At 37.6% G+C, this 72,089-nt stretch overlaps 1 protein-coding gene and 2 pseudogenes across 1 annotated transcript; 2 read left to right on the forward strand and 1 right to left on the reverse strand.

Moving 5' to 3' along the window:
- The first annotated feature begins 207 nt into the window (after nt 1-207).
- Nucleotides 208-3,821, forward strand: LOC149832130 (uncharacterized). Its single transcript, XM_090014337.1, has 5 exons — nt 208-438; nt 546-590; nt 1,222-1,524; nt 1,695-1,900; nt 3,281-3,821. The coding sequence occupies exons 1-5, from the start codon at nt 243-245 to the stop codon at nt 3,497-3,499; spliced, it is 969 nt and encodes a 322-aa protein (XP_089870463.1). The 5' UTR covers nt 208-242; the 3' UTR covers nt 3,500-3,821.
- A 475-nt stretch (nt 3,822-4,296) lies between these two features.
- LOC149832131 (allene oxide cyclase, chloroplastic-like) lies at nt 4,297-9,347 on the forward strand (annotated as a pseudogene).
- Nucleotides 9,348-27,211: 17,864 nt separating this feature from the next.
- LOC149832132 (zinc finger protein WIP6 pseudogene) lies at nt 27,212-37,552 on the reverse strand (annotated as a pseudogene).
- Between the last annotated feature and the right edge of the window lie 34,537 nt (nt 37,553-72,089).

Below are 72,089 nucleotides of genomic sequence, written 5' to 3' on the forward strand. Positions count from 1 at the left end.
TTTCTATATCATAAAATTTCACTCCTGCCCTCCAAGTAGGCAGAAAGAAAACAACCCAACACAGACAAAACTGAAACAGCGTCCAAGCCCAAGCCCGGAGCAAATTCTGCACAGTAATCATATCGACAATCAAATTGAATTTAAAAACCAAAAGTAGGATAACTTTCTGCCCATCTGTTTCTCTTTCTTCCCCGACCACCAATTCTCTCCCCTCTCTCTCTCTCTCTCTCCATTATTGAGGAATGGATCATAGTGTAAAACCTTCAAGATTTGAAGATGGACTGTTGCTGCAGGCATGTATTACAGGGGATGGAAGTGAGTCAGGCAAAAACATCAGCCATTTCTCTGCAGCAACCATCAAAAGCTTTAGGGATTCAAGATCTTTCCGCCATTACACCATCTCCAGTGCAGCATCTTCACCTGGTTACATCCCCAAAGGTAAGAATCTATAAGCACAACCCATAGCCCAATTCACCAAAAACCTCTCCCTATGGTTCTCTCGCTTTTTTTTCCTCTGATCATTAATTTCCTTATTTCTTTTTCAGGTCAAATCGACCCATCAACTTATTCATTCACTGAGGCTTTAAAAGGTAACTTTTTACTTTTTATAAACTCAATATGCATGTATATATATGTTTACATCCATGGATATATGTACATGGCCATATATATATATACAACAACAACTACGCCTTCATCCCAAAACAATTGGGGTCGGCGATATGAACCCATATATATATATATATATATATATATATATATATATATATATATGTGTGTGTGTGTGTGTGTGCATGGGCGAACGTGAATATTTTTGCCTTTTCGGAGACTGGAGAGAAGCGATTGGTATTGTTTGGACATCCTGTTACGGGCCAGGAGGTGCCATGATGACTGTTGCCCTATTTGGGCGTCCGTGGTGCAAGATACTCTCCCCCTGCTTACCAGAAATAGGTTCCCGTTGGCTTCGGCGTTGCGGCAAGGGATGTGCACTTCAGGTATGGAACTTACAACATCCTTCAACTTGAATGCCTTGATCCGACCCACCTAACCAGGTTTGTGGAACCCTTTTAGGCCTGTATGTGACATATTTGCTATAAAAAAACTGTACACTCATGTATGACATATAGATGTCACATACATGAAACTTGAATATTGCATGCATATCTATGGGTTTTCACTGTTTTTTCGTTTGTGGCATGTGGGTGGTGGTAAAAAGTATAGCCCTACAACAGGCAAGGTGTGGATCAGGAAGGGAAAGCATGAGATCTATGAGATTTTTTGAAGGGAAGATTTTGAACTCAAAGTGGGATGAGGCAGAGAAGTATATATGCAATCCATTGTCTGGTGAAGTGCCAATCCAATGCCTCTCTTCTTGTGCGGCTAGCAAGACCTGGGCTGAACTTACCCCTGCAGTGCCTGTCCTAACTAGAACTTACAAATCTGTCCCTCTCTCATTCCCTTCACATGGACATGTGGAGTCCCACACTATCACCATTCCTCCAATTGAAGAAGTTAACACTTCAGGTTCAACTTCTCACTTGATTATCTCCTGCATTTGTTCTTGTCATGTGTATATGCATTTATGGATTGCCTATGAACATGCATGCTTTCATGCATCCATGCATGTATGCTTATGTTGGTGTTTATGTCTAAACATGTAATGCATAAACATGTATGGATATATGACTATATAGGCAATGAAGAGGTAGGAGAATTGAAGGGAAGAAATGGGTCATGGATGAGAGATGTGGGGACCCAAATTACTCCACTTGATTGTAGTTCTAGTAGCCCAAGTATCACATCAGCTCCAGTGCAGGAGGATAGATCAGAGAGCTTTAGATTAACTGGGAGAAGGTGTTTTATTTTCCTTCGCAGACCAAAATCCAAAGAAGTGTTAGAGGTAAGGTTTCGATTGTTTTCTTTAATTTCTGTTATTTTTTTTCTTAAAAGCTGCTGCATGCCATTGCCTATATTTATTATTTATTCCCATGAGTAGTTGAAGATTGGTACCATAACATCTTGAGGATTTTCTGAAGCAAAATAAGTACCATATGGAACATACTTAATTTGAAGAATTTCAACTCTTCATGCAACTTAATTTTCCATTCATTTTCATACCATCAATTTCCTTTAACATCACATCAATATTAATATATATGAGAAATTCTTGATGCTATATATGAAGTTTTGCTAGGAGTAGCTGGTGCTACTTTTTTTATAAGTCAATTATTTCAGTTGACTATTAGTTCTGAAGAAAAATTAGTTAACCAAAAATAGAAAATTCTCACACATGCTTTCAATATAATCAAGTCATTTATACAGTCCAACGGACAACTATTTCCAACGTGTGTGATATTTTTTGCAGCATTGCATGTGATCATTTGGGCCTAATAACTAGGGCACTTAATATTCAAACTCATTTTCATAAATTGCAAAATACTACTCATTCATGTCTCCTGTATATCCTGAAAATCATATGACAATTGCTGGTCACTAGGAGTTGCCTTTTTTATCAATTAACTCGTCACATGTTTATCATAACTGCAGTTTGACGTTTTTCTTTTAATATTTTTGGAGTTCCCCGATTTGGTCATTCTGTTTTTTCAGAAACAAAAATAACCTTAGGTGAAACCATGAAAGTGACATGATCCATCGGTGGTAGGAGAACATGGATGCCAATACGGACTGAGCATTTCTACACCACAAAGAATTGATGAATCTGCCTTTAAAAAAAAATAATAATAATAATTGATGAAATCTGCAAGGTGGAAGAGAGAGTAACAAGCAAGTGCTCCAGTCAAATCACTGTACAAGTTTCCAAGAAGTCTCTCTCTCTCTCCACTCGTGTCAAAGTACAAATTTCTGTTTCTAGGAGCAGCAACCAAGTGCTCCAATCAAACCATTATCCAAGTTCCCAAACCTCTCTCTCTCTCTCTCTCTAAGTATGTAATTGGAAGCGTTTCTTTTGCTTAATTCCAAACTGTTATGAAATTGTCATTGCTTGTTTACTAAGAAGCAGATTAAATTATTTTAGTGATTTTTTTTTTGATAAAATTTTGGTGCAATATTGGCTATCCATTTGCGGGTCTCCTTAAAAATGTCAGAAAAAATAACAATCAAATGCACGCTTTCTGCTGAACAAACTTTAGTGATGATGTATGCAATATTGGCTATTCATTTGTAAGGCAATGTTGGCATCACAAGCTTTGCTGAACATGAGAATGTCTTGGTGCTCTCTCTCTCTCACTGAGATATTTCTTTTCTTTGTGTTACAATGAAGGAATCGAAGGAAAACGTAGAGAAATGCAAGGAGAGTGAGGAGCCTCCTAGGGAGAGAAAGAATTTGAGGTCATGGCTAGGATGGAAGGTGTGGTGGGCCAGCAAACAAAAGGCTTGGATCATAAAGGGGGAAAAAGCAAGAGACAAGCGTCCACACTATGAAAAATCTGGCAAAGATTCTACAATCATGACGCTACAAGCAACCCTGGAGGAGCAATGAAGGGAATATTTTGGATAGCCTGTCTCAAGACATGATACCCTCTGCCTCAAGACATGATAGCCTGTCCGTGTCTTTTACCTTTGGCTACTGCAAAAAGATATGCTGCCGTTCACGTGCACCTCTTGATGCTTCAAATTGGGAATTTTCAAAAGGACAGTCATGCTCATTTTTTCCATTTTACCTATTTCTTAAATGAAGCAGGGATTCGATCGATCTATGTGGGTTCTCAGGATCCATTTCTGTGGATGGTCCATGTCATACAGTACTATGTAGTAATTTGGTCCAATTCCCCTTGCTTTCAATTGAAACAAGTTACAGGCCAGCCTATGTCCCCAAACAAGACTATGTTGTGGATCAGAACGAAACAATCTGACAATCTACCTAGTTTGGAAGTCATGAGAAAACCAATCTCATTAGAAAAGAAAAATTTACGTATGGGAAGTTCTCATATGAATTTTTTTAGAAAAAATTAAAAATACGTGCCTAAATTTTGACATAGAATAACAAGCACATGCCTTGGTTTTCATATATTAATAAGAATACATGCCTGAGTTAACAAAATAATCCTCAAACACCCGCTCCTCTTAACTCACGTGAGTTTACCATAATAAAGAATGGGTGGGATTAATGAGATTACTGAATTACACTTGTATTTATTCATTTACTATTAGAAGTGCCCTTCGTTAAAAAAGAAGGGTTTATATTATAACCTGTAAATTTTTTATATCATAAATAAATAAAGAGAAATTGCTCTATTATCGAGTTAAAAATGTGTTTTTATCTTTTAAATGTCAATTATGGGTATTTATTCTTTTCTGAACAATAAGGGTAAAATAGTTATTTCAAGAACTATTTTAGATAAAATAATGTTAAAATATTTAAATTATTCTGAAAATTATTTATTTTATTAAGTCATAACTCATCAAGGTGTTTTCAAAGTGTTTTGAACTTAACAAAATGCATTTTGGTGGTTTTCAAAAGAAATTAAGATGCATTTTGGTAGTTTTCAAAAGAAATTCTAATGAAGGGTATTTTGGCCATAAAATAATTTATGGGAAATATTTTAATCAATAAATTATGATTTTACCAAAACAAAAAATAGTATAGCTATTTTGGTGTTAAAAAGATAAGAAAAATGAATTTAAAAAAAGAATTATGGATTTTAGAATAGACCTGAACTCTATACGAGTTAGATCCAAATGAATTGATCCAAACATAGAGTTTTAAGGGTTTTAAATAGTAAATAAAATTTTATTTAATTATAAAATTTAGCTTTAAATAATATTTTGGATAAATAGACGTAAATTTTTTTTGATAAGATATATTTTAGTATAGTTTTTGGGGTTTTGGGTCATTGGATCCAAATCGGATCCAAATAAGACCCATTCAGTTTCACTGTTGCTCATATCATGGAGGCATAATTTATTTTTCGATACGAGACTTTGTCATAGGCCATTTAAATAAGAAACTTTATTATAGGTCTTGGTATTGTCGACTCTATTGAGAGAGCACTAAAGATCTTTTGTGATAATAAAGTAGCCGTGTCCTTTTCAAATAACAATAAGAGCTCAACATCGTGTCGACACATGGAGTTAAAATATTTTATTGTTAAAGAAAGGACTGAGAATCATCTGTTATGTATTGATACAATTAAAGTGAAGAAAATGACAACGGATCCCCTTATTAAATGGCTAGCACTGGGATTATATTCTCAACTTGTAAAGAGGATGTGTCTTTTTTATTCTTTCTGATGTATGACAATACATTATGTGATCACATTTGTCTACATGAATTTGATTATCTATGACTTTGTGTATTATTGATTTTGCATAAAGGATCTGGTACAGGGTCCTGCTCATCATCGACCTTAGGTCTGGGCTCATCGTGGGCATCGATCGGTTGAAGAGAACGCCAAACAGACCGAATACTCTGCATGCGCACTCTATGACGACTACATGTATATTTTTTGTGTTTGTATTGGATTTTGCAGGAAATGCCAACAATCTATGTTCCTATGCTTGTATTGGATTTTGCAGGAAACACCAACAATCTATGCTTTTAAGTACTCCTCACCATCATGTTGTTAAAATCTGTTTTTTTAGACAAAGTTGTTAAAATATGTTAAAATCTATTTTTTTCTTTCATTGCTGCCATCGTCAACATCCTCTTAATTATGCATGATGTATTGCAGATTAGCTTTCAATATTATATTCCCATGCTTCTCATCTAAGACACATATGTGCATTATAATCATGTCACCAAATGAAATCCCATCATTAGCATCATCATCATCATTTTGTTGGTCTTTCAGCAGTTGGTGTCCAAGAGCTGTATGTGTACGAGATAAACAGAGAGACAGGGGAAGCCTTGCCTACCTCCGCCTTAGTTAGAAAAATGTTAACTCACTCGGTGATTTGGTGCCTTTCTCCAACAAGTCTCTCTCTCTCTCTCTCTCTCTCTCTCTCTCTCTCTCTCTCTCTCTCTCTCTCTATATATATATATATATATATATATATATATATATATATATATATATATATATATATATATATATATATATATGCACCCTAATAGGGTGGTGCACACTTGATTTACATAGATCTAGTCTTCAAAAGCAAATTGGATTGTGTTTAACATATTCTGTTTATTAACTTTATGTATTAAAGTTGACTCAAATATGATGTTTTATACCATTTTTATACTACAACTATTTTATTGAATTCTGAGCTATTGAAATTTACTTATGGCATATTAAACATGATAAAACCTTCTAATGTAATAAATAAATCTTGCTAAACACATCTGTAAGGTTAGGTTTACCATTTGATGTCTATATCTACACAAACAAAAGTGTGTACCACTACATGGTATTATGGCACAGAGCCATCATATATTTTTTTCCTCTCTCTCTCTCTCTCTCTATATATATATATATATATATATATATATATATATATATATATAAAGAGAAAATATCTTACATTTTTTATTTTTTATTAATTTAACAATCTAAAGCAAGGTTGTTAAATGTGATGAGGCGAAGCGAGGCGTTGAGCATGTTATGAAGCGAGGCGTAAGCCTCGAGGCGTTGAAGCGTAAGCTTCATGATCAGAATAATAAAATATATAATATTAATAAAATAATAGAAATTTTAAATAAGAACTACTAATTTGCTTTTAGTTATTTTAGTACAAAATCATAAGAAAATAAAATAAAGATTCATCACCGATCTTTGTGTCCGCCATTAACTGAACACACCAAATCCATATCCAAATCTGACTTTTGTGTACAAGATCCCAACCCAAATCCATGTCCAAAATTTGATAAAGGTAGAGTTTAATATGGATCCAGCTAGAGGATTTTGCATTGATAGCCAAACTAAGTGCACACCATAGTCACAAATACCGACCATTTTTTTAAATATCGTGATTTTATTATGAGATTTTAAAAAACTGACACAATCTCGAGAAAAATGTGATATTTCAAAATATCGCCAATTTTGAAAATATCATATCTTTTATCACAATATTTTCTTGTTATAATGTGATCTTGGCATTTTTATATATTTTTGCCTATATTTTTCTACATAGTTTATCTGATATATATTAAAATTTTAAATATACCAATATTTTTTAAGATTTTTCTGAGGAAAATAAATTTTACAGATTATCATGACATTTTCCTTTGTCAAGAAAATCGCTAATTAGATTTATGACTATGGAATATACACGCATCCAGACAGGTGCATGCTAGCATATCGGTAATCAAGTACACTTTGTTCTTTTTATTATATCTCAGGTGATGTCACATGGATACGTATACAAACATGGATGTGATATATGTATTCGAGACATGAGTACATTATATGATTTTTATGCAAGGTCAAACACACTGATGATATATAATTATATATTTCTTAAATTTAATATATAACTTTTGATCTTTTTTATTATGAAAATCTACTAAAATATTATACATAGTGTCTCTGTAGGTCTTGTCGTGTCTTCGTCCTTGTGACATAGAATTCTCAAAGTATTAGGAGGTCACAAAAGTCATCTTATGAACAAATGAAATATAAAAAGGCTAAAAGAAATATCAATGCTTCAGGTACTGAGTGTGCGCCTCGCCTGTGACGCGTACGCTTCAAGTACTGAGGCGTACGCCTCTCACAACATTGATCTAAAGAACAACAACCATAATTGCTTCAAATTTTTTCATTAATAAACATGAAAAATGATCAATTCTTTACAAATTAACTATGGTGAACACATTTAGGATGTCAAATTGAGCCAAACTTGCATCATGAGATGAGTTCTCAACTAGGTCTTATATACAAACGATTATAGGGAATGTACTCGTTATATAATATAGTAAATTAAAAGGTCCTGGTTGCCATTTGTCCCTCTTCTTTTGAATTAACTGAAGTTTGATAAATTACTGCTTACAACTTCACCATGGCAACCCAGCGAAGCGACTCGGAATCACAGCGGGTATCACCATTCTGATACAACACATACCGAAAAAGAACGATGACCGATACGAGGCTATCTTTAGCTTCTACTTGGGAGACTATGGCCACAACTCTGTTCAAGTAAGTTGCATCACATACATACATTTGATACAACTCATGACTTTTGCTGGAATTCAACTCGGATCAGACTTCTGAGTCAGTTGATATTTCGAGTTTTTTCTGTATGCATCCGAGTCAGATTGAGCGCACGGGCTCGGCTTATTCATCACATCTAACTGTGCTGACACCAACACTATCACCAAACACATAGTGGACTCATCACGTCATGCCACCTTTCGGGTCCATTGTTATAACAAAATAATTGGTGCTTGATTCTGGTGGTGGAGTGGGTCAGTGCAACTTGCATGAGTCTACTTCATGGGCTCATGTGCTGGTATCAAGTGAAAATTAACCAAGTTTATGAAGGTCATTGATCATAAAACTGGTAGAAATTTAGAAATTTGGAGTTCATGAAGTTGGGTCAAGTTTAAGGTCATTGTAGGAGATTTTAAGTTCATGAATTTAACCAAACTTCACTTGAAATATATACTACATTATTCTATATAACTTTCAAGCTTGGAACTTGAACCTGTATCAACATTATAACATGTGAATTCACATGTCTAGGCAAAACTTCAAGTACATTTCTTGGGTCATCAAACAATGAACTATATAAGGTTAATCTAACTTTAAACTCTTAATATTAATGTTAGTAACTTTCAATTTTAAAAACACTCAAAAAGCATTATCAATTTTAATATATATATATACCTTTTATAGAGTGGAAAAAATCTTTCATTTTGAAGAGATAAGAAGACAAACACAAATTTTAAAAAATGATTAGTTCAGTGTTTGTAGTTTGAAAATGAAAATGACTTCTTGACTTTAAAAAGTAATTTGGTTTTGTTTTGAATAAATTGAACACTACTTATATTAAAGTTAACTATATTTGTATGTGTTCCTTTAGAAAAACATATTTTTTAATAAATTTTTAGTATATGTTAATTATATAATGGGTATGACATGTATGCATATGATTTGATGCAGGGAGCCTATCTGACATACCAAGATACATACCTAGCAGTGACTGGAGGCTCAGGGATATTTAAAAGAGATCGAGGGTAAGTAAAACTGCAACAGTTAGTTTTTCCATTTAAGCTTTTTTACACATTCTATCTTGAAGGGATTCCACCACTGCCGGCCGAGCTCTTGGGGAAGCCAGTGCCTCCTTCACCCTCAATGGAACCTCACCCTGCAGCCAAGGCCGAAGAGCCCCATGCCACCATCCCCAACTACACCAAATCATTAGTTGCATCATCTGCCATGTTTTGCAGATAATGTCTTGATCGTGATGTGCATGAAATGGTTTTGTTTATTTAGAAGAACATTTTATCAGGTTGATGCTTGACTTTGCATTATGTAAGGAGATATTACCAAGTCGGTTATTAAACTCTCTATACGTGTGTGATATTATTAGGAATAAAGTTTCTCGATGCTAAATTAATGTATCATGCATTCTTAAAAAAAGGTATTATGTAAGGAGATATTGGTAATTCCTCCGATCAAATTTCGAGTCCTTTTTTGCTTGTGACAAACTTTTCTGCATTTGTCCTCTCTCCCAAAAAAAGACACTTTTCGGCATTTGTATTCCCACTCAAGAAAAATTTCGCCTCGACGATGACAAAGGCTGCCTGCTTCCACGAGCAAGTTGGTATGTTAGATTAGGGGTGTAACCGAGTTCGATTGGGTTAGGTTCAGGTTGGGTTTTATCAGACCCAATTTTGAATTGGGTCTATAAGTAATACCCAAACCCGACCCAATCTATTTTGGGCGGCGTAAGCTAAAAACTGTAAACCCATATGGCTTAACAGGTTCATATATACACCAGGTCGGGTCTATTATAGACGCAATTTGATTCAGTTAAGTTTGGGTCTGGGATTGGCTAAAAAAAAGTGGACCGATGAGGGCATGGGCTAATGATTTATACCTAAGGGTATGGATGACTAAGTCATGTATAAGGGCATGACGTGATTATCATGGAAATTACGACACTAAAGGTGGCATAATGCTGTAATAATGAATAAAATGTTTATTGGGTTGCAGAGTTTACATCGATCGGATAAAACATTTGTGAGTTGTAGAGTTCACACTCACTTGATAAAATATTGTGAGTTGTAGAATTCACACTCACCTGATAAAATGCGTTTGGAGACTGTGTAAGCTTATGGTGGTTGACTTGTTCCTTTGTTATGCAATATGTATGAATATTTTGGTCACCAGACCTAACTTGTTTTGGTTTGTTATGCAAAAAAAGCTATGCAAATAATATAAAATTGCTATGGGCTTGTAGATCTTGATTGTTTGATTTGCTTGTGCATATAATTCACGTTGTCATAAGATTGATTAGATGATTCAAGTCACAAACTTGAAAATGCATGTGAGGTGTATGTGTGCTCATGACACACTAGAAATGCCATGATGATGAACTTATTCCTTCCATTATGAAATTGCATGATTGCATATTTTAGTCATGTGAATGGACATTTTCTTTCTGCATTTACTAAATATGGATTGCACCTATAGCATATGAACGAAATATGAATGTCATATGTTGACTTGTCATATGCATGATTTGTTTATTATTTTATGAAATAATGAATGTGACGGCTTTCAATTTTTGATAGACTTGTATGACTTGATTGCTTGGAAAGCATGCATGTATAAAATATGTTGGAATGGTCAAATAAAATTTTGACTTGTTTGTCATGTGTAATTTTATAAATGCATATATTATGTTTGAGACTCTTATATCTTGATGTGTTTGAAAAGTATGTGTGTGTTTCATATTGGACACGGTCAATGGGATTTGACCTATTTTATTTTATGCAATTATATATGAAGTTGCTTGATTGCTTATTCGTTTATGACAATGAATGTCATAGATGTGAACGAATAAATGAATGAATGTCATGGATGCAAATGAATGAATGAATGCAATATGATTTAATATTGATATGGATTTTCTTGAGCCTCATTTTATAAATGATGAGAATCATATTTTGATTATATCATTACAAACTTGATTTTTATTCTTCAAGTTTGTTTTTAGGTTTCTTACCAGTACATTGTTAATGCCCTATAACATTGCAAATACTATTATGGAGGACTAAAGTGAGGACGGGTTGCTGCGCACTCGAAGGAACCACTCTTACCTATTACAATCCTTGGGGAATCCAGACTTGTTACTTTTTAATAAAGAGTTGTAAACTTTTAACCTTATTGTTTTGGATCACTGTTCATTCAATAACGTATAAATATTTTAGAATGAGAGAAACTCGTGGATGTTGTCATTTTTTTATACAATAATTAAAATATGATTGCAAATCTTAACTTTTACGTAACTCCTCAACTGTCTTAACCCTTAAATAAATTTCATCATTCACACTTTTATATGTGATTTCTCTTAGAGTAATAACCTCAATCGGTTTGTGTTTAAGGTTGGTTCTGTATTGTATTTGATACTGAAAATTAAGCTAATATATGCTTGTGCTTGCGCCCAGGCAGGTTAGTGTTTGAAATGGTTGGAATGTGGACACAGATAAACTCGTTGATCTATTACTCTTGAGAGTCGTGTAAAACATTATACAACAACAACAACAACAAACAACTACGCCTTCATCCCAAAACAATTGGGGTCAGCGATATGAACCAAAAAAGAAATTCATTTTGGGTCTTCCACATGAATCCTTTTCCTCCAATCATTTCTATCCAACGCCATGTCCTCGGTGAGGTTCAAAGCATTCATATCCTTTCCTATCATCTCCATCCAAGTCTTCCTAGGCCTACCCCGACCTCTTTTAACTAATATATTTTCCCATTTCTCCAACCTTCTAACTGGAGCATCATTAGGCCTTCGTCGAATATGTCCAAACCACCGTAAACGATTCTCTCGCATCTTATTTTCAATGGGTGCAACACCTACCTTCTTACGTATCTCTTCGTTCCGAATCTTATCTTTTATTGTATTTCCACACATCCATCTAAGCATCCGCATCTCAGCTACACTCATTTTTTGAATATGATGTCTCTTGGCAGCCCAACATTCCGTACCATATAGTAAAGCGGGTCTAATAGTCGTCCTATAAAACTTTCCCTTCAACCGCAATGGCATTCTACGATCGCACAGCACTTCAGTAGCACTTTTCCATTTCATCCACCCAACCTTTATCCTATGATTTACATCTCCATCAATTTCTCCATACTTTTGAATGATGGATCCCAAATATTTGAAATAATCATTCACCGGTATATCTTGCTCACCAAGCTTCACTACACTCCCATCACTACTTCGTTGCTTACTAAACCGACATTCCATATATTCAGTCTTACTCTTACTCAACTTAAAACCTCTAGCTTCCAATGTCTGTCTCCATAATTCTAACTTAGCATTAACCCCAGCTCTAGACTCATCAATCAAAACAATATCATCAGCAAACACCATACACCACGGTACATTTTCTTGAATTGATCTCGTAAGCTCATCCATCACTATCGCAAATAGGAAAGGGCTTAAAGCAGATCTTTGATGTAACCCAACCGTTATCGGAAAATTGGTTGACACCCCTCCACAAGTGCGGACATTGGTTACTACTCCTTCATACATATCTTTAATTATACTAATGTACTTGAGAGAAACACCTTTCTTCATCATTGTCCACCAGAGAACGTCCCTAGGTACTCTATCGTATGCCTTCTCTAAATCAATAAAAACCATATGCAAATCTTTGTTCCTCTCTCTATATCTTTCAATAAGTTGTCTAAGAAGATGTATAGCTTCCATAGTTGATCTTCCAGGCATAAAACCAAATTGATTCTCCGATATCATGACAACCTTCCTCAACCTAGACTCAATCACCCTCTCCCAAAGTTTCATAGTATGACTCATGAGTTTTATACCACGATAGTTTGTGCAATCTTGTATATCACCCTTATTCTTATATAAAGGCACCAAAGTACTCTTCCTCCACTCATTAGGCATCTTATTTGTTCGCCAAATCAAGTTAAAAAGATTTGTCAACCATTCTAAACCTTTCTCTCCCAAGCATTTCCAAGCCTCGATAGGTATACCATCTGGGCCAACTGCCCTTCTTGATTTCATTTTCTTCAAAGCCTCTGCAATTTCTTTCTTTTGAATCTTGCGCATGAAGTCACGATTTATCTCATGAAAAGGAATGGAGAAGTCTCCAAGATCTTGAGCATGACTATCATTAAATAGCTTATCAAAATAATCTTTCCATCTCTCCTTAATCTCCTCATCTTTGACTAAAACCCTTTGCGTTTTATCTTTGATACATCTAACCATACCCAAATCCTTCGATTTCCTATCTCTCATCTTTGCAAGCCTATAAATATCCTTCTCGCCTTCTTTGGTATCCAACTTGTCATAAACCTCCTTATATACCTTAGCCCTCGCGTTTCGAACAACTTTTTTAGCTTCCTTCTTTGCTATCATATACTTCTCCAAATTCTCATTATCACGACTCTTACTTAGATTTCTATAACACTCTCTTTTAACCTTAATAGCTAATTTGACATCCTCATTCCACCATGATGTATCCTTACCTAGTGGTGCACCGCCTTTAGACTCACCCAATACCTCCTTAGCTACTTTTCTCATACCACCCGCTATCTTATTCCACATTGATTCTGAATCCTTCTCGAGACACCAATCAACTTCCTTAACTACCTGCTCTACAAACATTCCTTGTTTAGCTCCTTTCAGTGCCCACCACTTAATTCTAGGATCTATCCTATGTCTATCCCTTTTGCGGCATTGTCTAATTCTAAGATCTAAAATTAAGACTCTATGTTGTGTAGCTACACTTTCTCCTGGTATAACCTTACAATCGATGCAACAACCCCTATCTCTCTTTCTAAGTAGGAAAAAATCTATCTGACTCGTATTAACCCCACTTTTAAATGTTACTAGGTGAGACTCCCTCTTCCTAAACCAGGTGTTTGCTAAGATCATATCATAGGACAAACAAAAATCTAAAATCCTTTCTCCACTTTCATTTCTTTCTCCTATACCATAGCCTCCATGGATATTCTCAAATCCATCCCTACTAATGCCTACATGTCCATTAAGGTCACCACCGATGAAAAGCTTTTCTCCATAAGATGTCTCTTGTACTACTCCATCTAAATCTTTCCAAAATTGATGCTTAATGGAATCATCTAAACCTACTTGAGGTGCATAAACACTAATAATATTAATAATATCCGTACCTAATACTAATTTAATAAGTAAAATTCTATCACCCTTCCTACGGACCTCAACTACATTATCTATAAACTGACGACTCATAACAATCCCTACTCCATTCCTATTCCTATTTATTCCTGTATACCAAATCTTATATCCCCAAGGTTCTATCACTTTAGCTTTCTCACCTACCCATTTGGTCTCTTGAAGACATAAAATATCAATCTTTCTCCTACACATAACATCTACTAACTCTACCAACTTACCAGTTAAAGACCCTATGTTCCAAGTGGCTAACCTAATTTTATGGTCTTGGACTAACTTCTTTACCCCCACCCGTCCAACAAAGTGAGGGAACCCTTGCCTATTTGACACCACACCCGGGCGCCGGTGTGACGCGTCGCTTCTGGGCGACGACCTAGCAACCCTTGCACATTTATCACTGCCTCCGGGCCTAGAGAGTACAGCACGTCGCTCAGTAGGGAACGCCCCAACGAAATTCTCATATTGGTTCATTTTCATAGGATATGACAAAGTTTTTATGCTGGCTGTCACAGGCCTACCGCAACCCTCCTCCTTTATCCGGGCTTGGGACCGGCAGTGTATAACTACACAGGCGGAGTTTCGTGTAAAACATTATAACAAATAAAAATTTTAAACTTTCTCAAAATTTTGGATTTTTAAAAAAAATGTTAAATAATTGAATTTTTTAGGAAAGTTACAATTCCTTTGTCCCAAGTGTCAACTTGAGAAAGAGCAGTTCCGTACTATTCAATGATGCTGTACCTAAAAGTCTTCATGTATGTTTGCATTAATGATTAGTAGGGGCCTTTCTTCAAACCTAAAAAGGGACTAAGGCAAGGGAATCCTTTCTTCCCTTTACTTTTCATCATAGGAAGTCCTTAGTTACTTTCTTAGACAAACAAGTAGTAGTGGGATGTTCAGAGGGGTCGGCTATGGAGTATTTTTCACACATTATCTTTGTGGATGATGTTTTAATTTTTGGCAAAGCCACCGAAGGTAATAAGCATTGCTCGGCTCTCTTCATTAATTTTTTTTTGAAAATTTCAGATTTGAATGTCAACTTAGAGAAGAGCAGTTTCGTACTATTCAATAATGAAAACAAAAGCATAGAGGCCACAACTAGAAGAGTATTTCAAGCTTCCTATGAAATACTTGGGAATTCCTTTACATAATTAGGGGATTACAAAACCTTGCTTTTGAGCACCTGTGGAAGATATAATCCATTATAATATAAAATCATGGAAGGTGAAGGTATTATCAAAAGCTCAGAGATATATTTTAGTGAAGCATGTCCTTTGTATGGTTGCTCAACACATAATGACCCTCTTCTCCATGCCCAAATCGGTACTTTGGAAGATTAACAAGGTGCTTCATGAGTTTCTTTGGGGAGAGTGGGGAAAAAAGGTGATGCTGCCTTTGAGTTGAGAGGTAGTTACCTTACCTATTTGACATGCTGATTGAGAATCATGGACCTAAGATGCTTTGACATTGCACTGCTGGTTAAGTGGTGGTGAATAATTGCCAACGAGGAGCATGAGTTAGATGGTCTAATGAGGTGTAAGTATGGGCTGCAGGATTGGCCTTGAAATTGGGTTGAGGAAGTCAAGGTCAGGTTTTTGGAAGGGGCTAATGAAAGTTTTTAATCACTTTTTAACCAGCATAAGAGTGAAAGTTGGAGATGGGAGGAAGACATCTTTTTGGAGGGATGTATGATTCGCAGAGATCCCATTACAACTTAAGTTACCGAACCTATTTTGGATATGCAGAGGCAGGGGGGGGAAGAGTAGCATATTGATGGTCGTCGGTGCACCTTTGGAAGCTAAATGTGGGTGGCCGTCATTCCAGCGATTCTTTCCAACAGATGCTTATTTTCCTAGGTGATTTCGAGGGAGTCAGACCATCGGATGGGGAGGATCACCTATGGTGGAAACATGAGAAGGACGATGACTTTATGATGACATACTGTTATCGTTTGCAGGGACCCCCCTCCTTTACTTTGGCTCCCTAACCGAACTCTTTGGATTAGTGACTTACCCTCAAAAGCAGCACTTCTGGATTAGCATGGAAGGGTGACAACTGAGACTAACCTCCAAAACCAAGGAGTTTGCTTTGGCCAGCAGATGTCGGCTTTGCCGAAGCAGATCAGGTCATGCTGAACATGAGCGTTTTTGCTCATGCCGGCATCGTGGCCATTCGATTTGCATTTTAAAAAGCTCAAAAGTCGACAAAACCACTTGGCATTCATCCAAAATGCAAACAGACGGCCACGATGTGGGCATGAGCAAAAACGCTCATGTTCAGCATGACCTGATCTGCTTCCCGGCTTTGCCACCATGATGTTGATACAACTTCTCACCACTTTGTTAATTGTGAATGGGTCAAGGTGTTGCACATGAATGGAAGTGTTGGTTCGTTATCATGTGGAAGCATGTATGAGCGCACAAAAATGAAGTTAATTTTGAAGAGTAGACAATAATCAAAAGTTGGTCCAAATTCATATTAGCAAGGAGTGCAGATAATGGATGAAACTCAAACTGGGCACCGAGATAGCTCGGGCCATGCAGCTATAGCAGGTTTCTAATGGCTGCCCTTTAGGATGGTTTGACTGTACATCAAAGTATATAAACAATTTTTTTGCCTTTTCTATCTAAAAAAGTCCTATCTAATCCTACAGTTATTGAGTAGAAAAAATAGACCGCCTAATGCTAATTATGGAGCTTAGAAATTGAAACTTACATCAAAATAAAACTCCAAAAATATCCAGAATGGGCCCTATCGATTATTTGGACCCAGTTCCCTCTCCCTATCTGCATCAGTTAGGAACCTGGTGGCTCATAAGGTCACAATTTTCTGGTCAGTATTATCTTGCCATTAGCATCACATTTCATGATTGATTTTTACTAGATTTTCTTGGATTTTCTCAACTCTGCAACAAATATGAGTAACCTAGGCCTGGTAAATGAAGTAAACAGCTCGTGACCCAGCTCCGCTAAGCTTGTAACCAACTTGGGCTTGTATGACTGGTGAGTTGAGCCATGAGCAACTGGCTTAGCTTAAACGAGTCAAGCTTAAGCACAGGGTGATTGGCGAGTTGGGCTCGTGTGTGTAAAACTTGTGATATATATTTTAAGTGTAATGAAAAGGATGCAACAAGTATATCGTTAAAAAGAAGGATGCATGAAAAATATGCATAAAAAATATGAACTATTAAGTCTAATACGTAAAAAAAATATGTATTTTAAGCATAATATATAGAAAATGTATATTTCATATATAAAAACGATGAAATTTTTTATGTGAGCCAGTTCATGTTCAACCCGTCTCATTCAGTGACGAGCTACGGTTGAGTTCGGCTCGGCTAAACACGAGCACAAGCCGAGACACGAGCTTGGTATACCAATATATGAGCTGAGCCCGAATATGCCCAGCTGCTCGAATGTCTTGTGTTTACCATCCCTAGAGTAACTTGGTGGAAAAAGCATTAGTTACAGTTTGAAACTAAGTGGTGAAACAATAGGTGGGAAAATGCTGATCTCAAAAGTTTTACATGGAAACCTCATTGTTTGTCGTACTATAAACTAGCAAATGAGATTTTCATCGTAGGGATGAAAATTTATTAAACAGGGAGTCTATATTATAGGAGAAGGCGCCCAATGGGAGATTAGTTTGGGGGAGATCGTTGAGTTTTGGCTTGACCTGTGTAAGCAGTGTGAGGAAGGAGAGAAAAGTAGAGTAATTAAAGACATAAGAGGTTTTGATTGGTGAACCAGCAGCTGCTTTAAGGGGAATACCTCAATATACATATCGATCTGGGTATATATATATCTAACCTCCCCTTGGTAGGGAGTTCCCAATCTAGTTTTTATAAGAGTTCTCCCAAACATTAATTGGGAATCCCATGAATTATGGGCTCACCACTATTTTAGTAGCTCAAATATCCCAACCCTATTGAGAATCCAATGAGTTATGGGCCCACCCACTAAAAGAAAATTGTTAATTAGCGACGGAAATTTGCGACGGATTTATTCCGTCGCAACTTTGCGACAAATTAGCTAGAGAAAACTTTCTTCATGAATCCGTCGCTAATTAGCGACGGATTAGCGATGAAAGTTGTTTCATCGCTAAGCCGTCGCTAATTAGCGACGGATTAACGACAATGATTTTTTCATCGCTAATTCTCAATACAAGAAAAACATTTTAGCGAGAGATTTAGCGAGGGATTTTTTCCGTCGCTAATCTGTCGCTAATTAGCGACGGATTAGCGAGGGAAAAATTCCCTCGCTAATTTTCGATTTAACAGAGCACAAAATTTTTCCTCTCTCCCCGTTCGAAATTTAAATCGATCGCGCTCGATTTAAACCGACTTCTTCGGAGGACGCTGACGTCGGAGAGCATGACGACGACGAGGCAGTTTCACGGAGGACGGCGACGCCGGAGGACGCTGAAGGACGGCGATGCCGGAGGACGGCGACGCCGGAGGACACCGTCTCACGGAGGATGCCATTTCACGGAGGATGGCGACGAGGCAGACGCAAAAGCGGTGGCCGGAACCTCAGCTTTTGGCAGCTCGTTGGAGCCGAAGATGGCGGTGCCAGCAGCTGCAGTGGATGAGAAGAAGTGGTCGGCCTCTGGACTGTCAAGGAACAACAATATTGAAGACGGAATGTTGTCTTTCTCCTCTGCGATCGTCCTTCCGTCCGGGGTGAAGTCGGAGGGAGACTCGAACCACTTTAACCTCGAGGCATCGGTGCGGGAGGCAAAGAACTGCAGAGTGGATCCCGAGAAGCGACCGAAGAAGCAGGGTAGGAAGCCAGTCAACGGGCAGGAGGAGCTGATGAATCATGTGGAGGCGGGAGGACGGCGACGCCGAAGAGCACCGGTTCACGGAGGATGGCGACGCCAGTTCACGGAGGATGGCGACCCCGGAGAGCATCGGTTCACGGAGGACGATGACGCCAGTTCACGGAGGACGGTGACGCTGAAGAGCACCGGTTCTGTGCAATGCCTGTCGGGTGCGGTATAAGTCCGACTTATTGCTGCCGGAATACCGCCCGACAGGGATCAATTTTTTTTTTAAAATTTAGCGACAGATTAGCGACGGATAATGTCCGTCGCTAAGCTGTCGCAAATTAGCGATGGAATTAACGGCAGATAAGTTTTTTCGCTAATTAGCGAGCAAAAATTCGCGATGGGCTCTATTCATCGCTAATCCATCGCTAAACTGTTTAGCGACGGATTAACGATGGATATAGTCCGTCGCTAATCCACGATTTTCTTGTAGTGACCATTCTTTGGGTGACTCATATTTCAAAGGCCATTACTCATGTCATTGGATTCTCTTGTGAGATTAAATAACAAGCTCAGAATTCATACTTTGGATCTAATGCTTAGATCCAAATTTCATATGTGAAACCTTATGACTACACTGGATCCAATACCAAGATCCAACACATAGATCTCTAGAAAAGAAATCTTACGAGAGAGGTGTTTATATCTCACATAGAGAAAGTGACTGTTCAAAATGTCACTACTGAATGATTTTATGTTGCAAACCTTCAATATTTGTCTAACTCTCATATTTAGGTTAAATCCTATGTATTGCAAGCCCTTTCTACTTTGCACGTTAAACATTGAGAGAGGAACCAGCTCACATTGCGCGAAAGTAGGGAGTTCAGCACTAAGGAGGTGTGGGAGATTGTTATGGATCATGGCCTTCAATATCCGCTTCACCGGCAGATCTGGATGGGGAACCAATGCCCAAGAGGGGGCATATACCCTACATCTGACGTTAGAAATAAGTCTTCTCACATTGGCTCAAGTGCTTAGGCACTCAGTTGGCTAGCATATGCCGTCTATGTAGAGAGGATGAATAAAACAATGCTATTCATAAGTTCTCTCCATTGGAACAATATGGCGGTTATGCTCATTAATAAACTTGTGGTAGGAGCATTTGTTTGCAGGCGCGGAGAGACTTAGCCGCGCTGTCTCAGTCTGCGGTACCATGGTCTCTGTCCATGTTGGCATAAAACTCCAAGAGCTTACCCCTCTAACCCCAGGGAGTCGCCAAGCTTCGGCTTATGCAGGAAGGTGACGCCCATGAAATTTGAACCTAGACTGCCTGTCAAACAGTCTCGGCCCATCCTACTGTGCCAAACCCCTTGGGTCTAAGGATAGACCGTTTTCTAGTATCCATGAAAGTTGTGAAACACAATAAAGAAATGTGGATAGAGGATTCTTTCTAGGGTAGCACACGAGTTGGATATGAGTCAGATCATCGTTCACCTGACCATCTTCCAACTTTTATGAATGAATCTTGTTTTGGATCCAGATACGAGTCGGAAAACATGGCAGCGTTTTAGATCCTGATTTGATTTGATCTGATCCCGTGCAATATTTAATGCACAAAACCATATCAAATATTGGTTTTAATGGTTAATAGATAAAGTAGGTCCCTTCAGATGTTTCGACCCGCAATGGTGCCTGTAGCCTGAGATCCATTTTTTTTTTTTTTGGATAATTTTCAAATAACCACAAAAGCTTTCCCTCTATCTAATATAACCACCATTGGTTTTTGGCTTTTCAAAAATCCGCCAAAGTATTGTTACCACGAAGCAAATACACCCAATTGTCAACCGCGGTTGTCCGGTAGGAGCAGCTAGTGTACGCCTCCTTGTGTTGGGACGTTGCATGTTCAAAACCCAAAGGTATAGTTGTTTAACTGGTAGGGGTCCGAATTGATATGAAGCAGGTTTTGGGTTGAGTATTAAAAATGCTAAATGGCTTAGATTCCGTATCAGTTTGAACTAGATCTGATCCATATTGTCAGATGTAGATACTGTATCCAAATCCACATCGGATTGGGGAGAAATACGTTTGAGCTTTGTTGAATTTGAGTTAAAATCTGGTAAAAAGATGCGACTGGATCTAAGTTGAACTTTGATCTAATCTAACCCATTTTATGATCTTTTCCACATAGAAATCAATGGACTTTACATATTCACAATGGATTCAACACTAGATTGACTAATATGATAGCCAGATCCTAAATGTTTGAATATGAAAAACCATCAGGTCCACTGTTCTATCTAGCGTGATAAAACAATAGTTAGTGCTAACTCAAGGGCAAGGTCACGGCAGTTTAGGAATGAGGGCATTTAATAGTGAAAAACCTTTGGTGCCTAATTGAAAACCTCCAAAAGTTTGGCGGACATAAGAATTAGAGCTAAAAGTTTGGTGTCTATTTGAAAATTTCCATTTTTTTTTATTTTAGATGGCTTTGTTTATCTTTAATTTAATAAATCTTTAAGTGGAATCAAGCATATCTGTATAACCCTGCCCAAAAAGAGAGAGAAAAAAAAAATGAAAAGTGAAGTTATTAGGCTCAAGTTTAAACCAGGACAAGTCTTACCGTGGAGATGCATACCTACTCATTCTACCAACTACCTCTCATTTCATGATTATTTACTTTTTTTAGGCAGACCCCTACTAGTAATACAACTATACCATTAGGTTTTGAACCTTCAATGTGTAATGCCTTGGGGTTTTAAAACTTTAAAAATGCGTAAAAATTTTAAAAAAAATTGAAATAAACAGCAAAAACAAATTTTGGCTTTCGGTTTTAAACCTCGAGCACATCACATTTCACAAACCACAATAAGAACAACATTAAATTTATACCAATATTACATACATAACCTTTTTCACAAAGTTTAGAAGATAAAAAAATTAGGATTAAATTTAAAATAAATCCTAATTTAATCTCGAGATCTTGACAACTTGGATTCTTCGATGCCGCTCATGTCCAATATCCATTGCAATATAAATTATTTCAAACCTGAACTTATATTTTTCATCAAACGGGGTCAGACTTATGACATCCTAGTAAGTAAATACCAATTATAAGTAACTTTAAAATATCAAATCCTATTCAGAAATCATGATTTAACTTTACTTATGCAATTCAGATTCAGATTATGAAAATAAGCACAAATGTAATTCAGTATCAGGCAAATAATCACTCATGCATTTAAAACAAATCACACAATTCATGTATTTAACCCAAATAATGACATTGCTCACTGTTTTGCAAGTAAATATTCATTATTAGAGTTTTTATTTCGATCTTTATTAATCCTGCAGGTATGCATAGGCTACTAATCATTATACAACCGAGACCATCTAGGGGTTTATTATGCCGATTAGAAATAAATCTTAATTTAATCTCAGGATCTTGGTAATCTAGATTCTTTGATGCTGCACCTGTCCAATATCCATTGCAATATAAATTACTTCAAACCTGAACCTGTATTCCTCATCAAATGGGGTTAGACTTATGATAGTCTGGTAAGTAAATACCAATTACAGGTAACTTTAAAATATCAAATCCTATTCAGGAATCATGATTTAACTTTACTTATGCAATTCAAATTCAGATTATGAAAAGAAGTACAAATGTATTTAGTATCAGGCAAATAATCACTCATGCATTTAAAACAAATCACACAATTAATGTATTTAACCCAAATAATAACATTGCTCACTGTTTTGCAAGTAAATATTCATTATTAGAGTTTTTGTTTCGATCTTTATTAATCATGCGGGTATACACAAGCAACTAATCGTCGTACAACTGAGACCATTTGGGGGTTTATTATGTTGATTTGTATTTTCATTACCCCAAATGACTAGTGTATGGATTCTCAAGAGAACGGTTTGTAACCGGGAGAATCTTTCTCATGGTTCACTGAATACTATGGATGCATCCTGAACTTCTGCAGAAGTGGGACAATCACTTACCCTAGTCTCCCTAAAACCTACGAGTAACAGAAAGCCCATGGAAATCTATCATTCCCAAAAACAATTCACATGTCACTCGAGGTCTGTACCACCTGCCCTCTCCAAGATAAGCCTGAACTACATTATGCTATATTTTTTCATTAGGTTTTCAACTCATTCAATGTTACTCTGTATATCCAAGTATTTTGCCTATGAAGACAGAAAATCACTTTAAGTTTATGTGTAAGCATGATTCATTTAACAACTTGTATATAAGAACATTTTTAGTACAATGATATTTTTCAATAATAATCACATGCTACACATTTATCAATATATTTTAAGACAAAAATTTCTACAAACCTTAACCCTAGCCTGAGTAAAATAGTTTATTTCATAATCAATAAATTCAGACATTTTAATTCAAATCTTAGAGGGTTTCATTAAACCTTAATCTCATTATTGAAAATAAAATCTTTATAACAATCATTCAAAACATACTAACCTGGATAAATGCATGTAAATAAGATTTCATGTATATAAACATGGTTCAAAACATATGAACAGAGATCAGGGTATGCAAATGCTTACATAATTTACATTTACAATTCTAATACAAGTATCCAGAATATACTTAATATTTTAAATCACAAGTTTTTGGTACAATAGTTTATCTTGATTTTTGATAGAATGATAGAGAATAAAATAAAACACTCGTGCTTTAATTTAATTTGATAAAATTTATTATATTAGATAATATTTTTATATTGAATTTTGGGCAGCATTTGCCCTATAAAATTTTGGGTAGCGTTTACGATGGTTTGGACATATTCGGCGAAGGCCTAATGATGCTCCAGTTAGAAGGATGGAGAAATGAGAAAATATATTAGTTAAAAGAGGTCGGAGTAGGCCTAGGAAGACATGGATGGAGATGATAGGAAAGGATATGAATGCTTTAAACCTCACCGAGGAGATGGCATTGAATAGAAATAATTGGAGGAGAAGGATTCATGTAGAAGACCCAGAATGATTTTCTTTTTTGGTTCATATCACCGACCCCAATTGTTTTGGGATGAAGGCGTAGTTGTTATTGTCTTTTTAAGGAATTATTATGAATCTAAAAATTATTTAAAAATAATCTTTAAAAATTTTATACAAATTTTCACATAGTTTCTTTTGTAATAACTTAAATGTTCGAAAAAGGGTTCAAACTCGAATTCGAGTTGTAAAAAATCGAACATGACTTTACGTCACAAATACTTTTATAAAGGTTTTTCAAAAAAATTGATTAAGGTATTTAAAAAGGTTTTCAAAATTTTTTGACAGAATTTCCTTTATAAATTTTTTTTTGAAATAATTATGAACATTTTGACATAGTTTTAACTAAATAAAGTCAATTTTTTTGAAATATCTAGAAATTTTTTGCCAGAATTTTGATTGAAATAATTCAAAATCTTAGAAATTATTTAGATAAATTGGCCAGAACTACTGTTATAAAAACTTTATTTTTCGAAAATTTTAAAAAAAAAAATTGTCAGAACTACTGCTATAATAGTTCTGAATATTTAGAATTATTGAGAAAAAATTTAACTGAACCTCTCTTGCGTAGAGGTTGGGGAGGATTGAAGTTTAGCAAAATTGCCAAAATTTAATTCTAGAGAGAGAAGTCATAGGGTTCATAGGAAGAATAGGAGGTCCTACAATTATGAATTTGAATCCAGAAAAAGAATTTGGGTACTAACATGATTTAGAGAATTTGGGCAGCACTTTCGTGATCCAAATTTGATTTTTTTGCTAAATTTAGTAGAACTCTTACAGGCGACACTCCCGGGACTGAATCTAACTCGTCGGAGCTCCTACGAAGGAACCCATCTCGTTTGAGGAGAGAGGAAAGAGGCTAGAAGGGGTTTGTTAGAAAAAAATTAAAATCTGACGAAAGTTTAGGCTTAAAATCTAGAGAGAAAAAAACTAAAGGTTAGAGAGTGAAAGTAGGAGAGAGAGAACTTAGAGAGAGAAGAGGTTCAAAACTTGGGGAGAGAGAGTGGGTGAGGGGGTATTTATAGGGGAGAGAAGTGGTGCCCCCCTTGTGGGCCCCATCAAAGGGTTTGTTAAAAAAAAACTAAAATTTGATGAAGGTTTAGGCCTAAAATCTAGAGAGAAAAGACTGAAGGTTAGAGAGAGAAAGTAGGAGAAAGAGAACTTAGAGAGAGAAGAGGTTCAAAACTTGGGCAGAGAGAGAGAGGGTGAGGCAGTATTTATAGGGGAGAGAGGAGGTGCCCCCCTTTGTGGGCCGCACTCAAGTAACAAATGTCACTTGGGTTGAATAAAAAATAAATTTTTTTATATGACACTTGTCAATTTTTATTAATTTAATATTTTTTTTCTAACATTTGTTAGGAGGAGAAAAGGGTTGGGTGTCACCTCCTCACTTTGAAGTGACACATGTCAGCTCATGGTTTTTGAAAAACCATGGCTTCCCATGGTTTTGGGCCAATGGTTTTTCAAAACCATGGTCTCTTAAATAAAATAATATAAAATATTATATTTTATTTAATTTTCTATTTTTTTATACTCAAACTACCCTTGATCAAATCCCATCTTTCAAAAATGCTATATGGGAATTTTAAAGTTACTTTATTACCCCTCTATAGTTTAAGAAATCGTTGGGCCTGCCATTGAGGGTGATAAATTACCGTTTTACCCCTAATAATTTTATCAATTCCCTGAATATGTCTCTAAAATAAAAATTATTATTTTATCCCTATATAGTTGGAGATTTTATTGAGAGATGCCACTGGATTGGAGAATTATTGTTTTGTCCTTGATAATTTGATTAATTATAAAAATATCCCCGAATTCTGGTTTTTGAGGAATCCTCTACTTAATTTTATCGAGATTTCAAATGTAAGTTCAAGTCTTTATTTTGAACAATAGTTACGTTAGAAATACATGTTTTAAACTATAACTCATATCCAGAATAGATTAGAATAAAATATTTGAATCTTCTTTATAATTTATTAAAATTTTCATGTATTACTTTCTGGATCTGTCTAAAGTCTAAATATGAGTTTAGATAATTTATATCTAAACTGGTTCAAAATTCATCAAAACTTGATTTTTCAGAATTTATTAAACATTTAAATTTCCAGGTATTGCACAACATCCCATCACGGGGTAACACACTAACTGCTCCTACCGCCATTGGAACAAAGCAGGTTATATGTTCCCCCCCCCGAACAGGGCAGTTAGCTACATCTCATGTTCGGGGGTCCCAAAGAGCACCACGTATGTAAGCATGTGTGTCTCGTATCCCCATGTTTGTCAGCATTAATTAGCGTTTGAGTTTGATGCGATTGCAAAGACTTAAGTACCCTCTCCTCCATTGGTGCAAAAAAAAATGACGATTCTTGAAAAGGAGTGATTGTAAAGACTTAAGTGCCCCGAAGATGATTATTTAAGACCCAGTCTCTGCACTGTAGGATTATCTGAGAAATAAATCTCCCCTGGAGGAGGCCATGAACATCAATCCTCTCACTCTCTCTCTCCCTTCTATTTCTCCTTCTATGCACATCCAACAGAAGATCTTACATTGCTCCATCAAGCACCGACTGGCCTGCACATTGACTGTTGTGGAGCCTGATTCAGAGTTTTTACCCTTACAGGAGGAGGGTTTGGGGGTTCATCCCAGCGTGGGTAGCATCATTCAACTAAATGAGTTGTAGATCCTGATTCAGAGTTTTTACCCTTATAGGAGAGGGGTCTGGGGGCTCCTCCCAACGTGGGTAGCATCATTCAACTTGAAGAGTTGTGGAGTCTGATTCAAAGTTTTTACCCTTATAGAAAAGGGAGGTCTTAGGGCTCCTCCCAGTGTGGGTAGCATCATTCAACTTGAAGAGTTGTGGAGTCTGATTCAGAGTTTTTACCCTTACAAAAGGGGGGTATGAGGGCTTCTCTTAGCGTGGGTAGCATCATTTAACTTGATGAGTTGTGGAGTCTGATTCACAGTTTTTACCCTTATAGGAGGAGGGTTTCAGGGCTCCTCCCAATGTGGATAGCATCGTTCAACTTGATTTGTTGTGGAGCCTGATTCAGAGTTTTTGCCCTTACAGGAGAAGGGTTTGGGGGCTCCTCCCGATGGTCATCCGACGAAACAAACTTGAGCCATCAAAAATGTCTGTTTAAACTTTTTATTGTCATCTTCTTCTTCTTCCTTCTCCGTAAAACACTGTAAAAACCCTCTCTCTCTCTAGAGAAGAAATCAAGAGAGGCAAAGAATTCCCCCTGGAGAAGGCCATGAACATCAACCATCTCACTCTCTCTCCCTTCTCTCTCTACTTCTGTGCACATCCAACAAACGATCCTACATTTCTCTATCAAACACCGACTGACCTGCACACTGACTGTAGCATCGTTCAACTTGATGAGTTGTGGAGTGTGATTTAGAGGTTTTGCTCTTACAGAAGAAGGGTTTGGGAGTTCCTTCCAGCGTGGGTAGCATCATTCAACTTGAAGAGTTGTGGAGTCTAATTCAAAGTTTTTACGCATTCATGTTTTAAGGCATTTAGATCTCATGTTTGAACATCCACGCATGTGCAGTTTGCTTTCATCATGTTCAGTTGCTTTCTAGATTATACTTTGAATTCTCGTGCATTTTAGATCTATCGATTTGTATGTAACAAAAGCTCATTTTAATCTGATTTTTTTACTGCAACTTCATGCATATGTCTTCATGCTCTTCACCAAAAACCAGATCATTTTGAGTTTTTTTGACCCACTTTAAAAATCGAGATTCAGAACCTGTTATTTTGCACCGTCAGGATTTTAGCAGAATCAGGACCAACTTGCGAGAGTGATTTCTCCCTAACCAGAGATGATCTTTCCGATCCGTAAAAAAGGTTGTTTTATAAATTGAATCTAGTTTGTTCATACCAAATTTCAGCGATTTCTATAGTGTTTTCATACCAGTTTTGGGTCAAAAACCATAACCCTGTCACCCTGTATCATTTTAACAGCTCAGATTTTGATCTATTTTGTTTGAATTTTATTTCCCTAATGGAAGATCATTTTTCAATTCTGTAAAACGGGTTCTCTTTGTTTATGTGTTTAGTTCATCCATGTAAATTTTCAAAATTTTTCATGGTAAATTATTATTTTATTTTGATTAAATACCAGAACCTTGTATCCAGATTTTATAAATGTTCTGATTTTGGCCCCCATATCATGACTGTTGTAGCACTTCTTTAACAAATCACTATTTGATTGACAATAATCTTCAGCAAACCGTTGTTATGACTTTTTTGGGTCTCTAATGAGTCCTTACTATGATTTGTAGTATTTTTGGGTCTCCAACGAGCCTCACAATGATTTATAGTGTTGTCCGCTCTTTTAACTATGATTTATAGTACTTTGGGGTCTCCAACGAGCCCCACAACGATTTGTAGTGTTTTTCAGTCTTTTAACTATGATTTATAGTGTTTTTGGGTCTCTAACAAGACCCACAGCGATATATATTGTTGTTGGACCTCGCTATAGCGATTTGTAGTGTTTCTCGCTAAACACTACAGCGATTTGTGATACAAATCGCTATCCGAATCAGGACCAACTTGTCAGGGTCATATCTACCTAACCAAAGATCGGATTTCAAATCCATAAAAAGTGGTGTCTTTGTTGTGAAGTCTAGTTTATTCCTGTAAATTTTCAGTGATTTCTATGGTCATTTGATGCCTCATTTGAATCTAAAACCAGACCCCTATCAGTCTGCCTTATTTGAGTGACATAGGTTTTTATTTCATTTTGTAAGAGTCATAATTCCCCAACGGAAGATCATTTTCCAAATCTGTAAAGAGGGTTTTCTTCCTCTATGTGTCTAGTTTATATCTGGAAAGTTTTATAACTTTATATGCTTATTTGATATTTCAAATCTGTTAAAAACAAAGACATGTTATTATTCCCTTTTAACTGAGTGGATGAAAGTTAATTATAACTTGTTGGAGACATGTCTCGGTTTTTAACAGGTTTGAAATATCAAATGAGCATAAAAGTTATAAAACTTTCCAGATATAAACTAGACACATAGAGGAAGAAAATCTTTTTTACGAATTTGGAAAATGATCTTCCGTTGGGGAGATATGACTCTTACAAAATGAAATAAAAACCTATGTCACTCAAATAAGGCAGACTGATAGGGGTCTAATTTTAGATTCAAATGGGGTATCAAATGACCATAGAAATCGCTGAAAATTTACAGGAATAAACTAGTCTTCATAACAAAGATACCACTTTTTCTGGATTTGAAATTCAATCTCTGGTTAGGGAGATATGACCCTGACAAGTTGGTCCTGATTCGGATAATGATTTGTATCACAAATCGCTGTAGTGTTTAGCTAGAAACACTACAAATCGCTATAGCGAGGTTCAACAACACTATAAATCGCTGTGGGTCTCGTTAGAGACCCAAAAACACTATAAATCATAGTTAAAAGACCGAAAAACACTACAAATTGCTGTGGGGCTCGTTGGAGACCCCAAAGCACTATAAATCATAGTTAAAAGACCGGACAACACTATAAATCATTGTGAGGCTCGTTGAAGACCCAAAAATACTACAAATCATAGTAGGGACTCATTAGAGACCCAAAAAAATTATAACAACGGTTTGCTGAAGAATATTGTCAATCAAATAGCGATTTGTTGAAGAAGTGCTACAACAGTCATGATATGGGGGCCAAAATTAGAACATTTATAAAATCTGGATACAAGGTTCTGGTATTTAATCAAAATAAAATAGTAATTTACCATGAAAAATTCTGAAAATTTACAGGGATGAACTAAGCACATAAACAAATAGAACCCGTTTTACAGAATTGAAAAATTATCTTTCATTAGGGAAATAAAATTCAAACAAAACGGATCAAAATCTGAGCCGTTAAAATGATACAGGGTGACAGGGTTATGGTTTTTGACCCAAAACTGGTATGAAAACACTATAGAAATCGCTGAAATTTGGTATAAACAAACTAGATTCAATTTAGAAAACAACCTTTTTTACTGATCGGAAAGATCATCTTTGGTTAGGGAGAAATCACTTCCGCAAGTTGGTCCTGATTCTGCTAAAATCCTGATGGTGCAAAATAACAGGTTCTGAATCTTGATTTTTAAAGTGGGTCAAACAAACTCAGAATGATCTGATTTTTGGTGGAGAGCATAAAGACATATGCATGAAGTTGCAGTAAAAAAATTCAAAATAAAATGAGCTCTGGTTACATACAAATCAATAGATCTAAAATGCACCAGAATTCAAAGTATAATCTAGAAAGCAACTGAACATGATGAAAGCAAACTGCACATGCGTGGATGTTCAAACATGAGATCTAATGCCTTAAAATATGAATGGGTAAAAACTTTGAATCAGACTTCACAACTCTTCAAGTTGAATGATGCTACCCACGCTGGGAGGAGCCCTCAAACCCCCCTCCTGTAAGGGCAAAAACTCTAAATCAGGCTCCACAACTCATCAAGTTGAACGATGCTATAGTCAGTGTGCAAGTCAGTCGGTGTTTGATGAAGAAATGTTGGATCGTTTGTTGGATGTGCACAGAAGTAGAGAGAGAAGGGAGATAGAGTGATATGAGGTTTTACTCCTCTCTTGTAAGGGTAAAAACTCTGAATCAGGATCTACAACTCATTTAGTTGAATGATGCTACCCACGCTAGGAGGAGCCCCCAAACCCTCCTCCTGTAAGGGTAAAAACTCTAAATCATGCTCCACAAGAGTCAATGTGCAGGCCAGTTGGTGCTTGATGGAGCAATGCAGGATCTTCTACTGGATGTGCACAGAAGCAGAAAGAGAATAGAGAGAGAGAGTGAGAGGGTTGATGTTCATGGCCTCCTCCATGGGAGATTTCTTTCTCGGATAATTCTGCAGTGCAAAGACTGGGTCTTAAATAATCATCTTTGAGACACTTAAGTCTTTTCAAGAATCCTCCCTTGATTTCTTCTCTAGAGAGAGAGAGAGGGTTTTACAGTGTTTTACGGAGAAAGAAGAAGAAGACTTTGAAGAGTCAACATCATCCTCGACTTTCTGGATGGAGGACATGTTTGTCCTTTTTTTGAACTGTTTGTTTTTTCTTTTTTGAATGAAGGGCATTTTTGTCATTTTCTCAAACCATCACTTTATGAGAAAAATAGCAAGAAAGGGTACTTAAGTCTTTGCAACAACACCAGAGTCCGATGCAAAGTTATGTCAACATACACAGGAATACGAGCCCCATGTGCTTGTATACGTGATGCTCATTCAAAGCCCCGAACACAGACGTGGGATTCAGTGAATCATCAGGGAGGGGGGGGGGGGACATACACCACCCTCTCTTAGGAGGATAAGTGGTATTCCTTGGAGGTTATTGTTGTACCTTAAGATTGTAAGGTAATTGATTTGACTCCATTATCTTATCCCACGCACAGTGGGATTGACATCCCATATTGCGTGGTGGGATTTGTTTATGTATCAAGTAATTGATCAAATGAACACAAATTAACTGATTTCTCCTCTGATATCGAGTTCTCAAGTTCACAAGGGCTCTGCTTTCTTGGTCAGGGGCCGCCACAGTTTTTCATTTGACATGGGATGACCATGGTTTGAAACTCACGAGAGGTGTTCCCTTGCTGCAAGGTTGAAGTTGGATACACTCTTCAGTGGCAGGCCTGCCAAATTGTAGCTTGGTGATGAGGGGCTCGTCCTTGGCGTAGAAAAAACTGGGTATAGACGAAAGAAAAAAGGCACCAAATTAGGGCAATGGGTCGCGTAGGGCATACCCAATTGCTTTTTCTTTGGAAGGCAAGCTGGGGTTAGTCAGACCCCTGCCAGTTGTACAACTATATCATTGGGATTCGAACTTGCAACGTCCCAACACAAGGTGAAGTGCTCTAGCTGCTCCTACCAGACAAGCGAAACTTGCCTACACAACAAATTGCTGGATTTAAGTTCGGGTTTTGTCGGTTCACCCAAATGGTATTACAAACTCAGATTCAGAAATTTACTTTAACGAAAATAGATATAAAATGCTAGGGTTAGGTCGGGTACACATCAAAAAAGTGAGGACGGGTCAAGTTAGTTACCTGGCAAAAAGTCATAACCCAAACCCAAACCCAACCCGCATATTGCTCAGTTGGGTTCGGGTTGACCCTAATATTATTCAAGAAGTCACATTTCATGTTCATAACCAAGAATTCGGGTTTGGGTCAGGTTGGCTACCCGGTGCAAACCTGACCCATTGACAGCCCTACACCAAATGCTCCAAAAGGACCAAAACTATAATTTATTACTTTTTTTTTTGAAGAAATTTATTCTAGTGATTTGTAACGGTTAAATTGAAGAAGCGGTCAGAGAGAGAGAGAGAGAGAGAGAGAGAGAGAGAGAGAGAGAGAAGTGTTTTTTTTTTTATGAAATTCAATCAATAAAGGCGTAATTATGTACAATAATTGTACAGAGGGCAATGAGGTATCACCCCCAGCAAGGACATAACAGCATAGAGGCAAGTTGTTATGTGGCCCTTTTGCACCAAAAGGGAATCTTCCAAAGTTGAACAGTGTGCTCCTGCTTCATTCATCATACATGTTCAGAATCTTGTGCAAATTGTTCATATCCGCCTTCAGTTTTGTACGTCATAAAGACAAGGCGTTTTGCGACTGTTTTACGTCAATCAGAAAGAATGCTGAAAAAGGGACGTGCAAAGACCTCTATCTAAAACACATTCTGATCAGTTTAGCAGATTTCTTGTCCCTCCTCCAAACTAATCTCTTATTATTCTCCTTAAAGAACTCTTCCAATTTGTGTTGTCTCTAAGTAATCGACAATGTTTTAAATACTAAAGCTGTTTGGGAGCCATGAATCAGAAGTGTGTTGCAGTTTCCCCCAGTGCTCTCATGCTCTCTGCTCTTTTCAAGCAGTGATGTTACCAGAACACTGAGTTGGTAACCCCAAAACCACATTTCACCATCATTAATTTATAAGAGGATGGTTTTTGCAGCTCCATCATAAACACTACATTTTGGCAAAACCATATATTTCCATTTCAAGGCAAGGACCCCAAACATTTACTGCATCAACTCAGTGGCTATGAAGTCGAGCTTCAAGACTATCAAATTGTGCTGGCTTTAAAGTTAAATTGACAAGACCTGGAAAATTCATCTTCTTAAATAATACTCGAAGAGCTAAATCCATTTCAGAAACATCCTCGAAAAAACTAATACATTTTAGTAATCAGTTTTATGTTATACATTATTTTTGGGAAAAATCACACGACAATTCAGTGATTCTTAAAGAAAATCATCACGTTCAGCACTATTAAAAAATCATTTTCCATTAGAGTGTGATCTTTCAGTGGCAAATTTGAAATTTTTTTCATGCCAAAGAACCCTGACATAAAAAATAAAGGATTATAAGAGAAAATGTGACAAGGAGTTTTTTTTTTTTTTTAAAGGCAAGCGGGTTTTGAACCTGCAACGTCCCAACACAAGGTGACGTGCACTAGCTGCTCCTACCAGACAAGCGTGGTGGTGAGAGGGTAAAGAGGAAAGAATGGAAAAGAGATGGGGAGAGAGAGTGGGAGAGGATGGAGAGGCTAATCTGGGTGGTCCAGATGTGTGGAAGGTAGGTTTGACATATATATATATATATATATATATATATATATATATATATATATATATATATATATATATATATATATATATATATATATATATATATATATATATATGGTGCTCCTGGCGCACCTACTCACACCTACTAGAAACCATAGTTGTAGGTTGCAGCTTCTCAACCAGACCTTATAGATGCACTTAGCATAAATTATTTAATAGGAAACACGTTTTGGATCATGTTTTTTGACATAAAAATAAGTCATGAATAAAAAATCTACCTCTGTGCCATAAATACATGATCCAAAACTTTTTTTTCACTAATTATAAATAATGATTGTAGATCATATCTATAGAGTCTGATCGACAAAAAAAAACCGGAAAATTTTAAAAATGTAAAGCTTCTGTTATATATATAGATGTTGACAGTTTGTGTCCAAAGTGTGGTAAAGGCGTCCTTTTGGCTTTAAATAGTCACACTTGTAACTTTTGTTTCTTTCCAATGGCCAACATGCATTTTTTTTTCATGCTTTAAATAATCACTTTTGCAGGATGTGTTTGCCTACGGCCACGGACAAACTGGTCCCACTTAAATTAAACCCCGAAGCTCCAATTTAGTGTCATCTCCTGCCGTGAAAGTTCATGATTGAATAGAGTTTGTTAACATGGGAAAAATCTTTAAGAGCACGTTTGGAAGCCAGAAAAAATCTTATAGAAAAAAAGTTTGCCTATGAGAAGTTTTGATATGTTTTAAAATGAAAAAAAATTGGCTTGCTAGAAAAATGTGTCTTTGTGTGAGAGAGAAAGGTGGGTTGATCACACCCTAGAGCTATAGGTTTGTCAAGCCTAAGCTTTGGGGACTCAGCACAGTCTGGGTGCAAGCTGTGGTCATGCGGGTCTGGTAAGCCCTTTTCCGGGTTGCGCTCAGAGATCGAACATCGTCTTGCTTCTTCTTTCTCTCGCTCTCTTTCCTCCGAGTGTTGCAAGGGTTTTAACTTTGAAGATGTCATGGTCGATCTTTCACAAAACGCTCGCTCTCTCGTCCTCGAGGATTGATTGTCTCAGTTGACTACACTCCATGCATCTCCTCTCTCAGAGTGAGGTAACACGTGAACCTCTTGCTGCCCAAAATTTGATTTAAAGAATCCCTAATTTTATTCCTATAGCTCTGAAAATCGGATTTTCCTTATTGTGGTGGGTGGGAGGAAGATGAAGATAGAGAGAGACCTGAAAATGATGGTGGATGGAAGAAAACTCTTGTTGCCGCTGCCCTTGAAATGAGATGTGTTGTGGGTGATAGCTGCTCTAATGCAAAATTTTGTTTTGATAGAAAAAATTATATTTTTTATTTATTTTTTTTAAATTTTTCTCTTGTTTGGAAGGGTTGAAAAATATGTACTTTTTTCTCAGTTCCAAACGTACCTGGGGCTGATGATATGATTCCCAGAGGAAGGGTCTCATACAATCCAATTTTATACATTAAAAAATGATTTAAGAGGGTAGAAGTGATAGGGATTTCTTGAAGAAGGGACTCTTACCATCCAATTTTACACATGAAAAATGGTTTAAGGGGAGAACAAGTGATTGGGTTTTTTGAGTAATGGAGTCATGCCATTCAGTTAACACAAAAAGGGAATTTAAGAGGGAACACAGAGAGTCTTTTTTGAGAAGTTGGACCATAATTTCCAACAACGTTAATGCTTTCAGTGTGAAGTTCTTAAAGGATCAGGGCCCCCTGTTCCAATCAAACCCCATTCCAAAACTAATTGTTTACAAATTATTATGAAGTGCATGAATAGTTACTACAAGAGTCGATCCCCTCACCACCACCAACATCGTCATCCTCATCCTCATCCTCATCATTAGCGTTGGTACAGAACAAGGCCACATGCGGCGCATGACCCGCTCCAAAGGCCCGAACATGGTCCTTGAGAGATCTCTTGTGCTTGAAGTCAGATCCACAGATGCAGAACCAGAGCTTCCCACAGTTCTTCTCATGGGTACGCCAATCCCCACGTACAGCAAGCTCTTTCCCACACTTGGAGCACGAATAGGACTTGACCCCATGCTTGCGTTTGTAGTGTGTTTGGAGGGTCCGTAAGTCCTTTAGAGGCCTGGACCTTGGGTGGTCTATGTTGTTCTTACAACCTTGTGCACAACAGTAGCAAGGCAGCTTGAGGGACTCCACGGGCTTCATTGAACGCAATGAATCTGGCCCATTTCGAAATTGTGATCCATGGCCCCACATGTGCATCTGAAACCAAAGCAATTGCATTGTTACAGCATGATCAATAACAGTTGGTGAAATTGGGCTTTGGACTGTGGAAATTGCATATCTATAGTCCAGTAGTACAGGGGAATGCAGCCAATTCTAGGAAGTTATCTAGTCTAGTACAATTCTCACATGAGAACACAAACTAGGAACACTAAGGTCCAATTCATCGGTTACTCTTTAGGTCAGTGGTCATATCGAAAGACTGATTGCCTTTTGCCCTTTTTGAGTGAAAGCCTCACCAGGAACTGGGCCACTTGATGGGCCCACACCTCTGCTAGGTAAAACTCGGATTGGGGCACGGACACGCCCAAGCTCTTATGGAGCCCACCAGTTAAAGACACCTGCACACCCAGTGGGAATCAAACTTGAGACGAAGCGGTCAGCACCTTCTCCCTAAGTCCGCCCTACTCAGACAACCCGGGCGGTGTGAAAGACTAATTGCCTAATTATAGGCTAAGTTTTCACATCACGTGGAACTCCACGGGTGCATTTGATCACCTGAGACCTTAGATCTTAGGATTTAAGCTACTGGGATCTAAGAATTTTGTGCTTTCAAAAGGAGAGAGAGAGAGAGGATCATTGGTTCAAGAATCTGAGGTTACTTTTGAATCTTATATTCAAAAATCGATTTCTTCTTTTTTGATGGTTAAGGAAAACCACCTCACTCAATTAGTTAGATCATTGGTGTAAAAACCCTAGGTCCCCTGTGCCCACTAGAAATTAAGTATACCTAGCTTCGGCCTTCAAGTGATGCAAACGCCATGAGTATCGAACTTGTAATGTCCCTTCAGCTTGGTGACTTTAAAGAGTCTCTCCTACCAGATGAGCGGAGCCCTTGTGGGCTCATTTTCAAGGATTTTGAGATCCAATGGTTGCCAAAACCATAAATTTGGTGAATGACAAATTCAGTACAAGATCAGAGATCCATGGTATTCAAAATATACTCTTAATTTCTAGTTATTTCGCGCACATATAAAATTTCACCCGTACTTAGAATAATGGAAGTTAGAAAACTTGGTCATCTCTTATGTGATACCAAGTGATAATTTGGAATCTAGTGGCCCTTTCTTTTTTCTTGTTAACCATTATTAATCAATAGAAAGAGCTACTGCTACTCTTAGCTTTGATTATAGTAGCCTACTGTTAGCTTTCATTCTAGTAGCTCCTTCTAATGATTATTAATGGTTAAACACTACCACCAAACAGAAAAATTAAAGAAAAATAAAAAAATTCTTGTGATCACTGATACCTGCATGTTGTTATAGCGATTGAACGTCTTGCCGCAGACAATACAGGTGAACTGAGTTGGACCAACGAGGATCTCAGCAGGGGAAGGGATCCAGTACTGCCCCTTGGCTAGCTTGCTGGTGCTCCTTTTCCCACTGGTACTGCTAGCGGGGGAGCTGCTGATGTCGGCCGTCGGACCAACATGAAGAGCAATAGTGACACCACTGTCATCGGAGTAGTCTTGTGAGCTAGGAAGATGATGATGTTGATGATGGTTCAATGGTTTGAGTTGGTGGGGAGGTGGGGAAGGTTGGCCAGGAGGGCCAAGTGTGAGCAGCATCCCTAAGTCTTCATTTTCCATAGAGAGACTGGAGTGAGACCACTCTGATTTGGGCATTTCAAGAGATGCAGTGCTGCAATCTTCAGGGCTACTCTATATGGGTAGTGTACTCTTCAGAGAGAGAGAGATAGGGGTTCTCAGGTGGTTCAAAGGGAGTTTTTTACAATGGGAGTTTTGTTAGGTAGAGACTACTTATGTATTTGGTAACTTGGTAAAAGAGAGAGAGAGAGAGAGAGTGAGAGAGTGAGAGAGAGAGAGCAGCAGCAACTGCACGTGCAGTGGATGGGAATATGTTAAGAGGGTTTTTGGCGCGTTAGGGTTGTGGGCAGACAAGACAGCGGCAAATACATCAACAGGCTGCTTGTGCATGGGACCAATTTGCTCTCTCTCATAAAATTCAGAACAAGAGATTGACATCTATGTGCCTGACATCATTTTGCCTCTTTCTCCCCCACCAAAAGACACACAGACCATCATATAATGTGGTAAAAATAACTTTTTCTCTGCTTCAATCATTTTTTTTTTAAAGGCAAGTTGGGTTATAAAATTATATTATTGGGTTTTGAACCTATTGTTAGGAAAGTTTTAAAATATTAATGATTACTGCCAAAAGAGTTTTGAAAAAGTTTAGTCCCATATCTAAGAGAGAAAAGTTTTTTAAGAGGTTTAAATAGAGAGTTTGTTATCTATTTTTTACTTTGGTAAGCCATGATTCTTTAGGTGGATTGCGGACGTTGCTGCACATGAAGCAACGGACGCGCCGTTCGCGCACACGCATGTGCGTGCGCAAGGGCGCTTGAGGCGCAATGTGGCGTTTTGATGGCGCACTTTGCACTTATGAGGTGAAAATATCCGTTTTGCTTTTCGGTTTGAGTTATCTGGCCGTTTGAAAAGCTTTAAGTTGCATGCATATCGAGTTAATGTTGCATTGTGACTGTTGGACGGTTTTGGAGGCCTTTGATTGACAGTCAAAGGTGGGTGACCGTTCAGGTCTTTTTCATCCTATTTTCAAACCGTCAGATTTATGGCCATTAATCTCATTTATCGCAAAACGTTTTGGCCTCTCTAAAAGTCTATAAATATCTTCTATTTTCGTCTTTTGGAAACACAAGAATTTTCCGACTCTCCAAAATCTTCTTCTTCCTTCTTCTCAATTTGGCTTGCAGAGTACAAGTGTGGTAGAGATCATCTGTCCTTGCGAAGCAGTGACTCTCTGGAGGTTCATGCCTAGTTGTATCCTGGGAACTCAGTCGCATCAAACCCCTTTTCGCATATTCGGACTTCCCGGAGTGGGGTGATTGAAGTTCTAAAGATAGCGATCTTAAGAACGTGCCTCTAGGCTTGACATCTCTTTTCTGAAATACTTTTTCACAAGGTTGGAATAACACCTATAAGGTCTCAACACATGGCTAGACACTTAATTTTTTCAAGATGCTCAAATAATGATATTGTTAGGAAATGTTTTTCACATCTTAAGCCAGAAATCTCAAAACCGAGTCATTTCTTATCCTAATTTAAGAAAAAATCCTAAAAAGTCAAGTATAACCCTTAGAATTCTAGAAAAATCTCATGAATATATCAAAAATACTCAAAATATAACAAAAACCTTAAATTTTAGGGATTTCTGTCCGGTAAGATTGCCATCCAGCAGGTATTGTAGTCAAGTATTGGGGACGACAAAATATATCTCTCATCCAGTCTTGTCTGACCGTCCAGCTTTGGGAACAACAAAAGGCTTTGTTGTCTCGTCTTTAGACGACAAAATCTTTTTGTCGTCCATTACACCAAATGTGCAGATAAGTCATTTGTCATATCCCTATCTTATCTCTAACTATTTCACCATCTTCTACACATTTCTAAAAAATGAGGGAATGTTCTGAATAGGCATTACCCCATTTGGGGATAGGCGTGAACCCATTTGGGTTGGATCCAGATTCGAGAATTCAGTAATCTATATCCCGTTTAAAAGACCTATAAATATGACCCCTTCCTTAGAGCCTGATCATCTTAAAATCATATACCTAAGTGTTGATCCTTAATAACAAGCCTACTCAAGTCCTGCCTGCACTCTGTCTTGATGCCATTAAAGAACCCTCGTACTTACATGAAGGTGCAAACAAACCAAAAGAAACCTAAAAGCTAATCAGACCCCCATGTCCAAAAAAGATATTTTCCATATCCTTAGTTTGTTTATTTCAATTTCATTTAATCCTTTGATTGGTGCTTACACATATTTTTTATATTTGTTTGTATACCTGAATCTGTGACGATGTGATTCTAACTCCAAAAATCGATAAACTTGTTTGGACTTTCCCTTTCCCTTGGGCAAAGGACGGTTGAGGCTTGCATATGGCATCCCCACATATTTCAAAAGGATTTTGCGAATCCGGGAAAGTCATATTTTCTCTACCTTATAAATTTTTATCAATAGTTTTTTATGATCCTGATCTGACGTCATATTTTTTTGGTTTTTCATACTTAGAATTGCATTTTCAAGGGAATTTTGGTCCTAACGAACACAAAACCCCCAAATTTTGGTTTTTTCATTTCAAACAGCAAAAAAACTCGTTTATCGTCCATACTTTGTTGTATGCTAGTTTTTGTCATCCTACTCTTTTGTCGTTCGACACTTTTGCCATTTGGAAACCCCTGATCTGCAAGGTTTTGCCATCTGCAAGCCTTTGACTTGCAAATTCTGTTGTCTGCAACCTTTGTAGACCTCATTGTCTGGCAAAAACTTCTAATTTTAGGGTTTACCATTGGGTAGCATTACCGTCTTATAGCCCTGTCGTCAAGTAGCATTGTTGTATGGTAGCATTGGCATGCAGTAGCACTGTCGTCTGGTAGCATTGTTGTTTTTTATTTTGCTATATGCTATCTTTTGCCATCCTGGACTTTGTCATCCCAGGCAGGATCGCTATGAACTCTGTCATCCCAGGCAGAACCATTCAAAGTCTTTGTCGTCTGCTACCTTTTCATTGCTACCTCTATACGGCCATTGCACTTGCTTTTTCTATAAATTTAATTCATTTTAGGATTTTTTTCTTTATTTTTACCTCGATTATAGGTTCTTTTGTATTAGGTGCATTCATAAATATTAGGTTTAGGCCTATCATATCTTAGAAACCCTTGCTGGAGATTTTCATGCTACATAGAAAATCAGAAAAATACAACCCTTGCTGGAGATTTTCATCTTAGAAACCCTAGCTAGAGATTTTCATGTTGCATGAGACATTGTTTGATTTATAGTGTGTTCTTCATATTTTTATCCTCTCTTTCTTAAGTCGAAGCCCCTATTTTTATTTGTATTTTCAAAAGTCTCATGTCATATCATTTGGATTTTTGGATCCCCTCACCAGTACCTTTAAGTTGTTAGCTTGATTATATCGGTGGTGGTATAATTAGAACCGGATAATCCATATTAGTATATTTAAGTTATTAGCTTGGGGTATATCGATGTGAACTCGGAAGAGAACCCTGAATTTTAAATCCCGAAGAAACCTCATAGATATGTGAATACATCATTCTAGAAGAACTAGAAAAAACTCTCGTTACTTATTCTATTTGAACCAATTGCTTGGGGTATAATGAATACCTGATCCAAATTCTGAAAACTTTAAATCCAATCTATCCCAGATGAACCATCTTTAGAGAATCCCATGTACGAGATGTAATCACATATGATGCCAAACATCATATTCGATGAGAATCCAAAGGAGAAGATTCATACTAACAATCTTGATGAGTCTATGGATGACCGAAAAAGAAGAAAGGTCATGATGTTTCCTGAGTCCAACTCATGTTGGTACCCTCATCAGTCTCGTAAAACCCCTCATGCGGGTTACGAGATGGGAGTTCCAACACAGATGAATCTACCAAAAGATGAATCCTAGGAGCGTTATATTTCAAAGCTTTGTCCAAAGAAAGACACCTTCACAAGTTTCGTAAAAGTCCCCGTGTGGGTTACGAGATGCTCAACTCTAGCACAGGTAAGTCCACAAACTGACAAACTCCTAGAACCTTGCATTTCAAAGCCCAGTCCAGAGAAAAGGAGATAAGTTTGGCGTATGTTTCAACTTGATACATACTGACCATACTTCTTAGAGGTTGAGAGAAGTTATCCATGATAATCATTAGGGCATGGGAGTCTGATATTAGTTCCTTCATTCGATTGGATGAACCTCTATCTATTTATGAACTCATGGGCACCTCCATCTCTCTTTCATTTCAGGTCATAAAGTTGACTAATGGTTGGGAGGGCCTCTAAGTTGAAGTGAAAATGGTTCATGAACACGTTCATGATCGGCTTCAACTCCCTGACCTATTAGAGGTTCTGAGTGGTGAACAATGAACTATTCTAGAGCCTCTCTCTCTAGACTCTTGGAAAATTAGTTGATCAACCTCCTATCATTATGTCGATATTTGACTACACACCCTGTAAACAAAACTATGTGAGTTCTTGGATCCCCCTTCCCACTGAACTTTAGAAACTTGGGAGGAGTGTCTTCATTGTAATCATCACACTTCTTGGGCAAAAAATCCTTCATAAAGTACTCTTTCAGATCCAAATCCTTATATTTCATTTTGGCATTGAGGTTTCAGACCATATCTTCTAAAGACTTGATTTTCTTGTCCGATTTTGAGGATGTGGTATGGACCGGGCGAGCCAACCTAGGTCTATCGATTTTCCTTTTTGAGTCAGACACCTAAGACTCACTGTACTGGTTATAGCCTTTCTCATATTCTGATTCTTGTGCTCTCATTTCCTTCTTGTAGGCATGTGATCCTTTGTATTCTGACTCTTGAGCTCTTTTGACTCTTCTGTTTCATTGTACCTGCTTTTGTTCAAGCCTCTCTTGAATCTCTCTCATTTTCTCCTCTATCATTTTTATGTTTTATTTGGTTTGCGAGAAAGCTACCAACTTTGAGCTAGGTATTCAGAGAGGAGTATATGATGAGTTTCTGAAGAGTAGCAAAGATAATAATATATACAAGAAGTTGAGCCCATTTAAAGGTAAGGTCAACACATTGCGGGCTACAAGACAAAAGGACAAGAAGAATAATAGTCAAGGGCAAAATGCAGACAATTAGAAGGCCTCCTCAAAGAAGCTGAACAAGAACATATATGAGGGTAATCTCAAGTAGAACAGAGATTGAACATTCACTAACTGAATCTACTATTACAAGATGGCCTAGTCAAGTAACTTGAGGTGTCAGATCCTCCGTAGATGAAGGAAAAAGACCTAACCAAATATTGCAGATATCATAGAGTTGTGGGTCACGACATTGAGGGCTTCTTTATCTTAAAGTACATCATCAAAGACTATATAAACAATGGAGAACTATTGGTGGATGAAGAACAATCAAAGTAAAATAATAATGACCACAACCCAAAAGAAGCGGTCTAGGCATGTGAAATAAGAGAAGACCAGTTCCCAGAGAAAGGTATGGGACAAGGGTAATTTGTCCATGTGTCTTCATCTGCAATAATTGTTCATGCCTGATGCCCATAGTACCCCAAATCTATTATCAAGGAGGGAGAAGAGTACAAGGAAGAAGAATTTCATGTATGGACCAAGAAACCCTTCAGAAAATTAGTATGATAAACGTGATTCATTTAGGCTCACTAGACATTAATCACACCAAGGTTCCTCCCCCAGTGTCTCAACATAAAAGGCTTATAACAGGAAATGATGGCCTCCCTATATAGCCTGTGTTGTCCAAATCTGAAAGGCAAACTGACATACCAAAAATTTGACTGAAAGAAGAAACAATCTCATCATCTATCTCAGTCGTGAGTGTGACATCATCCACCTCTGGTCAAGTATCAATCAAAGAACTCTCCAGGAAATCAAAAGTCTTTAGGCCCAAGGGAAGGATAAATTACTCTTACCTCAAGAGACATCTCATATATCGACATGTAAAACAATGTGGCAATGGATGAAGAATCACTTTGCACATGGGGTATAACCTTTGAGGGATTGGAAAAAAGAAAATAGGGCATAAGAGAGCCTCTCCCAACAGTGCCAAAAGAAGGGACCCAAGGTCTAGTCTACAAAGAACCTGAACAAAAAAAGGGCACAAGGGAAAAACTTACATGGGTCATGAAGGATCATTTAAAAAAGGGGTCAACCATCATCAGCTCAGTAGAGAGTCTGGTTGCTTTAGAGAACACATAGTTGACACTTCCTTTGCATCAACTCAACATAGTCTCACGAAGGTCAAACAACAAGTCTGGTCCTTCCACCTCTCATTCTAAAAAAGGCTAGTGAGCGCAAAAAAAGCAATCACAGGTCATGGCAGAGTCACAATGGTATGGAGAAAAAAGAACATCTTGCATGGGTCACCATCCCACGACCCCATGTAAGCCTTCTAAACCGGGATTATGTAAAATAATCTTTTTAAAAAATTAAAAAAACTAAAATACTCAAAAAAATAAAATGGTTTTAAAAATCCAAAAAAGAATGAAAAAGTTTTCAAAATTCAAAAAAATAAAAAAGTTTTCAAAATAAAAAAAATAAAATATCTCAAAAATCCAAAAAATGAGAAAGGTCAAGAAAATCTAAGAGAATTTTCTTTTCTTGGGATCCAAGCTACACTCTTTATTGCATGAGCATACAATTCCTGTTGATACGACAAAGAAAGTTTTTGTCAAATCTTTTTTTTTTTTTCAGACCATTCCTAATTATATCTTTTTGTCAAAATCATGTCGATGCATGTGAGTTTGAACCTATCTAAAACTTAGGGATAAGACATCATAAAGTCATCCAAAGTCTAAATTTCTTAGGCAAGAAGGGACCTCTAGAAGCCAAGCATATAAACAATTACTCTTAAGCCAGCATCGACAATGTTCGATGAGATTCAAATGGTTTTGAAAGCCTGCTTTACATCTAGACACTGGCTTGGCCTCATTCGGTGGGACCTACAATGGTCTTCACATCCTAGTTATCCTGAACTCTTGCCCAACCTCATTTGACGAGACCCACAATGGTGTTTACACCCCGTTGTCCTTAAACTAGTCCAACCTCATTCAGTAAGACCCAAAACAGTCGTGATAGTCTAGTTCACCTTGATTCTAACAGTTATAGGAGGAAGAACTTAACCATGATGCAAGGAATATCATTAAAAGATCATTAAAAGCCAAGGATCTTGTCCCAAAATAGATCAAACTTTCTTTAAAATGATTCTTTTGTCAAATATCTCTGCACCCGAAAGTCTACCACATAAGATGTACAAGTCTTATAAAAATATAATCAAGTGACACAATGAGACTAAGGTACTTTAATACAGTGGTTCTAAATCATGAGCACATAAGGATAAATTACAGGAGCATGGGATCATTATCAATGTATAAATATCAAGACTGCAAAACCCACTCTCTAGGAAAAAGGTTAGGTGTTGAGTACTTTCAAGGCTAATATGTTTCATAGGTTGGCCCCTAAGAAGTCTTTTTCTTTTATCTTGATAGAAAAAAATATTGAAAAAATATAAAAAAAAAGATAAAAAGAAATCAAAGCACAAAAAAAGAGAAGTGCATTTAGGCTGACACCTATTCTGAGTCCATGGCTAGGTGGCAAACTTTGATCATGAGACTGCTTTAGGAGTATAACTTAGAATAAAAAGATGTGTTCTAGGAGAAAGCCGATACTTACCTCTAGACTTATGACAAGATGACAGGCTTCAGTCATATGGTCTTTGGAAGCATAGGTTGTAGTTAGAGGCATCCCTCCTGAACCAGAAAACTATGAGACCCATGATTGTCATGCCTTAGGTCAAAGGATGACAAAAGTGAGGAATAAGCTTCTTTTGAGCTAAGAAAAAGGGCTCAAAGAAACATACCTAGTGTATTTGAATGCATTCTCATCAAGCCCTAGTCCTTCAGAATTCAAGCCTTAGTGGAGACCATTAGAGCCAAAATGAATGCCTTAAAACCTAATCTCATGTCCATATAATTAGTTGCTTGAAACCAAGACAGAATTATAGGAGAAAAGTTTTAGTAAAACCTTGTCACTATCTTATACTAACCTAAGAAAAGAAAAGTTTAAAGTGCAGGAATCTCAAGTGAAGAAATCAACTTGTTTGAAAAGTTCTAATTTTAAGAATAGAGAAAAGAGCAAAATCTTTAACCCTAAATGATCAATCATTTATGGTTGTCAAAGGCTACCAACTCTGCTGAAAATGCATGGGTCTCAATGTATATCCTAAAAGTTTATTGCCATAATGCACCAAAGAATCTAACCATAAGGATCCTAAGCCAGAAGAGTGCATAAAAAGATTTTCCCTTTTCTCCACACCACTCGACCGAAGTATGTTTGACTCTCCTCATTGGAGCAAGAAGTCTTATATTTAAATTGATCATCCTAAAAAGGTCACCTCTGTCCTGAGGCCTTGCTGCGTTTCTCATAAATGAAAGACTGTTATGGATAGGCCGTATTCTCATTTGGGGATCAGCCTGAATCAATTTGAGTTGGATTCAGATATGAGAATTGTCCCCAAAAATCTATAAATAGAAACCTTTCCCTAAAGCCTAATCATTTGAAAATCACATACCAAAGTGTTAGCTCTGCAAAACAAGCCTACTCAAGCCCTACCTGCATTATGGCTCGACACCATTGTAGAACCCTCATACCTATGCAAAGGTGTTGACAGACCAAAAGGAGCCTAAAACCTAATCAGACCCCTGAGTCTGAAAAATGTATTTCTAGATCCTTAGTTTGTTTATTTCAATTTCATTTAATCTTTTGATTGGTGTTTATACACATTTTTTATATTTGTTCGTATATCTGAATCAATGACAATGTGATTTTAATTTCAAAAATCGAGAAACTTGTTTGGACTTTACCTTTCCCTCAGGCAAAGGATGGTCGAGGCTTGCATACGGCGTACCTATATCTTTCACAAGGGTTTTGCGAATCTGGGTAAGTCATATTTTCCCTACCTTGTAATTTTTTATCAATATGTGCACTAAATGCTCCTACCAGACAAGATGAGGCCCCGTTGGTATCTCTGCTTCAATAATTAGTTAATCATAACAAGACAAACAAAACCAAGTTTATGCCTGTTGCAATCTTCCTTAATTCTTTATATATTTTTTTGGATTTATAACCCTAAAAAACTGCACCAGCATAAAGACCTAATCATGTTGGATCAACCTACCATACCTACGATCATTGTGTCAAAAGCATAAAACTCTAAGACTAGGACCCCTGCCCCATGGCCTATCGTACACGTTGACTTGCAAAGAGGGGTGACACCTATGAGAATCAAACCTTGACTACCCGTCTAGCAGCCAAGGCCCCACCCCAATTGGCCAACCCCCTTAGGGGCATAAAGGGTTCGTAGTGGGACTCAATTCCTTATATGAAATCACAATATTCATACATGATTACATTCCTTATACCAATGTGTAGATCAGCAAATTGACTGGCAGTCAGTTTGATGCAACTTTTTCTGGACTTCACCCAGTGAATATCTAACCACAGGACAATAAGTAAAACCAAATGAACTATTGGTGGTAGGGATGGCAATGGACCGGGGGAAAATGGGGCCCCACCCCACCTCGCCCTGTTTGGACTGGGGATGAAGGGCATGAAACCGAGATGGAGGCGGTGATGAAGGTTAAAATTCATCCTCGTGCGGGGATGGAGGCAGGGATGGACTTACACTTTCCCCCACCTTGCCCCATCCTCATTAATAATATTACTAAATTATCCTAACCTAAGTAATAAAATTACAAAAAAAGCACGTTTATATATACTAACTAGCCCTAAATTGTATTAGTAATAAAATAGAGGCAGTCGCCGACTCGCCGCCTAGAGAGAGAGAGAGAGAGAGAGAGAGAGAGAGAGAGAGTCTCCCTTTGCCACATTTGCCTCCTCTTTGCGAAAAAGAAGAAAGAGAGACATTCGCTTCTCGTGATGGCATTTCCACTCCCCTCATTCAATTCTTTTTCCTTAATTCCATCAGTGTTCGTTCGGTTTGACCCTTCATAACGCTTCCACCTCCCATCGATTTCTTGCTCTATGTGAAGGGATCACTCCCTCTTCCTAAAGAGGAAAAGGTGTTTCCTCCCTTTTTCTTTGTGGAGTTTTCATCGTCGACAGTGGCCGATCGAGCTAGGTTTTGGACTTCTTTTACAGGTATGATTTTTCTTTTTCTTTTTCTTTTTTTTTGTGATTGTTATTATATATATATATTGTGTATTTTTGGTTATTTGTTTTGTGAATGCCTTATTTGGTGCATGGAATGAGGTTTTGAGAGGAATCAAATTATTTTGAGGGGTTTTTAGAGTTTTGATTTCTGTATTGGGTGGTGTTTTGGCTAATTTGATGACATTTTTGGTGTTTTTGAGTTTTTAATAGTTTTGTTTTTTTTTTTCAAAATTTTGTGCATTTTTGGACTTGATTTAATGCCTTGGAAATGACGGTTGGGTTCGGGTTCAATTTGTTGTTCGGATGATGCGACGTTCGAGTGAGGGTTGTATGTTTGTGACATTTTTGAAAATTTATTTATTTATTTATTCTTGTTAGGGGTCGGGGGTGGGGGCGGGGCGGGGATGGGGATAATTATTTTGAGATGGGGCGGGGGTGGAGACCTTGCCCCCCGCCCCGGTCCATCCCTAATTGGTGGTATTTGGGTTTAACTTTAACCTCATACCTAAATGTTGGAATATCATGGAACATATTTAATTGTATTTACAAGCATAATATCCCCTTTCTATGGTTAGATAGGTACATCTACAGACTGCCAAATTAACATGATCAATGGACTGGTTAGCATGTCACCTTGTCCGTTCATCTTAGAGTGTGCGGTCCTTCACAGCCCTGATGCAGGCAGAGCAGCACCGTTAAAAAAAAGACCTATATGAAAATGCACACTTTCATTAGGCTTTGTGTAGTGAGACAATTGAAATATTAAATTAAGGCAGTGGGGGGTGGGATAGGGAGGGGAGGTGACACAGATCAGGAAAAATCACCACCATCCGTAACCTTAATCTCTATACAGTGATGACATCAGCACAGTTTGTGGACCACACCGTTTGGACAATAAATGGTGGTGATGAAGGTCACCAACGGTTGTGATTTCAAAACACAAAGAAGTTGTGTTTTGATCGTATCACCTGATCTGGCCTCGTCTAACAAAGGGGGGTAAAATGCTCTCTACAGCCCATGATTGTGATTCAACCTTATACAAACATGATCTAAATCATAAGTCTCGAGATAAAAAAAACAAGAGGTCACTAATTAAAAGGCCCCAAGGGGGGTTGGCATAGTGGGGGTGGGGGCCTTGGCTGCTAGACGGGAAGTCAAGGTTTGATTCTCATGGGTGTTGCCCCTCTACCCAAGCCAACACGTAGCATAGGCCCTGAGGGCAGAGGTCCTAGCATCGGAGTTGTACGTGTTGTCTGCGTGACGACCATAGGTATGGCAGGCTGAGTCAGCATGATCGTCTTCATGCTGGGTGTGGGTGTGGTTTCTTTGGGTTATTATACACAGGGCCACCATGTCTCTCTTCCTGTCATAATAAGGTCAAATAAAAGAAGCGAAAATTAATATCGATTCCAATCAATCAAAAGATACGATATTGTATTTCCATCTTAAGAAGTTAACTCTAAGTAAAAACATTAATACGGCATGCAGGTCAGTCAAAAATGCACAATATTCAGACAGCATGCAATAACTATGACATATTTCTACTCCATTAATGATCATAGAAAGGCTCAAAAGCCCACTAACACTTTTATTTCTGACACAAGTACCTTCTGTTTGAAAAACTATCCCTCCAGTTGCTGTTGTGTTTTGCAAATATAAAGTTAAAATTCTGTTTCTTGGATATATTAGCTACTTGATACTGCAAGTAGTAAGACTCTGTTACTGATAATATCTGCCATTATTTTCACAATTGATGGTAAAATATCGTAATAAAATTTGTATGATATTGCCAACATCTTAAATACAATTAACTAGGTAATGAAGCAGGGCCTTTTTTATCTTTAAATTAGTTTTTTCAAGTGAATGGACAGCAGCCCCAAGGGGGGTTGGCAGAGTGGGGTGGGGCCTTGGCTTCTTGACGGGCAGTCAAGATTCTATTCTCATGGGTGTCGCCCCTCTTCGCTGGCCAACACCTAGCATAGGCTCGGGGGAAGAGGTCCTAGGTTGAGCCAGCGTGACCAGATCTTCATGCTGGGTGCAGTTTCTTCGGATTTAAATAAAAAAAAGTGAATAAACAGCAAAGATTATACCAAAAATGTCTTTGAGAGACTATTTATGAGTGTCTTTAGATTTTCATATCTATTGCTATGAGTATATATATATATATATCAACATGATTTTTCTTAATAAGATGAACATCTTGTCAATTTGAAGATAAAGCCCTACTCATTCTACCACATGTCAAGGCAGTGCACTTTTCCCTATGTATCTTCATGTAGGAATTCCCACAGATAATGTCAGTGCTTGCACACAAATCTATTGTTTGATTTTGTGATTCTCAAGGGGACACCCCATCAAATAGAGATGAAATTGGAGGATATGCCGACCAATTTCTACTCTAAGAGAAAAAGGATAGTAAGTTGACAAACCTTCTTATGTCTGCAAAGCATGAGGGGACATTATAAATAAATAAAAAAAACCTATATAGCGGGGGATGATGTCAGGTGAGAAGGGCATATCTCTCTCTCGGCTAGATCACGAAGGCCACGGCAGTACTCTCCAAGAATCCAATGACACGGCCAAAATCAAAATGAGTTAGGATGCCTAGACAGAAGAATCTTACGACCTAGGCAAGATCCAAAAGAATTAGGGTTCTATGTTGCTCAGAAAACAGACCAAATTCAAATAGAGCAGATCATGTGAAAATGATCAAAACAATAGTAACACCTGTCCTGTGCAGTGAGACCGATCGACTAGCCATTTTCACATGCCAAACACGACAGGTATCACATCTTTGGTGAGCATTTTACAATGTTATTGTAAAACACCATTTTGCTTTATCTGCTCTCACATCAAAATCTAACATTTTATCATCAGTCACACTCGTTAAATTGCTTCATAGAGCGTTTGTTTCATTCCCTTCTTATGAAACAGATGTTGGACATTATAGGTTTGGGTCCAACCCATAGTACGATCCGATTTGACACTATGGAGAGGGTTAGAGGGCTCTTAATGGGAGTTAGTGGGCTGAAAGTCAGGTGAATGTGGAGAGATCACATTCAGTAACCACCCCCTATCTTCCATTATAAAAGGGAAGGCTAAGCTGAATGATGAGGGCAGCCAAAAACTTAGCCTATTGCCCATATACTCATAATTCTCATTTGGGTTCAGGGTCCTGCTCACCATCGACTTGAAGGCCTGAGCTCATCATGAGCATCAATAGGCTGAGGAGAACGCCAAGCACCCACACGTCGCATCAACCATGGCGGCTACCGGTACGTATGCTAATCCGGTTTGATTTTGCGAATATGCCAACATTGGGTTATGAGCTCACTTATCGCGCATTTCATTGCACATGTGGGTGCATTGAGAGCGAACGTTCTGTTTATGCTTGCCGATGTTAGTGTATCCGGTTATAGTTGTGGACGCAGACTCATGCCTACTGTCACATTCCCGTGCCACCGACAATAGCGGTCACCGATTATATAGATGGCGGGTAGCAGAATCAGGGCCAACATGTGTGTATGCTCGTTCTGCTACCAAGTGTCCAGCGGCGTTCTCGATGTGGTTCGCCAGTGGTAAGCGTATCGCTATATCTCTACAATGTTTTTCTAGAAAAGTAGAGGAGGATCCGTGTACCCCTTCGTATAATCGGCTTTCGCCGGGGACGGAAGGGGGAGACAGACGTTGCATTCAGACCAGCCATGGTCTGTCTGTTTCTTAGAAAATTAAAGATCTACATTCTCTGTTTTTACAACATTGATAGGGTTTTTTCTACTTTTTATTACTTTCTTCGGAAGGTCAATGATGATTGACGACAATAGTCGTCGCCATCGACCGACCATTGAGCCCGATTGCCTTGGTCGGTAGACCGACAACCTCGTTTGACCGCCTACTACCTACCGATGAATTTTGTAGGAGAGGTGAGGGGGACGAAGATAGTCGTCGGCCTTGCTAGCGCCGGTGGCTGCATTGAGCCCTCGCCTGAGATTTCCACCCTTGATGGACCGCCATGTTGGCCGAAACCCCAAAATTTTTGTTGGATGGGTTTCTTTCAAAGGGGTTTCGGCCATGGGTCATCACCAAAATAGGGGGACTGTCGTTCACCGTCAGCCTCACTGGCCGACCACTGCTCATGGGCGACCCGACCGATCATGAGAAACCAAAAGCCCTTTTCGATTTTCTGATTTTTCAGAAATCGCTGGCTGAAGGTGACATAGCCAGGGAGCATGTGTTGTCTTTTGTCGGGGGGTCGCCTCCTCACAGGCAGCCTCACTAGAGATGTCACCTGTCACCAGATGCCACAGGGCCTTTTGCCCTCCTCGGTAAGTTTCAATTTCTGAGAAACCGAACGATCAGTTTCTCAAAAACTGAAACCGCCTTTAAGTTTTTCTACTGATCTGGGTCGGATCAGGGGTATTGATCTAGGGATGGGCCTGATCCTGACCCATTTTGGGTGGATCGGTCTGCCCGGGTAGCGGGTCGATCCTGACCCAGTCTCAAACCCAGACCCATTTTGGGTTCCAAATCTGGGTATGATCCAGAGAACTCAGATCTATATTAGGACCCGATCTGCCAATCAGACCAGATCTACAATGTGGGTTCAGTCCAGACCCGGACCCATTATGGTTCAGGGTCTGGGCCTAATCTGACCTGACTGGATTGAAACCAGACCCATTTGGACTCTGGGTCAGGTCTAATCTGATTGTACTAGGTCTCGATCCAATTTTAACCCAATCTGGGTATGGACCAGATATGTTCTTATCCAGTTAGACCAAGTCAAGATCTAGACCCAATTGGATCTGTGCTTGGACCGAGTCCAGCTTCTGGACCCAACCCGGTTCCTATTTCGGACTGAATATGGGTATGCATCGGGTTTTGGATCATTGGATCTAATCCAAGACCCAAACATTATAGGTCTAGATCCAGATTGGATTCAGACCAAGGGGTATCTGATTCAGGATCTGTTTTAACTGGATCTGGATCCAGATTGGATCAGATCAGATCCAAAATAGGTCTATATACTGTTTACACCTAAACCAGATCAATAACCAATACGGCCCTTTTCGAGACTGGTTTAGAGCTATTTTTGACCTATTCCTTTCAGTTTTTACTTGTTCCAAAATGTAGAGATCATGTTTTCATGAATTCATAAAAAGACAAGAATTTTCTCATTCGATTATAGGGTTGTATGAGTTTTTGTTCATATTTTGAACTGATTTATTAACTTCAGAACTGGTTCAAACCCTTAGATGACATGTTTGGGGCCATTTCAGACCGGTTTAAGATATTTTTAGACCGATGCCAGCTTGAGGTTTCCGGGTTTTACCCATATGAGTATGTTTTTGTTATTTTTTATGCTTTATAGTTGTTTAATGTTAAGAAAGCATGACTTATGCATGTTAATACATATTTTTTGTTAGTTAAGTTATGCATAATGTTTTTTAAGCATGAATTATGACTAAATTTATGATATTTTATCATCAAAATTAGTTTATGCATATAAGTTGAACCATGAACTTGTATTTTGACGATATAATGTATATTTCATCATGAATATACATGCATTAACATGTGTGCATGGGAATGCTCCATAATACGAATATGATTTTCGTAAAAGATCTTGATTGACCAACTCATGCAATCACCAAAGTGATTTAAGTTGTGTTGATTAAGAAATCTTTAAATCGTATTAAGATTCAATATTATGATTGTGTGTGACTTTATGAAACAACGATTCTACCCAAAGGTAGGTCATTATGTTCCAAATTCACACAAGATATAATAGTAGATGTGTATTTTAACCCATGAAGCATGTTCGTACCCAAAGGTACACTGCTGAATTGTCTCTGGTTACATGATCTGCTAGTTTCGCCAACTGAAATCAATTTCTTGTGAATTGAGGAGACAAAACAACTATGAGTATTGTCGTTTCCACCAAAATTGAACGATAATGACTCAATCATGCTTGTCTCAAAAAAGGTAAAAAATAAAGAGTCTCAATTTTTACCTTTTCATCACAAGTCTTGTCTGAGCAATAATAAAATTTTATCTTTTGTTCCTTGTTGTATCATGTTCGTTCATTATTGACGGTTCTAGTAATATTCTCCTATTAGATGGATCTAATTTTTTAGATTGAAAAGAAATAGTATTGTTCACTCAAGGTTATATGAACCCAGATTTGTCCCTTAGGACTGACGAACCTCCTGCTCTTACAAAGTAAAATACAGTCAAACAGAAGGCTATCTCTGAGAAGTTGGAGTGCTCAAACAAACTTAGCTTGTTGCTTTTGCAATCTTGTGTAGCTAAGAACATTTGAAGTGTTATTTCTCACTACAAAATAGTGAAGAAATTTCTAGGAGCCATTGAGGCTCAATTTGTCAGTTCTAATAAGGCAAGGGCCACTACATTGATGTCCAAACTGGTATGAAATATATTGGTGATAGTCACATCCGATAATATATTTTAGAAATGAGAAACATTGCATCTCAACTGAATGACATGAAGTTTGTCATTTTCGATTCTTTCTTGGTCCATCTGATTTTGACCTCATTGCCTACTGAATATAGACCCTTTAAAATCTCATATAATACACATAATGATAAGTGATCTTTTAATGACCTTTTGACCAAGTGTGTTTAAGAGGAAGAAAGACAGAAGAGTGAGAGGGTGCCGAGTGCACATATAGTCTCTCATAAGGAAAAACATAGGTTGGGGCCAAAGGAAGGTTCTTTCAAAATGAAGAACAAGAAGAAAACCTCTGAGGAGAGTTCAAACTCTCAGGCGAAAGCCAAATCCCAGGCAGAAGGCTTTTCTATTAAGTGTTTCTTCTGCAATAATAAGAGACATAAGAAGATGGACTGCTTGAAGTATAAGAAATGTCTAAAAAATAAAGGTAATAAGTAATTTATTTCTTATGAGTTCAATTTGAATCATGTTTTATTGCATAGTTAGTGGATTGATTCTGGTATGACGATGTGCATTGCCAACTCTTTGCAAGCATTTCTGAACAAAAGGGAACCAACATAGCATAAAAAAAGCATCTTCTCAAGAAATAAGATGTGTTTGCATGTCAAAAACATTGGGACTTGCACAGTTGTGTTGGAATTGTGATTCATTTCAGATTTGGTTAATGCATTTTATGCTCTCTCCTATAGTCGAAACCTAATTTCAATTTCAAAACTTGATAAGTTTGGTTTTAGTTTTAAATTTGAAAAGTTCAAGCTTGTTACTATCAAAATTTTTATTAATGTAGGTTCTGCATATGTGTGTGATGATTTGTATATGTTAAAAACTAAATTTTAAATTCAGGAATCTTATTCTATTGAGAACACAATGATTGGCAATAAATGTAGTCTAAAAAAAGATCAATCCTAATTGCCTTGGCATCGAAGATTAGGACACATCTCGAAAGAGATAGTCCAAAGACTTGTGAAAGAAGGAATCCTTGGATCCCTTGATTTCACAGATATAGAGTCATATGTTGACTATGTAAAGGCTAAGCAGTCTAATATGTATAAGAAAGATGCCAAACACAGTAATAAAAAGTTGAAGATAGTGCATACAGATGTTTGCGGCCCTTTTCATCGTACTATACGGGTGAAAAGTATTTTGTCACTTTTATAGACGATTACTCATGGTATATGTATCTCTACTTGTTATTTAAAAAATTAGAAGTCTTTCAGGTTTTTAAGAACTTTAAGAAAGAAGTAGAGAAACAAATCAATGGAGTTATTAAGGTGGTTAGGTCTGATAAAGGTGGTAAATATTATGGTCGTTTCATTGAGATGAGACAAAAGAAAGGGCCATTATTGTAGTTTCTAAAAGAGGAAGGTATTATACCTTAGTATACCATGTCTGGTAGTGCTTACCAGAATGGTATAACTAAAAGAAGAAACTGTATACTTAAAGAAATGGTTCAAGCGATGTTAAATCACTAAAACCTTCCCTTAACGTTGTGGAGTGAGGTTCTTAAGATAGCAATACATATTTTGAATAAGGTTCCTACGAAGGTTTTTCAAAAAACTCTTTACGAGTTATGAATTGGTAGGAAACTTTTTTTATTATATATACGCATATGGAGATGTCTAGCGGAAGATAAACTGTATAACCCACATATAAAATCCTTTGATCGTAGGATGACTAGTGAATTTTTCATTGGTTATCCAGAAAGATCAAAGGGCTTTAGGTTTTATTGTTCATCTCATACACTACAGATAGTGGAAATAGATAAAGCGAGATTTCTTGAAAATGATTCTATTGGGATAGATGTATCTCAAAGTATGATTTTAAGAAAATACAGGATTTAGGTTTCATACCTTGAAAGAATAAAAACAGTTTTTTCTATCATTGTCCCTTTGAATAATGTCAGAGAAAGTTCAGTCAATGAACATCAATTATGAATAGAGCAAGTTGTTGATGAAGATATACAGCAACAAGAAGATATAGAAGTTCATTTTGAACCACCTGTAGCACATGTATGGAGGTTTACGAGGACTAAGAAATCTGCTATCCATCTGGACTATGTGGTGTATTTGCAAGAGTCTAATAATTTCATAGATATTGATGGTGATCCCTTCACATTTGCAAAAGCCATTGAAAGTGAAAAATCAACACATTGGATCAATGCCATAAAGGAAAAGCTTGACTCTATGGCAAAGAATCAAGTGTGAAATCTTGCACTTTAACCTGATAGAGTTAGGCCTGTTGATTGTAAATTGATTGTAAATAGGTCTTTAAAACCAAAACAGACTCTAAGTGTCAAGTAGAGAGGTACAAGGCTAGGCTTGTTACAAAAGGTTTCACACAGATAGAGGGCATTGATTATAATACAACTTTTTTTTCTGTCTCAACTAAGGAATCATTGAGGATAATCATGGCCCTCGTAGCTCATTTTGATTTAGAGCTACATCAAATGGATGTAGAAACTGTCTTCATGAATGAGGATATAGAAGAGGAGATATACATGTAACAACCTCCTGGTTTCAGTGTAGATGACTTGAATCATTTAGTTTGCAAATTGAAGAAGTCAATTTATGGACTTAAACAAGCCTCCCGCCAATGGTATAAAAAGTTCAATTAGGTAATTATGAACTTTGGATTCACTGAAAACATTGTTGATCAGTGCATTTACACTAAGACTAGTGAGAGTAAATTTATAATTTTGGTTTTATATGTTGATGGCATTCTTCTCGCAACTAATAATTTGAGTCTACTACATGAGAAAAGATTTTTTTTTCTCTCATTTTGATATGAAGGATATGGGTGAGTTCACTTATGTCCTTGGAATCAATATTCGCGTGACAAAACTAAGGGTATCATTGGCCTCTCACAGAAATCCTATATACTTAACGTTCTTAAAAGATATGGGATGGAGAATTGTTATCCTGGTTCGACACCCATAGTGAAAGGAGATAAATTAAGCCTAAAGGATTGTCATCTGGATGATAATGAAAAAACTCAGATGACAACTGTCGCATATGTTTTAGCGGTTGAGAGTTTGCAGTACACGCAAACTTGCACATAACCTGATATCGTATTTATTGTAGGAATGCTTGGTAGATTTCTGTCAAATCTATGCATTACGCACTGAAAGCCAGTGAAGAAGGTCATGCGCTATTTATAAGGAACGAAGGACTACATGTTGACCTACAGAAAAATTGATCACCTAGAGGTCATTGGATACTATGATGCAGACTTATGAGGATATCTCGACAGTAGAAAGTCTACTACTGGATATATTTTCCTACTAGCAGGTGGTGTTGTCTTATGAAAAAGTGGAAAGCAGTCTACAAGTGTTGCTTATACCATGGAGGCAAAATTTATTGCTTTATACGAGACTTCATCTCAGGTCATTTGGATAAGAAGCTTCATTACGGGTCTTGGGATTGTGGACTCTATTGAAAGACCACTAAAGATCTTTTGTGATAATAAAGCAGACGTGTCCTTCTCAAATAATAAGAGTTGAACCTTGTGTCAACACATGAAGTTAAAATACACTACAAGAAAACACGTTGTTAGCGACGGAATATTTCCGTCGCTAGTTAGCGACGGATTAACGAGCAAAATACGTCTGTCGCTATAATCAATGAAGCATACGAAACCAGCGACGAAATATAGTCCCTCGCCCAGTTCGTCGCTATTTAGCGACAGATTTTGCGACATACTATTTTGTCGTTACGTCTGCACGATTTACCGATGACTCTTGCGACAAACTTTAGTCTGTCGCTAAGTAGCGACGGACTTGGCGACGACGTATCGTCCGTCGCTGGTTTCGTAAATTTGATTTACGTGGGCTTAGCGATGGATTTAATCCATCGCTAAGCCGTCGCTAAGTTTCGAATAACCCTAATCCCAGACAACTTTTCCTTTTCTTCTTTCGCTGCTCCCATCGTTCGTCGGTCCCACTCCCGCCGTTCGCCGGTCCCACCGTCCGCCGGTCCCACTGTCCGCCGGTCCCACCGTCCGCCGCCCGGAGAAAGGTAAAGGACGCCTCCCCGCGTTTTTCGGCAAGGGGGTCGACCCCCTGCCGGAAACGCAGGGGGTCGACCCCCTACCGGAAAGTCAGGGGGTTAACCCCCTGCTGTTCCGGCCGGGGGTCGACCCCCCTGCCGGAAACGCAGGGGGTTAACCTCCTGCCCGAAAACGCGGGGGTTAACCCCCTGCCGTTTCCGACAGGGGGTTAACCCCCTCCCGTTTTCGGCAGGGGGTTAACCCCCTGCCGTTTCCGGCAGGGGGTCGACCCCGACAAGGGGTTGACCCGGGCAGGGGGTCGACCCCGGCAAGTGGTTAACCCCCTGCCTTTCCGGCAGGGGGTTTAACCACTTGCCGTAACAGGCACGGGTCAAGCCTTTCCTGCTCAGGCAGGGAGGCAACCCCCTGCTGTTCCAGCAGGGGGTCGACTCACTGACGGAAAGGTTGGGGGTTGACCCCCTGCCCGAACAGGGGGTCAGTTAACTCCCTACGTTTTGTAATGGAGTTAACCCCCTATGTTCCGTAAGGGGGTCGACCCCTATGTTCCGTAAGGGGGTCGACCCCCTGCCGGAACAGCAGGGGAGTCGACCCCTTGCCAGAATAATTTTTTTTTTTCGTGGTGACTTCATTTTAAAACAATATTTTTTTGTGCAGATTTTTCAACGGAACCAGCTCGTGCTCAGCCACCTGTGGTAAGTAAGTGTCAAAAACAATGCAAATCGGGTAAATATCCGTGGTGAGTAAGTGATGGAAGCGTATCACATGTTATTTAATTTATTAGATGTAACACTTTATTGTTCACACACTCACTTAGTTGTTGATATTTAGGGTTGCTTCGTTGGAGTTCGGAGATCATACTGAGCATGATTTTAATGTATGAATATTGAAGTGTTCTTATTTTTGGAGTACGGAATCCATGCTAGGCATGGTAGTAGTTAGTGAGATATTAAAGTGTGTTTGTTGCAGGTACATGTTTGTCATTTGTTTGATATGAATGATTACGATGTATTGCAATGTTTGATGTAATTGTATCCATGCTTGCATGTAACTTTCAATTTGATTATGACTTCCATGTGAAATTGTATAATGAAAGCATGTTTCAAATGATTGTACCGTGTCATTAGTAGTTTGCACATGAAAATATTAAGTTATCAATGCATGCATCAAAATTCTTGTTATTGTATGACATCATATATTGCATGATAAATTTGATATGTTCTTCATCGTAGCATTCTGATTGTTCTCTTTTAATTCGTTAGGCTATTATTCGTAATATCATAAGAAAATGATTGCAAACCGTGAATGGATGTACCGTAGGATAGTGGACAATGAGTTATCACATGAATATATGGATGGTGTTGACAGTTTTATTGAATTTGCAATGACAAGTGTTAGTACAGTGGATCTCACAAGTCAGATTAGGTGTCCCTGCAAGATTTTTAAGAATAATCGATTTGTAGAACCTCATAGCGTTAGACATCACCTATACAAAAAGGGTTTTGTGAGTGATTATCAAAACTGGACATTTCATGGAGAAGAATTTAGAAACAATTTTGATGCACGGGTGAATGTGGTGCACGATAATCCATATACAGATTTAATATTTGATGCCGCAGGAACAAAACTGGGTTCTGCTATGAGTTATAGTGATGTAAGAACTGCCGTAGATGAAGAATCACCAAATGATGCAGCTGTAGATTTTATGATTTACTTATAGATGCTGATGAGCTACTTTGGAATGGTTGTGAGAGTCACGCTATCTTGTCTGCAGTTCTTCAACTAATGAATTTGAAGTCCGAGTATAATTTGAGTCAACCATGTTTTGACCGTTTGTGCATGATTGTGAAGAGTATGTTGCCCAAAGATGAGAAATTGCCACAAAATTTATATCGTGCGAAAGTTATGGTCAACGCTCTAGGTATGAGTTACAAAAAGATTGATGCTTGTCCAAATCACTGCATGTTTTATTTCAAAGAGCAGAAAAACAACATATCATGCCCGTCATGTGGGCATCCTCGGTTTAAGCAAAAAACAAGAGGCAATGGTAGCACGAGATCAAAAGAAGTTTCATACAAGTCGCTATGCTACTTTCCTATCACTCCTAGATTGCAGCGATTGTATATGTCTTCAAGGACAACTAAACACATGAGATGGCATGCAAATAAAGTTCGACACGATGAAAACAAGATCACGCATCCTGTTGACGCTGAAGCTTGGAAGCACTTTGATCGTACTCATCGGAACTTCGCAATGGAAGTGCGAAATGTTAGACTCGGTCTATGTACAGATGGATTTAATCCATTTGGGGGTAGATCAACTCCATACTCATGCTGGCCAATATTTGTAACTCCATACAACCTTCCACCAAGCTTGTGTATGAAACGTCCAAATTTTTTCTTGTCTATGTTGATCCCTGGTTCGACCTCATCTAGCCAAAATCTTGATGTATATTTAAGACCATTGATTGATGAACTAAAAGTATTATGGGATGACGGTGTTACCACGTATGATGCCCACAAAAAACAAAATTTCAACATGAAGGTCGTTGTTCTATGGACAATCAGTGACTTCCCTGCATATGGTATGTTATCTGGTTGGAGCACACATGAGAGGTTGGCTTGTCCGTACTGCATGGAGGATTCCAAAGCTTTTAGATTGAGGCATGGAAGGAAGCCTTGCTGGTTTGAGTGTCATCGTCGATTTCTACCCAGCGACCATCCATTTCGACGATAAAAGAATGCGTTTAAAGCAGGCACAACTGAAACAGAAGGTTCATCCTCAAGATTGTCTGGCATAGAAATTCTAAGAAGATTGCAATATTTTTCAGATGTATTAACAGATGCCCAATGTCCTACACCCTTCCGTGGATTTGGTAAGGATCACAATTGGACGAAGAAATCTATTTTTTGGGAACTACCGTATTGGCCGACCCTATTGATATAACATAATTTGGATGTGATGCGTGTGGAGAAAAATATGATTGATAATATGTTCAATACAGTAATGAATGTTAAAGAAAAAATGAAGGATAATCCGAAGGCCCGTATGGATTTAAAATTAATATGTAAAAGACCAGAATTAGAACTCAAAGAGTATAATGACAAAGTACTGAAACCAAAGGCAAAGTACGTGCTCGGACCTGATCAAATAAAACATGTATGTCAATGGTTGAGACAACTGAGATTTCCAGATGGATATGTCTCTAACATTGCTCGGGCTGTGAAGATTGACGATGGACAGTTATATGGGTTGAAGAGCCATGATTGTCATATCTTTATGCAATGATTGATACCCCTAGCATTTCATGATATGTTAGACAAACCTATATGGGGGGGTATTGTCTGAGTTGAGTGGATTTTTCAGAACATTGTGCGCATCGGAGGTCGTAGTATCAGATGTAAAGAATCTCGATGACTCTGTCATCACCACTGTTTGTCTGCTAGAAAAGATATTTCCGCCAGCATTTTTCGATGTTATGGAACATTTGATCATACATCTGCCATATGAACTAAGGGTTGGTGGCCCTGTGCAATATTGATGGATGTACCCATTTGAAAGATATATGTTTTTTTTATATTTGTCTCTTTAATGACAAATATTTAAAATTTGAAATGTATATTCTTGTCAGATGCATGTTCGACCTAAAAAAAAGGTCCGTAATAAAGCAAGAGTAGAAGGCTCTATTTGTGAAGCGTACACTTTAGAAGAGATTTCAAATTTCTCATCTATGTACTTCGAACCTCATATTCCAACACGTTACACATGTCCCCCCCGTAACGATGATGGAGAACAAGTAACTGTAGCTGTCAAGCTGTCGATATTTCAACCACTTGGGCATGCATTTGGTAATTGCCGATCAAGGCTATTGACAGATCGAGAGCAAGACGCAACACACATCTATATTCTTTTTAATTTCTCAGCGATCGACCCATACATCGAGTAAGTATATGTAGATGCAACACAATTATAAATCCTTTTATGTTCTATATGTGGATACATGGCTCGGTAATATAAGTATTTGTAGTTTGCAGATGATTTGATCTGGAGTTGCAAAGAGAAGTTTCACATCTCACTGATGCAGAAGTACAAAAAGAACGTGAAACTAAGTTTGTGGAGTGGTTGAAACAGTTGGTAAAGAAGCTAACATAAATTTTGTACTTATAAACAACACTAAGTTACTTAATTGATCATGATCACAATCATTGTTTATGTCTATGCGTAGGTCTGCCAAGGTGATGTTAAAGATCAAGGAATATGTGATTTAGAAAATGGTCCGACCAAAGTTGTGCAATGCTACAACGAGTACATCGTAAATGGTTATCGATTCCATACAAAAGATTATGGTATAAACAAATCAACGATAAATAGTGGCATGTGTGTCAAGGGTAGCAGCTACGGTGAAAATGAACATGATTACTACGGTGTTATAGAAGAAATAATGGAGTTGACTTACTTAGGCATAAATAACAGGGTAACTTTATTCAAGTGTCATTGGTTTGATCCAACTGCAACAAGACTCGACAAAGCTTCAGGCATTGTGGAGGTGAATCATAAATCTAGGTTTGGAACATATGAACCATTCATATTAGCCTCGCAAGCTCAACAAGTTTATTATACTTCATATCCGAGTATAAAAAAGTCAGATAGAAATGAATGGTGGACAGTTTGCAAGGTGAAGTCCAAACTATACCCCGAGTATGATCAATTATAGGAAGATGAGTTAGCTGAAGACAACGATTACTATCAATCATATGATGTCTATGACTTCGCTTATGGTCACGATGTTGCGCATGATATGCATGTTATATCTCCATTGGCCGATGAAACATTCATAGATGAATGTGATCCAAATGATGTACCAAGTGGATGGGCAAACAATGAAGAAGAAGAAGAAGAAGAAGAAGAAAGTCAAACTAGTGATGAGGAAGAATTTTCAAGCTAGTGAGCAAAATCTTGTACTACAAACCTCTATTTAAATGCATTGCAGTACTTGATGTGAATGATTTGAATTATTTGAATATATTGTAATACTTGATGTGAATGAATAAGTTGTATTGCAATACTTGGTGTGAATGATTAAAAAATTTATTTGAATGTATTATAATACTTGATACGAATGATTCGAATGCATTGCAATACTTGATGTGAATAATTTGAATTATTTGAATGTATTGTAATACTTGATGTGAATGCATGAGTTGTATTGCAACACTTGATGTGAATGATTAAAAATTTTATTTGAATGTATTGTAATACTTGATACAAATTATTTGAATGCATTGTAATACTTGATGTGAATGATTTGAATTATTTGAATGTATTGTAATACTTGATACGAATGATTCGAATGTATTGCAATACTTGATGTAAATGATTTGAATTATTTGAATGTATTGTAATACTTGATACGAATGATTCGAATGTATTGCAATACTTGATGTGAATGATTTAAATTATTTGAATGTATTGTAATTTATGCAACGAATGATTTGAATTATTGCAATACTTGATGTGAATGATTTGAATTATTTGAATGCATTGTAATACTTGATGCGAATGATTTGAATGCATTGCAATGCTTGATGTGAATGACTTGAATGCATTGCAGTACCTGATATGAATGATTTGAATTATTGTAATACTTGATGTGGATGACTTGAATGTATTGTAATACTTGATATGAATTATTTGAATGTATTGTATGACATATGTTATTTGTTAGAATATGGTTCGTGGAGGTTGCAGTGGTCGCTCATCCAGTAGTAGCCAGACCCAACCTCCATCTTCATGGGCTCCTGTGATAGGTATATTGATTAACTAATTGGATGCTTGATTAGTTCAAATGCGCATTCTGAGAACTTCTAACGTATTTTTTTATAGATGATGTTTCGCCTATACACGACCCACCTACACCAGTTGATCACACAAGTCAGGAGCCAACACAAGAAGCAGAGTCTTCTTAGTCTGGCACAAGAAGACTCATTTGAATAGTGTATATCGATAATCGACCATAAGTATTTCGTTTTCAATTATTGCATATCTTATAAATATTTTATATTGATATTTACTGTGTAACAATTCATGTACAACACGAGGTTTGAGCCACAAGAAGTAGTACGGGAGATTAAGAATTCACTTTTTCAACATCTACCAGGACCGGTTGCTCAATAAAAAGAGTACCCAAAGGAGGTGTTAGACAGATTGTGGTCCTCATTCACGGTATACAGTTGTTCCTCATAGTTAATGTGTTTCATATTTAATTTTTTTAAGTAATGTCTACTAACTTTCTGAAATTATTTATAGGCTTCGAATCGCTTCGCAACTACGGTAGAAGAAAATGATGTAAGGAAGGTGTGGCAGAAGGTGGTTGCCAATCGATTTGCAGACATGCTGCACACTATGAAGACTGCAGCAAAAAAAACATCTGGCGTAGTAGATGATCTACTACAGTGAAAGGGACATGACCCTATTACTATCAGGAGAGATTACTGGAATGAAATGTGCGATAAGTGGGCGGGAGATGCATTTAGAAATCGTTGTGCGAAGGCTGCACAAAATAGAATGAAAATGCTCGAAGCCCATCTACACACAGGTAGATCTAAGACATTTGGGAGCCACCTGAAGAAAATGGTAACTCATCAATATATAATATTAATTTTATAAGTATTATTGCAAACTTGTGTACTAAATCTTTTATCCTTTAACTTCGCAAAAAGCAGAAAAAGGAGGCATTGTACCATATAAGGATGTGTTTGTTGAAACACATAAACGGAAGACCACGGGAGTCTTCGTATCAGAGAAGGCGAGAACGACAACAGTATGTATTTATTCTATTAATAATCATTGCAATATGCAAGTTATCATAATGTTATCATTAATTATTAATGCATACTTTAAACATTATTTTGTAGGAGGCATATGAGCAACATATGGTAGAGCGATATGGCGATGACGCTACTCAGCATCCATCATTTGATCCTGCAGCATGGGTGACTGCAGCAGGTGAACCCAAAAAAGGTTGCGTGTTCAGGTTTGGAAGTAATCTGAATACTTCACCAGTTATTGCTTCTTCCAGTTACAACTCACAGTCTACTTTCGCCGACTTAAGCTCCAAGCAGCAGCCTATTCTTTTCGGTGATGATGTACACTACGCCAGATCATTAAGGACACAATGAATGACTACTTCCATGACACTGTCGCCCCCTTTCTCCGAGATGAGATCACCAGTATTGTGCTAAATAGAGGATCTTCGATTGCAGGTCCCTCTCAGGTATAATCACATATTCAGTGTTTTGACTGCCTTAGCACACATATGAAAATGATAGAATCACATATATAACTTTTTGCCTGCCTTAGAGTACATATGAGCATGATAGAATCACATATATAACTTTTTGCCTGCCTTAGAGCACATATGAGCATGATAGAATCACATATAGAGTTTTTTTATTGCCTTAGAGCACATATAAGCATGCTATAATCACATATAGAGTTTTTTTATTGCCTTATAGCACATATAAGCATGCTATAATCACATATAGAGTTTTTTTATTGCCTTAGAGCACATATGAGCATGCTATAATCACATATAAAGTTTTTTGCCTAACCTTAGAGCACATATGAGCATGCTATAATCACATATTCAGTTTTTTGACTACCTAAGAACATATATGAGCATGATAGAATCACATATAAAGTGTTTTTGACTGCCTTAGAACACATATGAGCATGCTATAATCACATATTCAGTTTTTTGACTGCCTAAGAACACATATGAGCATGTTATAATCACATATTCAGTTTTTTGACTACCTTAAAACACATATGAGCATGCCAAAATCACATATAGAGTTTTTTTACTGCCTTAGAACATATATCATTTATGATAGAATCACATATAAATTTTTTTGCTTTGCCTGCCTTAGAGCACATATGAGCATGCTATAATCACATATTCAATTTTTTGACTGCCTTAGCACACATACGAGCATGATCGAATCACATATATAGCTTTTTGCCTGCCTTAAAGCACATATGAGCATGGTAGAATCACATATAGAGTTTTTTTAGCTGCCTTAGAACACATATGAACATGCTAAAATCACATATTCAATTTTTTGACTGCCTTAGCACACATATAAGCATGATAGAATCACATATATAGCTTTTTGCCTGCCTTAGAGCACATATGAGCATGATAGAATCACATATAGAGTTTTTTTATTGCCTTAGAACACACATGAGCACATGATAGAATCACATATAGTGTGTAATTTATTTCATTATATTTTGTTTATCAATACTGATTGTTCTTTTCTTGTGTTGCTAGCGATAATCAGTGTAGCGGAGCTGAAGGGACAAATAAAGGCAATGAACAAGAAGACGCACAAAATCTTGGCGATGATTAGAGAACTGTGTTGAAGTTCTATTTTTTTATGTTTCCTAATTGTAATTGTTGAATTGTAAATAATTAAACTTGTTAATTTTAAGGTGGAACGATTAATTGTTGTAGATTCCTTTTATATGGAATTTTTTAGTGTAGTTTGTTTTTTATTTACAGGAAATATAAATTGTACAGGAAATATAAATTGTACCGTTCTCGGTATTTAATTTTCAAATAATTTTTTTTTTATTTTTTTTCGTTTTTGCGACAGATTAGCGATGGAAACATTCGTCGGTATGTATATAAATCTAGCGACGTCTTAGCGACAGACGTAAATCCGTCGCCAAGCCGAGGTCGCCGTTTAGTACCGGCGGATTGGCGACGGAATAAAGCGCTCGTTAGTCCACGGACCTAGCGACGAATTTATTCTGTCGTCAGTTAGCGTCGAAAAATTTGTGACGTAAGCATATCGTCTCCTCGTCGTCGCTAATCCGTCGCTACGCCTGTTAGTGACGGAATAGCGACGGAATGTGGTCGTCGCTAATCTACTGCTTTGTTGTGGTGATACTTTGTTGTTAAAGAAATGACTGAGAATCATCTGGTATGTATTGATGCAACCGGTACAAAAGAAATGATTGTGGATCCTTTTACTAAAGGGCTATCATCGAGATTGTATTCCCAACATGTAAAAGGGATAGGTCTTTTTTATTTCTTCTGATGTATGACAATACATTATGTGATTACATTTGTGAAAATGAATTGATTCTCTATGGCTTTATGTATTGTTGATTTTGCATAAATGATTTCTCGTTTAGTTAGAGAGAATAGCAGAATAACAATATTAAAAGTACCAATATAATATGTTAGAGATCAACTTATTCATAAAGGTAATATTAACATGTTAAAGCACTGAAAATGAATTGTATTGTAGTATAGTACATGAAAATATGACATTTTATAAAGAGTTGTTTATCTTCATGACTCATATGATTCATTCTTGTGATACAGGATAGCATGTGAACCCACATGAAGAATTAAATCGAGATAATGGTATAAACCTCGATTTAGTATTCGTTTAGTGTCAATGGGTCAAGTGGGAGAATGTTGAACATTATGGGTTTGAGTCCAACCCATAGTGTGACCCGGTTTGACACTATGAAGAGGGTTAGTGAGCTGTTAGTGGGCTCTTAATGGGAGTTAGTGGAGTAGAGGTTATGTAAATATGGAGAGATCACATTCAGTAACCACTGCTATCTTCCATTATAAAAGAGAATGCTAGGTTGTACGATGAGGGTAGCCAAAAACTTAGCCTATTGCCCATATACTTGTAATTCTCATTTGGGTTTAGGATCCTGCTCTGGGCTCATCGTGAGCATCGATAGGCTCAGGAGAATGTCAAGCACCTGCACGTTGCATCAACCATGGCATCTACTGATACGTATGCTAATCCAGTTTGATTTTGCGAATACACCAACAAAAGACTTTCATAAAAAATAAGACATCATTCTTACAAAGGGTCAAACAAATATGTCTATGAGAAATATATGGCGGAACCCTTATAACAAACACACAAAAGTAACTTTCCTCTCAAAAGTGGTTCATATCGCATCCTTAGAAAAGCACTTTCTCTCCAAAGTGGCTCTTTCAAAGGAAAAAAATCTTCCTACTCACTGACTGTGAAAGACACGCCCTAAGAGTCCATTGCAGTTTTGAGCACTGACCCCAAAACAACTTCGATTTTGAGATGGCTTATTTTCAACTCTCTTTAAGGTGGTGTTTGGATGCACCCACTTAACTACATAAATGGGACAAGGTGGTGTAATTCTGTCATAAAACATAATGCAATTTTCCAGCTTATCCCAATTATATGGATAGGTTGGCGTATCCAAACACCGACTGTGAGGTATAACTGTGAGGTTTATGTATCAAAGTGACCAACCAAAGCTCTCTCTCTCTCTCTCTCTCTTATGGTTATCATTTGGCCTGTGGAACATTTTCCTCTCCTTGTGGGTCCCACTTCTCTTCTTGAACATGCGTGCATTCCATGATCAAGCGTGTGATATCAACCAGGGCTTTGTTTGTCGTGACCTTATAAAGCTCTCCAGATTTTACTTGGAAAGGGCAGATGCTCCCCTTGCGCATGAAAATCTTGCTTGTCCTTCTTTGTCTTGTCCACCTTTTCCTTTTCATCTTTTCTACTGCCTCTGATTTTGACTCCAAGTTGTGACTTGGTTTAAAATTTTGAATCCACAAGATGTCCTCAGATCTCACTAGGTAGAGAAAAAATGGTCAGCTAGATGACAAAATTCATGTACTACCCATAAACCTGACCTGTTCAACATAAGCACAACTGCTGGTACCATTTTGATGGCATGCAGGAACACTCTGAGTGAGGATCGGGTGCAATCACATGGCACAAAATTTGTCCCTTAAGCACCTGATTGCCCTCTATCAGGCCTTGAGCCCCACAACTGATTAATTAAGCACCTGGTTGCCCTCGGTTAGGCCTTGTGTCCCGCAACTGACGGGGCCCTATCACAAGATGGAGGGTCACCAGGTGCTTAATGCACAAATATTTGTACAATCATATTGCACCTGATCTTTTCACCAACTGATGGGCCCTGCCCCAAGACGGAGGGTGATCAGGTGAATAATGCACAAATATTTGTGCAATCATATTGCACCTGATCTTTTCACACTCTTCTGTCATGTGGTTTTCTTTTGTATGTTGATACATGAACATGGAAAACTAGCCATTTTGGTAACACAATAATAGTGAAGAAATATAGGTCAGGGGGACAAGTGGATCATGTGATGTACTCGTGTGTAGGCTCAATCTCGTGTAATAATCATGAAGAGAATAAAGGGGAAGTTGAAAAAGACAGGGCTTGTGTGAAGTTTGAATAACTTGGTAAGGAAAAAGTTTGCTTTGCCGACAGACAAAAAGAAGTGCTTGCTATTGGTTGCCTTAGTAGAGTACCTAATGAAGATTTGAATGGCAACAGTAGTATTGAGCTACGATTGTTGACTATCTTAAACCATTATTTCTAATCAATATCATGATTTGTCTGCAAATTATGATAAAACTGTTACCGATATTCCATAACCAATGTCATGCTACACAATGACCAGTCAGTTTTTTAAAATTAAAATAAATTAATTGACCAGCTAGAAATTATAAATACACTTATGCTTTATACTAAACATATTGCCTGCATGATCATCTCTGTTGAAACATGTTCCCTACCTTAGTGAAAAACACACTTCAATGGATGTCGTCGACTTGAATACCCTTTATATTGAGGGCTAATGTTTTATAGCCTCGTGGATAAGGAACCCCTTAGTGAAAAAATGTAATATTTTTATTAGTTCAGTTTTTTTTTTACACCTGACCCTTCAGATGTGATTTACATATTAAGTCAGTAGAAACTGACATTTGGATTATGCTTTTCTAATGTATGTGTTAGATTTTATGAGGATTGAAAAATCAATGGCATAAAAGATACCAAATTTTTAAACCTCAAAAACACATATTTTTGCATTAAAAAATTATGAAATTAGAGTCTATTCATTCTATTTGATCATGTTGAAGACATCCATGGGGTCAGATTTGGTCAATACAACTTCACAATAGGGAGTTCCTTACCCACGGGGTTTTAGATGCTGAGCTAGCTTGGGCTCAACCCGTTTAATCTCGGTTTAAACTCGTTCGAAAAAAATAAATGAGCCGAGCTTGAACAAGGGTTCAGGCAGTTCATCTCGTTAAACCTGATTAAGCTTGGCTCATATAGTTATATAAAGAAATTAGATTTTATATATGTATATATTTTGTTTTGGTCACATAGAGAGGTCCTACCATAATAGGTGAGCCATTGGTTTCAGTTTGAAGTTGCCAGCATTCAAATCCCACCATCTTCCTCTAAGTTCAGCTGAGTCGAGCCAGCCCAAGCTCAGTTCAAACCAAGCTCGTGTGCATCCCTACACGAGGGTAGCAAATCCTATCCCTTATATTAACATGGCAAACAACAGATTCAAATAATTAAAACACTCCAAGAACGATATGTTTTTTGCAAAAACATGTTACTTTATTAACAGAAAGTCACTTTTACTTTTCAAATTTAAATTAAAAAATAACTCTATTGTATTACAAAAAATTTAAAATCTATCATGTATTGGAATCAGGTGCTCCAATAGCCCCCATTACTATAAAATCAAACATGTAAAAGTCATCTGTAAAGGTAGATTTGAGAAAAAAAAACATGAAAAAACCTTTTCAAAATGAAAGACAAAATAATAGAAGGCGCTTTCAATCTTAAGTTAGAAAGGCTCAAGAAAGATACACTTAAAAACATCAATCTATTGAATGATACTCTTCACTCCGACTGAAAATACATAACCCATAGGTATATATAGAGTTGAGGCTCTTTCTAGACACCATTTCTAAGTACCAATTTTCATCTTAATTACTCACTTAATGATAGGGGTGGGCATCAGGCATGTCTGTAGTGGCTAAGGGCCATTTAGAGTTTGGGCCATCAAGTTTTAAGTGTGGTCCAATTCTTAGTGAACTCGAATTTGAAGAGCAACCTATGGCCCTACCCAATGGGACAATGTTCAATGGGTCAGTCCAACCCGGCCCAAACCCATTTGTAGGTTACTTTTTAATGAAGTTCATAAACTAATTCCTATGATACTAAAAATAATGAATTAAATAAAAGTTTAATGCATCCATCTAATTATCTTTCAAATTTCTACATAATAAAAACAAATAATTAGATAAATAGTAATAGCTATCAAGTTATTGTATAATCAGCCACTAAAAATTTAATTAGGCAGCTCAGGCCCATCAAGTCGGCTAGATATCCCATGGGTGAACCGAGCCTAGTCCATGTATATAATAGGTTAGGTTTGGGCACAGTGGCTAACAAGTCAAGGCCTAAAACCTTTACCCAAACCCAGCCCATGGTACGCCAGGTCGACTTAGCCCACCGAATTGTCTGGCTCATTGCCCGTACCTAATGGCAACTAATGATGTAGCGACCCAAAACCAGATTTCCCGACCATTGAGGAAACCCCCCCCCCCCCTTCTCTATATATTTTTTTTTGAAGATGAGTACGCAAGTGCGAAAGAAACCAAAACGGGAAAAGAACAAAAGGGAAGCCCTGGGCGGTTACTACAGGTGTGAAACAACATTTAAATGAAACAACCTTTATTAAATACATCTTTACAAAATTGTACAACCAGACCCTTATACAAAACACTGCCAGGATCCAACAAGCGAGGTTCAGAAGTGTGGGTTCAGAGTCCGCTGCAGCACACCAAGCTCCATCGCACGCCTAAGTAAACCTGTATCCCCATAAAATGGGGTCAGTACTCTTTCGAGCTGGTGAGACAAACCAAATCACAATACCAAAGTGTGGAATTCGAAAGCAATCTATACAAGGTAAACTTAGCATGCTAACTTACAACAATTGCAGCATGAACAGGTATAGAACAGTGATGACTACACATGAAGCATTATCGACGGTT

This window comes from Nuphar pumila, chromosome 7 (genome assembly GCF_984573655.1).
Source record: "Nuphar pumila chromosome 7, dmNupPumi1.hap1.1, whole genome shotgun sequence".
Classification (NCBI taxonomy): Eukaryota; Viridiplantae; Streptophyta; class Magnoliopsida; order Nymphaeales; family Nymphaeaceae; genus Nuphar; species Nuphar pumila.

Bases quoted from the DNA above. Each gene is read 5' to 3' on its own strand.
- LOC149832130 (XM_090014337.1), top strand. From the start codon at position 243: ATGGATCATAGTGTAAAACCTTCAAGATTTGAAGATGGACTGTTGCTG. The intron at 1,525-1,694 runs GTTCAACTTCTC...ATGACTATATAG, and splicing joins TGAAGAAGTTAACACTTCAG to GCAATGAAGAGGTAGGAGAA. The intron at 1,901-3,280 runs GTAAGGTTTCGA...GTTACAATGAAG, and splicing joins AATCCAAAGAAGTGTTAGAG to GAATCGAAGGAAAACGTAGA.